The 71,205-nt window shown below is 46.3% G+C and overlaps 1 protein-coding gene across 1 annotated transcript; it reads left to right on the forward strand.

Moving 5' to 3' along the window:
* Window positions 1-14,831: 14,831 nt before the first annotated feature.
* On the forward strand, window positions 14,832-49,669 carry TMEM260 (transmembrane protein 260). The gene is made up of 16 exons (XM_059819794.1): window positions 14,832-14,949; window positions 21,024-21,055; window positions 21,796-21,947; window positions 34,537-34,714; window positions 37,068-37,181; window positions 39,559-39,738; window positions 42,213-42,253; window positions 42,620-42,703; window positions 43,069-43,186; window positions 43,365-43,537; window positions 44,689-44,860; window positions 45,847-45,995; window positions 46,882-47,058; window positions 47,624-47,677; window positions 48,111-48,201; window positions 49,283-49,669. The coding sequence occupies exons 1-16, from the start codon at window positions 14,832-14,834 to the stop codon at window positions 49,553-49,555; spliced, it is 2,106 nt and encodes a 701-aa protein (XP_059675777.1). The 3' UTR covers window positions 49,556-49,669.
* Window positions 49,670-71,205: the final 21,536 nt, after the last annotated feature.

Here is a 71,205-nt window from a genome sequence, read left to right on the forward strand (position 1 = left end):
CTGTAAAATAAAATGGTGTGGATTAAAAGGCTCAAACATGGCCAAGCTGTTGCTGGTCTTCCCAGAATGGCCAAGTGCTGAGTTTTCCCTTCTGCACACTCACTCCTGTGTCCCTGGCTGCCCAGGAGCCAGGGATGGTTTTATCCATCATTATTTAACCACTTACTTTCCCTTCAGATGGGAAATACGTTCCCTTGGGGCATCTCACCACCAGCCTAGCCCCACTCTGCCCGCCTAGGGATGGGATGCGCTATTGCGAGGATGACAAGTTCTACCATGCCCCTGCTTCACACCTTTGCTGTGAAGCTCTTGCTGAAATAAATACGAGACGTAAAGCTGTTGCTGCCCTTATCCTGCTCTCCTAAAGGAAATCTTCACTCCATTTGGGCTGTGTGGGAATAGGGGAGATCTTGCTGAAGGATCAGGGGGACACAGAGGTTGTGGCGTTGTTGCTGGTGCTGGGAATGCCAAAAGAGAGACAAGCTGAAAATGAAAGCCACAATTGCTTGCCACACTGGTGATGCTGCTTAAGAGACACTTAAATGTAAAGAAGAAGGGAGTTTCCAGCAGATGATGCGACTACAGGTTCAGAGCAGTAAATTTTAGCTTATGTCATGGAAGAGATAAGAGAAAGGGGGAAAGTCCCTGGAATGATACCAAGTGAGGCACTTGGCTTAAAGGTGCTCTTAAATGGTAAAATACCTGTCATGAACACCTGCCTGAGCTATACACACACGCACAGACAGAAGGCTACATCTTTCACTAACAGCGCGAGGAGGTGCAAATTTACTCCGCAGAGAAGCTGGTGGAGGTGTGACCCTGAGCTGGAGCTGCCATCTGCGAGTTCATACCCATCACCGTCTCACCAGAGCACTGCTGATGGGTACCGAATGACGTCTCGGAGGCCAGTGGCCACAGCGCGAATGCCATCACTTCAGTGACAGCAAGGTTCAAGAGGGTTTCAAGTATTTAATTGGAAATTGCATCCATGAAGTCTCTGAATTTGGCCAGACATGGTAAATTTTCAAATACAGAAAAGCACACACCAGTATGACCAGTGACATTGCTCAGCTGGCAATGCCAGACCAGCCACTGCCCCTTCGTGAGCTCCAATTTCTGTTTTCTCTCTAATTGGTGCTAAGAGCCAGCACCGTCACTGATCTGCTATTGCCGAAACGTTGCTCTGCCCAAGGCGAGCTCTTGCTCAGATTTTCCACATCCCATTCTGACCTTGGTTGCGTTCCCCCACTCCTTCCACTTCCCTGCTCGGCTGCATGTCTTGGACACAGGCACAGCTACAAGAGCTAATTCCCTGCTGAGTGATATCTCCTCTGATTTGAATTGCCATCAGCTCATGGCACGGCACCATCTTTTGGAATCAAAAGAAAGAATCTGCAGAATTAGAGGTATTTCCCCGTCAATTTGTAAGATTTCATGGAGTTAATTCAAATCCATGGCTCCTGTGGCTGCCATGACAAAATCATAGCCTTATAGATGGCCAAGGAGTTCCCATTTGTAGGGATTTTTGATCCCCCAAGGCATGCTCAGCTTCTGCTAAGGACACAAGCCACATAAGGGGTTTAGAGAGCAGCTCCCTCCTGCTCTGTACCACCATCAGACTCATAAACAAATTTTCATTTGTTTCAAAGTGTTGTTTACTGTTTTACTAAAATAACAAGGCCACGTGATGGCCGGGGCTCACTGGCCATCATCCTAGCTTTTTCTTTTACTTTTTCTTTCTTCTTTAATGACTTTGCTCATGAACTGGTGCATGGTATTTGACAGGGCTAACAGTCGTGTCCTAAGAATATCTGAAGGTAAAAGGTTTTTTTCTGGAAACTGAACCTCTTGAGTGAAAGGTCCTGCTGTTTGATTTAGGTGATACTAGACTAGTTGGCCAAAGGACGTGTAGCAGCCCAAGGTTGCTGGGTTGGAAGCAGCATCAGCAACTTATTTCCATACCAGCAAGTGTTGCCTAAATTGTATGACAGGGTGGGAAATGCCAAATCACTTTGTTCCACATTTCCCTGGAACTGAATGAAAGCCAAACTTTTGACACTTATTCTTATCTCTCCGTCCCTTCCTCCAATACTCTGTGCTGCTATTTCTTCTCTAGGCTTTATGGAGCATATTTAAGCCCTGAGTGAAGCAGGCTGTGCCAGCCTGGGTGGACCTTCATCCTCTTTGCTGCAGCCACACAGCTTCTGGCCCTGTCCCCGTACATGGAGAGCCACCTCCCTGTGCTTTTGCATGATGCTGTGTAGGGATGGGACAGTGGGATGCTAAAAAAGAGAGAGCCAGGGAGAACCCCCCAAATCCCCTGAGTCCCAGCACAGCTTGCAGCCACACAAGCAAATACTTTGCCTTTCCTCACAAGGCACCACCTTCATTTGGGCAACTGAGAAGAGGCCACATGGCCCTGAGCATAGCACCACATAGTCCCCATGCTGCCGGTATCCCTGCGCTGCAGTCAGGGACCTGTGCCACACACCAGCTACCTTTGGGCACCTGCCTGAAAGACCAGTTGCAACGTGTGCCACTGGAGAGACAGAGAAGAAGAGGAATTGCTTGTCTCCATCATAGGGAGGGTCCGGAGCCACTTGGACCTGAAGTCCCTCCAGGTCTCCATCCCCACTGGTCCCTGTGGGTGGCCCCAGCCATGCAATGCCCTCCCTATGCCTCCTGCCTGGCTCTCAGAGGGTGTCAGCCCTCTCCAATGCCATAGAGATAAGTATGACCCTAAGTGACTTCTAGCGATGATGCAAAGATTTGAACGCACGCCCTTGCTGGCATCTCAGCGATGCAGGCCTCCTCCAGGACCCTTGCTATAAGGAACAGCACATCAATTCTGCTAATCCCATGCAGCCGTAGAGAGATTTTCTTTCATTTGCTGAATGTATGAAATCCATATGTCATCAATCTCTTTCTGGTGACTGGAGCCTGTTTATGAAGTTTAAATCTCTGGCATGTGGCTGGGAGCACGGGGGCCAAGTCCCGGCGTCTGCCAGCGCAAGCTTCCACCTCCTGCTTCGCCTGCTGCCCTCTCGTCTCCCTCCTTTGACAGCTGGCACCCCCCGCAGTGACTCTTATTTCCATTTTAGGGGAACCAAATGGTTCCTGTTTTAAACAGGGCGGTGGTGGAGCAGCCCAGAAGATGCGCTGTTGGAGCAAGGAGGAGGCAGAGCTGGGCAGCTGGCTGCATGCCTTCCCCCGGGGAGGACTGTCGCCCCGGCTCTGCGCTCCAAAGCCTGCTTTCTGAATCGCCTGCCAGCCCCCCTCAAACCCCCAGATAAGCAATTAAATGAGTTGCAGTAGGGTCAGCCGCCCGGCCTCCGCCAGTGTCAGAGAGCTGAGGCTGCTTAAAAATGATAGTTTCACCAAATTTGCGGGTCCTGTGCAAAAATCAGCCCTTTGTGGATATTGTCTTTGCTTTGGCGCCCGGTTTGGGCATTCCTAATTGCTCTCCAGAGGTTGGGCAAAGGAAACAGGAGAAGGGGGCTGGTTTTGGAAATAACCCAGCCCACCACAGTGGGAATGTGGGGCTGAGGAGGTCCTGCGGTTGGCAAGGAGGAGGCTGGCAGAGGCTGAGTGTGATGGAGAGGTGACAGACCCGCTGGTCAGGACCGGGGTGCCAAGAACGCTGCCCCGCCACTGCCAAATCATCCCCGAGCCCCAGCGCTGGCCAGGCACGATGCAGATGTGTGTGGGGAACCTGGAGGGAGATGGGGAACGCTGCCACGGAGAGGTGCATGAGAAGGGGGAAAGGGAATGAAGCCCAGGAATGGCACGTGGTCGGGATGAGGGGAGAATTCACGCGGGGTCAGAGCCCTTCTCCCTTTATCTTTGGGAGATTTGGGTAGCTTACTTTATTTTAGTCCCATACGACACATTTACATAAAGCTGCTTTGGGCTGAGTGCTTCTTAGTGCTGGTCTCTGTTCTATTTAAACATAAATGTTTTAAAGTGCACAGACAGGTTTTTAACAGGAAAAAATTGCATGTGAATTACATTTATTTCTTGTTTACCCACACAGCTCCCGCCGACACTTATCAACAGATTAACTTTCACTAAACTTTCTGTGTAATATGTTTTAAAAAAGCTCACTTGAAGTACAGATTCTATTAGTTCCTGGCCTTATGTTTTAAGAGGAAGAAAGTGGCTTTACACTCCATGAAATGTGTTAATGCATGGATAGAAGCCCTCTTATCCTCCTGCTTACATTAGGTCCAATCAGGAGAATGGATTATGTTTTTAATAATCTGACATTAGTATTAAAAGTAATATTTAAGGCATTAGTCCCCATAACTAGTGCAGCGTGTTCAGAGCTTTCTCTTCGTGTGTGCGCGCGCACGGCTGCTTTAAAACATATGTTTATGAAACAATGCATTAGCCCAAACTGCCCAAATATATGGGGATAAATTGGGGCAGCAGATTACTGCTGACATCACTTTTTCAATTAGAGGCAGAGGGAAGATTTGATGGCCATTTTAAAACTGATTATGGAGGGCAGGGATTAGAGGCTGTTAGAAACAGGAGGTCTTATTCTTCTCCCAGCATTGGCCTCCTGGAGCTCCATGGACTTCAGGAGCGGATGCTGCTTTATGGGGTGGAATAAAGCCAGTGTTGCTGGTGGCACGCGTCGTATGTACAGATCATCTGTTACATATAGGGCTGGACCACTCACCCTCTCTTAGTCCCTCAGAAACATTGCATGGGACAGGGGAAGAAATTTGGAGTCTCCATCCCTAAAGCAAATGCTTTAGTGGAAAGCCAAGTCTTCCTGGCTGGTCTGGGAATTGGGGTATCCCGGCAGGTAAACACTGAACCCCGCTGCCCTGGACCTTCTGTTGGGCTGTTTGTTACTGTCTCTGTCTCCACACACAGTTTGAGGGACATTTAAGTCATCTCAAGCCCTAACATCCCCTGCAGCCCCTGGAAAAGACAAAAGGGAGCTAGAAAAGAAAGAGGGAACATCAAGAGGATAAAGTGGTGTATGTGGCCATCACCACGCAAAGGAGTGAACTAGGATCTGCCACCCCGGGCACATTTCTCCAGCGTTTAATTCCCTTCACTCAGGACCACTCACCTTACTTCTAGGTGTAGTTGATCTAATTGCAGCTTTTAGCACTTCAGGCTCACTTTGCCTTTGTCTGCTCAATTAATCAGCCTTCCAGTGTCAGAAATCTTCTCCTCATGGGGTACTTACAGACCACAGTTACCGCCTACCCTCCTCTCTGCTAAGCCGTAGATTGCTAAATGGAACTGCGAAGGGGTTTTTTGCACCCCTACTGGTGCTTACAGCAATTTTTAGACCTCTCCTACGTTTTAACAAGTCGTCTTGGGAAGCCTAACCTGAGACTAACACTCCAGAAATGTTCCTGTCAGTGCGGGACACAGATGTAACTCCGCACCCACTATCTCTGGGGCAGATGCGCTCCCTGTTTGCAAGAAGCCGAAGCCAAAATGCTTCGTCTTTTATTCCTCGGCTGCTGAGAGAGCATCCTCCCTTATTTTCACCCACACCTTTCGCTCTCGCATTTCTTTGACAGCAAGACTCCCAAATTGCGGCAAGCCTCTGGCTTTTCCTCTGTTGATGGCAAACAATGCTTATCTTTGCAACATATGTGCAGTAACTGTTGTTTTCGCGGCAGAAGGGAAATCCACAAGCTATCCAGCCACTGCACCTGCCTGCTTGGACCGAATTCCCCTACTCGTGTTTGCTCACTGGAGTTAAGCAGGTCCTGGGCTGGGAGACCAGCTGGGAAATCCAGTTATTACAGGCACAAACAAATGAGCGAGGGGCGGAGATGGGCAGCCATTCCCATTTGACCGCAACCGAGGGAATTTGGCAGCGCACGGTCCTGATTCTTTATTTTAATTCCAGTCGGCCCAAGATGGGAGAAATTCAAGTGAGCCAAAGGAGGTGGGAGACAGGATATCCCCCACCCTCCAATCTGGACCTCTGACACATCTTGTCTGGAGTGCAGGACTAACGTGGCGGTTCAAGGCGGCCACCCTGGAGTCCGCAGACTGTCCTGCCTTCCTCCTGCTCTCCTACAGCCTTTTTTAACACTGAGGGGCTGTCTGAACAGCGCCTCTTTGTCTCCAGACTCTAGGCAGAACGGCTGTTTCAGGGGGCCCTACTGGCAGCCTCTCAGAGGTGTGATTTTGGCCAGGGCAGGGGAAGGAAGTGCCAGGTGAAGGGATGGGTTATGCAAGGCTTACAGCATTTAGTGGACAGCTTCCTTCCCCAGAAGTCCTGCAGAGCTGGGTCCTTTCTGGGAAGATGAAATATGAGACCCCGTGGATGCTTCCATCCTGCCCTTGGCGTCTTCCAGAAAATAACAGGAGCGATTCCCTAAACTCAGAACCTGATGGGTTTTATCCATGTGTACAAAAATTAAACGAAATTTAAAGGTTTTTCTTGCAGTTTTCCTGGTGTTCTTTCAAGTTGGTCAGCTGCAGTGGACAAAAAACTAGTCTAGATAAGCCGATAGCTATATTCATGAACAACCAGTGGCTATTACACTCCTTTATGCAAAAGCTTTGTTTGGGAAGGTCAAGTTGTACAGCATTATCTCATATTTATGAGTGAAACAATCCACAAGGTTCCTAAAAATCAGAAAAAAGGGTGTAATTATCTCATATATTGCAGAAGAATTATCTGTGCTGATTAAGCTGTCGCTTGTTAGCTCATCATGCTTATCAAGTCACCAACCAGCAACGCCTTTGACCCCAGCAGTAATGATAGCGCAGAACATTTGGACCACCTTGGGTCACGATGCACCCATTTTGTCTTTTTTCCTGCTAATATCATGTGTAAATATATGCACAGCTGACCCTGCTAGAGAGTCCCCCGTCCTCTGCAAGAGGCTTCTGTTCCTCTGCATTTCCTTTCACAGTGTAAGTTCAGACAGATTTGTGGGAAGCAGATTTTGTTTGCCCCTAAATCTTTTTGTAGGATTTTCTTTAAAGGCCTTAATGCCATCGAAAAACAGCAAGAGGCAAATTCTGCTTTTGGTTACGCCGAATGGGGAGTAAATCAGCCGAAGGCAGTGAGGGATGCTGGATTTATCCCAATGAAGGCAGAAGCAGAGCTCAGTCCCTAGCACTTGGCTATTTTCTGCACCAGCAGTTCGTGCCTTTGAAAAATGAGATGCATTTTTCTCATTTTGGCTTGTGAGGAGCTTGAAAGTACCTAGCCACAGAAAATGAAGGAGAAATCTGAGGCTTCTAAATTATAAGCGGTGGCAACATCAGGCGCATTAACATAGAAGAGACTTTGTAGTGACTACTGACAACGTAACACTGTAGTCACCTGTCCTGGGCTCTTAGATGCAAGAGGGGGGAGGAGGAGGCTATGGAAGCTGCTCTTCAGTTAATGTAACACGGAGGTTTGGAAGGTCTCAAGAACTGCCCTACGTACATATAGTTTCCTTTTATCCGCCCTTGAAATAACAGTTTTAGGAAACATGATTATATTCTGCAAAGACCTTTGTTTCTTGCTTTATGTTAAATGTTGGGTTTATGTGATTGTCAACAGCTATTTGGTGTTAAAAAGATGTGCAGGGCAAGATCACTCTACCTCAAATCCAAGATTAGGCAGTGCCAGATTGGAAGTTCTCTGTCTTAATGGGACCAGACCAACCGTTCCACTTCCCTCCCTGGGAAGCCTCATTCACATGACAATTTACTGGGGCTCTGCCTTTGCCTCCCCCCCTCCCCTTTCATTTGCATAGTCTGCAGCCCCTCATCTCAGCCACCTTAGAGCCCCCAGCATCTTCATCAGCTCTTTTTGATTATGGAAAGGTTCCCTGATTTATTTGCAAATCACCATCCATCCTAGGCATCAAGTGAGGCATGACCTGTGGAAAAAAAATAACAACATCCAGCCACGGGCATTTCAGTAAAGGCTGTTGTAACACTCACGCCCTAGAGAGGCACAATGAAGTTTTGTGTTGGTGTTTTCTAACTCTGGAGAGCTTGACATACAGAAACTGGTGCATCCCTCTGCTTCAGCCTCAGCAGGAAAAGCTCTGACAGCACCTGTGAGGGAGATCTAGATTGTATTTGAACCTGGGCCCATACCCCAGATCACCTTATGGCCTGATGTTCAGATGCAAGCTTGAAGCAAGCTTTGGGGCATGCCAGGAGAGGAGACCTGGGATCAGGTTGTCTTTTAACATATGCTCGGTTGTGTCCTTACTTGTGATACAGAAAGCTTGGGCAGAGTGTGCTTCTCTCATCTGGTTTTCTGCTGTTGGGCCATGGTCTCCTCATGGTGATGTCCCACAGCTGCATTCCAGCATATAAATTGAATTTGGGGTCCTTCCTACAACATCTTCCACAAGGCAACTAGCTTGAACATGGACTGCTCATGCAATGCTCTGGCCACATGGGCACTGAGCAACTGGCAATGTGAATGGGCAAGTCAGGTCTGGGTATACGCCAGGATTTAATCTGGATTTAATGTAATCCATTTAATCTGTTTCCTAGCCTGGCCTTCTACAGGAAATGAAGATGGAGCAAAAATATCTTGATTCTGTTTTTGTGCTTCCTGACCTCTAAGGAGAACATCTGCAGGACCTGTACAGACCTTGAAACAAGTGGATAGAACACGTTCAGGATCTTTGCTTGGAAAAGCACATACAGAAGGCAGATGTCTGCCTGAGCTGTGGGGATGCTGCTGCCACCACCCACAGATATGTAGCTGCTGAGCTCGGACATACTCCTCTCAGCCACCAGCATACCAAAGGAAACATGGATGAGGTTGGGCACAAGCTTGTTTTTTGAAGCTAGGGAGAATCTCAGTGTCCCAGCCTGAATTTTATGGGAGACTTATGCTTAGATGGTTCAGCCATTACTGAAAGCGTAGGAGAAAAAATACCGTGTTTTGCTTCTGTGTAATAAAAATACCATCTCTAGGACTGTCACCCACTGGAGCAAGGACTAAGAGGGCCGAGGCAGAGATCTGCCCCAATTCAGTCCAGGAAAAGCAGATCAGTCCACTCAGCCTAACAAACTCAAAACCCTGCCCATGGGCTAACCCTCCAGCCCCCTCTCCTCCAAAATTTGGATTTATTACATTAGAGCTCTCCAGGTAACACAAACTATCCCAGAAATGGCATGTCCTGCATGCTGACACACCTCTAACAGACCTCACATCAGCAGGGCTGCTTGTATACGGGGAAAATGAGAGTCCCTTGCAAGTCCCTTCTCTTGAAGGTTTAGCAGCATTGTCTCCCCAGAGTTCAAAGCTGCAGCAGCTCTGACATGCAACTGTAGGAGCAGGCAGGGCTGTATGTCTCCAGAAATCAGCTATAAGCACAGTCCTAGCTCTGCCTATATATATGGCTTCTCACTGCCTTCCTCCTAGAAGGCACATGCCTAGCAATAGGACATGAACCTCTTCTTTGTGGAGCAGTCTATTAATGAAAAGAAGGGAGTCCTTGGCTGAAGTGCATCTTAGATCACCTTCTCTCCTGCTGTTCTACACCACCTGCTATTGTTCAGCATCTTCACAAGTTAATTTTGGCCATATATCAACACATCACAGTCCTGGCCAGTAACCTCATCTCCGCAGAATAGCTTGGAGGAGAAAAGGTTTTTACTATAATCTTACCATAGTGAGACTAATACAACGGCCTTATGGGAGAACACAGATTTTTGAACTGACTCTGGAGGTCCATCAGTTTCCCACTGGATTAAAAGACAACCTGTGGTAGCTTAACCACCAGTACCAGCACCGGGGATTTGTTCAATACAAGAACACAATGAAGATATGGCAGGGCCAGGTAAAAAGGCACTGGTAAACCCAGGTAAGGAGAGTGATTATGGTGGGTGCAATTCTGGTCCTGCTTGACACTCACCCTTTGTGTAAAATTCCCTGAGCATGACCCTCAGCTGATACAATCTGATCGCAGCTTAGGAAATGGGAATGAAAGAGAGATGACTGGATGGAACGTGAAAAATTCTTACCTAAATGAGTGATGTGATGAGTTTTACTGGAACTGTGAACGTAGGTGAAGAAATGAGAGTTTGAACCACTGGAGACTCCTGAAGCACCATCTGCTGTTGCAGGCCTTCAGCTACGTGCTGCGTTCAGGCATTTCGTGGTCCAGGCTGCTGAGTTTGGCCACCAAGGCACAAGATGGCAATTGATGTCCTACACCTAACTAAAAGAAGGATGAAAAGCATTTAAATGTGTTTTGCGGTGGTAAAAGGTGTTCCCTTCTTGCAAATACTAATCACAGAGTAATTCACTGGTCCGGGGATGAAGGGAACGGGGCCCTCATGTGGTGCACTAGCCACTCTTGTGAGAAGATGGTCTCTAATACGATTGTGGAGTCACTGTGCAGAATGGACACCAGATCTGACTCTGCCAGTAAGGCATGCGGATAAATAAATAATATTAGTTTAAGGAAATCAGGTGTGAAAACATAAGAGCCGATTGTCAGAGTTCTGGGAAAACCACCTGAGACAAATGGGGTCTGTGACTGCTCAGTGTGTCAGAAAATCATCTGGAAGGCCGCTAAGACCGGTGGAGGCAGGGACTGGACGTCTTCTGCAAGACAATAAGCCTGTCCTACATAGTTGCAAAATCGTGGGAAACAAGATCTGCACAGGGAAATCAGTTCAGTCTATTTTCTTATTTGGGGAAGAAAACAAAACTGATTTTTGAAATAATGAACAAGCTGTCCTGTGAGTGGTGGAACCAAGTCTGTTCTCCCGTGGATCTGAGCCCTCAGATTCTCCCAGCCTTCTGACCACAACCACCCCTGGATCCCCTTCCCCATGCCAGACGACAGCCACCACGATGCTAGCGGCCAGGCTGTGCGGATAGCCCGGCCAGCAGCCCCGGTTACAGCCATGTTCCTCCTTCATCCCACTGCACACACTGATTTCAGTACCTCCCCTCTGCCCAGCTTTGCATGAAATGGCCGTGACTATAACAACACCTGGGAGACCTTTACCTTTCTTTTGAATTTTGATGGGTTCACAAGGCACTGGGGGTATCACAGCGAACGTACAGTGCAATTGCATGAAGCTCAGTCCCTTACACGGCATGGGCAAATACAAGGAGCCACCTCTGCGGTGTATCCAGGCACACAGGTCCCCACGTGCTTTGGGTGACCAGCCACATCCAAACCCATCCTTGGTGGCCCACCCTCGGCCAAGCCTGCAGCCCGGCTGGGTGCAGCCGGAGGCCACTCACTTCAGCGATACTGAACATGTGCATTTGCAGGATGGGACAGTGAGAACCCCACGACCAGGGCCAGAGGGATGCTCGCTGGACCAAGGGCACATTTATTCCACTTTATTCCACATGGAAGTTCCCTCTGCACCATGTCTAGCTACGGCACTCATGTTGCTGTAAACGTGGGATACAAGCTTAGTCTCCCCCCCCCGCCCAAAAAAAAAAAAGACCGACCCAAGAAGTCATAAAATGCAGCTTATTCAAGCCACTTAAGAACAAATAAAAGTAGCGTAATCTTCCTTTTCATGCTTTGCAGGCAGGCATACATTGTCAGTGGAAATACTGCCAAACTTCTTGTTTAAATATAGAAGCAGTGCTTATTTGTATTGTTAATGGTCCCCATGAGGACCTGCTTTCCTTACACGGGGATATTGTTTACAATGAAGACCGGGCTGGCTACTTTGCCATTAAAATTCTGCGCCAGCCCAGCGCTGACAATATTGAAGCTTTGCTAAATGTGTATACATGTAAGTTCATTAAATGGATGCTGACTGTTGTTACACAAGTACAGCAGTTGAGTGCTTTCTGTATTAACCTTATCACCTGATGGGCAAAAGAAAAGGTTTAACTAAAGCTTAGGACTAATTGAACGGTATTTCAGTATTTTCTTATGTAAAACTGGTTCTGGTCTATTGTTTTTATTTATTTGCAATAACTGTGCTCATTCAAGTTTGTAATGACACTGCCATGGGTGAACAGAATTTGCTTTAAGTATTATTCTCCCTTTTCCTATCTCCTGCCTCCTCTAAACTGTGTCTCTCAAGAGAAAATCTGCAACAGAGCCTGGTAAAAAGACAACTCTCTAAGTACACCGCCATTTTGGGGAAATACGTTCTCAAGCTGTGTTTTTAAATTACTTTAGAAGTTCCTGTTTATTTTCTCTGCCTGCCTTGGGTATTTCCTGTCGGGTTGAGCGCAGAGCACGAAGCTGGAGGAGATAGGAGAGAATAAGCCTCCCGTTGAAAGGCGGGAGGTGTCTCACCATCAAGACACTGCACAAACCACGAGCACTTTCTTTGCTCTGTTGCCACTAGAGTATGCTCTCGTGCTACTAGTTCCAGGGATTTTTTTTTAATAAATCAGTATGTGTAGCACAAGACCATCTTTCAAATGCGTTCCACTCGCCTTACTGTGTTTTTTTTCCTAAGCAATACTTTGTTTTTATTGCTGTTGAGCCCATCCTCAAGGCTTTGAGAAAGCCCGGAGGGTCGCTGTGCATTGCCCTGCGGTGAGGTGAATTTAACTTGGATTTGGACAACTCTCAACTTCCAGAGCACGAATTAACAGTTAAAAAATACCTGCCTGGCTCTGACAAAACAAAAAAAAGAGGGGCCGCATGTCCTTCTTGTCTTGGTTGGCCCCCTGGGTCATGCCTGGAGAAGAAGGGGGAGTCAAATCTCCTGAATTAATAGATTTCTGCTTACAGAAGAAAAATGTGACTGCACTCTCCAAAGCGTTTGTGCCGACATAAAGTGTGTCTGTAATCCTGGCCTTTGAAATGGTGGTAGTTATTCAGTCAGATAAAGGCTGTTGTGAGCCTGCCCTACCGTATTACAGCAAAGTACTTTGTCACTGGCACCCTAAAAGTTCCAGTTTCTGCATGACAAAGATATGAAACAACTTGCGGGACAATTAAAGAATAGTTTGTCCTTACCATATTATTACCAGCCATTCTTCCACATTTTGATATTCGCCTTTAAATTGCTACCTCCCCCATCAATATAATTGTAATCAGTCACGGTTAACATTTGTCTTTGGATGCCTTTTCCAAGTTAAATACAAAGAAAGAAAAATACTGCAAAGAAAAAAGCCACGCTTCGGATAAAGAGCCTCGCCACCAGTCTGCTTTCACACACAGACTGCGCACTTTGCTGCTAAAATTACATTTTAGCAGCCTCAACGGGTGCGGGAACAATGACCCCTCTCATTACCATAGTGACAATGGCTGGCGGAGGATTGCAACATATCTTTTTCTTCTCCCCAATGAACCTCAGCCAATAACGGCAGAAACCTGCCAACGAGTTGAGTATATTGAAGCTCACTTGGTCACCACAGAGCCAAGCAGTTGCCTTCTGGATGGAAGGCAGCCATGTGGGCCCAGCCATTATTCAGCTGGTGTTTATACCCTCAAATACCAATTCCTTCAAGCAACCCTATTAACTTCTGAGCGGATCACAACTTCAGCTTCTTTTGCTGTCTCTGTACGTACCAGCTGGAGTGTGTAAAAAGACCTTCCCTAAATTCCCTTAACACCTCTCTTGGTTTCGGCTGGTGCCCTTTCGGGGTTTTTGTGCCGGCTGTTTCAAAAGGGTCCTTCGGCACCAGCTGCTCCAGTTTCCAGAACACGATGTGCGGTTTTTCAGTCGTGTCAACCCTTAATCCTGCTCTTTTTTTTAATAAATGCAAACCTAATTTTCAAACGTCTCCACTTAGATCTAATCCATAAGGCTGTTTATTATCCTAGTTACCCTCTTCTATACTTTTTCCATTTGTATTCAAAAGCCTCTCTTTAATCTGTCTCAATTCTCCAGGTATGGCCTCGCCGCTCTTTTGTACAATCCCATAATGATTTCCATGGATGTGTTTTAGTCTTCTATCGATAGGTCTCAGGATGCTATTTGCCTTCCTTAACTACTCCCACAGCGGGAATCGCTGCTTTTAATATTCTATACGCTGACACCTTCAATCCTTTTCTTCACCAGCATCTCATGCAACCCAGTTCAGGGCATAAATCTTTATCATCTGTGTATTGCCACCCTTGTACGTGGAGCTGCGAGGCAGTCAAAGCGCGGCGAGGCAGGCCGCAGCCTGCACCCTCGGGCTGGGCCTCGCACCCCCACCCAGCACCCACCCCGCTGGCACCCGCTCCAGCAGCGGAACAGGAGGCATTCGCCTGAGCCTGTGTTGGCTGAGAGCGGGCAGAAGTCGCTGAGCCAGGCTGGGAGCGGGGTATTTAAAATACATTTAAAAGTTGGTGTTTCAGGAGGCCTCAGGCTGGGCCCGAGGCCAGCCCAGGCCCAGGCCCAGGCCCATCCCAGGGCCATGGGCACCAAGGCTCCCTCACCTCCCTTCGCGGCAAACCCCGCCGTGCCCCCTCCTCAGCGCGCCCGGCCCGGGACAGGGCCGGGGTCCCGCTCGGCCCCGGTACCGAGAGGCCGCGGGTGCTGGTCCCGCTGAGGGAACGACCACGGGCAGGCGGGGAAGGCCGCGGCCCGGCCCCGCCCCTCGCAGTGGTTTCGCCCCGCCCCCCCCGCGCGGTGGTCCCGCCCAGCCGCACGGCCGCACTCACCGAGGGGCGCACTCCTCCGCCCCGCCCTCCCCCGGCTGTACCAACTCCGCTCGGCGGGGGGGGGTGGCGGAAGAGGGCGGGAGGCCTCGCTGAATCGCCTCACCGGGGCCGCGGCCCTACGCATTCCCTATCCGAGCGTCGCTGATGACGGGCGCTCCCGGGAAGCGGCCCGGAAGGAGCGCGAAGGCGGGCGGGGTGGGGCTGCTCCCCCCGCGGAGCGGTGGAGTGGCACGGCCCGCCCGCCCCGCGCGGCCGAACCCGGAAGTCACGGGGGCGGCGGCGCACATGGGCGCGGGGGCCGGGGCTGGGACCGGGGCGGGCGGCGCCGCCGGGGCGCTGGGCGCTGCCGTGGCGGCCCTCTACACGGCTACGCTGCCGCCCGCCCTGCCCGGCGGGGATGCGGGTAACGTACCCAGCGCACCAGCCCGCCTGCGAGCGGGGGAGGGCCGGCGGGGCACCCCGTGGGGCCGGGGCGTGGGGTCACCCCACCGGGGAGGTGGCATCATGGGGACCATCGGCCCGTAGGGGCTGGTGCATCGCGGTCACCCTTCGGGCGGCGGGGGGGAGGCTGAGCCCTTAGGGGCTGGTGCGTTGCTGTTACCCCATAGAGTTGCTCTTACCCATAGGGTTTCTCCCCTATAGGGGCTGGTGCATTGGTGTCACCCCATAGGGTTGCTCACTCCATAGGGGCTGGTGCATTGGTGTCACCCCATAGGGTTGCTCGCTCCATAGGGGCTGGTGCATTGGTGTCACCCCATAGGGTTGCTCGCTCCATAGGGGCTGGTGCATTGGTGTCACCCCATAGGGTTGCTCGCTCCATAGGGGCTGGTGCATTGGTGTCACCCCATAGGGTTGCTCGCTCCATAGGGGCTGGGGCATTGGTGTCACCCCATAGGGTTGCTCACTCCATAGGGGCTGGTGCATTGGTGTCACCCCATAGGGTTGCTCGCTCCATAGGGGCTGGTGCATTGGTGTCACCCCATAGGGTTGCTCACTCCATAGGGGCTGGGGCATTGGTGTCACCCCATAGGGTTGCTCACTCCATAGGGGCTGGTGCATTGGTGTCACCCCATAGGGTTGCTCGCTCCATAGGGGCTGGGGCATTGGTGTCACCCCATAGGGTTGCTCACTCCATAGGGGCTGGTGCATTGGTGTCACCCCATAGGGTTGCTCGCTCCATAGGGGCTGGTGCATTGCTGTCACCCCATAGGGTTGCTCACTCCATATGAGCTGGTGCATTGGTGTCACCCCATAGGACTGCTCACTCCATAGGGGCTGGTGCATTGCTGTCACCCCATAGGGTTGCTCACTCCATAGGGGCTGGTGCATTGCTGTCACCCCATAGGGTTGCTTACTCCATAGGGACTGTTGCATTGCTGTCACCCCATAGGGTTGCTCGCTCCATAGGGGCTGGTGCATTGCTGTCACCCCATAGGGTTGCTCACTCCATAGGGGCTGGTGCATTGGTGTCACCCCATAGGACTGCTCACTCCATAGGGGCTGGGGCATTGCTGTCACCCCATAGGGTTGCACCTCCCACCCCCCCCCCAGGGTTACTCATCCCATAAGGTTGCACCCCCCCAGGCACTGGTGCATTGCAGTCACTCTGTGGGGTGCTCACCCCATTGGGGTTGGTGCAATGCAACCTCCCCACAGAGGCACTTGCGCCACAGGCTGGTGCGTTACGGGCACCTTATATTGGAGTGCGCACCCTATATTGGAGTGCACACCCCCGGAGCTGGGGCATTGCCATCCCCCCGCGGGGTGCTCGCCCCACTGAGCCTGGTGCGTTGCAGTCACACCTCGGGGGGGCTCATCCCCTTGGGGTCAGCGCAGCATGGTCACCCCTTGGGGCCGGAGCCCTCTGGCACCCCGTGTTGACCTGATCCTCTCCCCCCGCCTGCTTTGTAGGAAATAGTTTGCCTCTATCTGAGCCTTTCAGCGAAGGATTTAGTCAGGAGCCCTGGGGACGGCTGGTGGCATCCGAAGGCAGATGTGCCATCCTGCCAGATGTGGCATCACCACTCGGACCATCGCTTTCTCTGGCACGTGCGGCCACAGCCGATGCAGCAGTGAAATCTCTGGATCTGCCCATCTGGAAGCGCGACTTGCCAACAGTGAAAAACTATCCGATGTTTTGTGTTTTGCACTGCCGATCCCACCAGACGGGACAAAATTCTCCTGTTTGGTCCTTCTCTGGTTTTGCTGTTTTAATCTGGTCTTGCTTAAAAAACGCCTACCTTCTGTAGCACCTGTGTGGCTGTGATTTGGGGCTAGGAGGGCTTGGATTTTCTAGGTGATGCATTGATTTTTTTTTTTTTTGATGGAGTAGACACCCAGCATACATCCTTCTTTTGTATCCTAGAAGAGTGTTGAGTGGGTCTGTTTAACTCTGTGCCTCTTGGCCATCACTGGTTTCTGACCCAAGCAGCGCATAAAATTCCTTATAATGGATACGTATATTTTACAGCTTCAGTATGTGGAGAGAGAGAGATATACATGTTTTAACTACAATTCTTTAAAATTTGCTGTTAGTCTTTGTTTGGAGTTACGTGAAAGGCAGTGCTACGTGGTACAAGCAGGGTGGGTTTGTTTAGCTGGGTTGAAGGCGGCGTGTGTTCAGCGTAGCTCTTCGCACACAAATGTGAAGTGGAGCAGTGATTTGAATGAGGGTTATTTGATTTAAAGATAACAGGATGGAGCTGTGTTTTCGTTACACCGAGCTTGTCCTGGTTAGCTGGCTCTCGGAGCAGGGATTTTGGCGTGTAGATGGGACACTGGTGCAACCTCGTGTTGTCCGTTTTCCCTGTTCCCGTGTTTGGATCAGAGGGACCCTGTTGTCAGAGCTATATTAAAAGAATTTCTTTTTAAATCCCTTCTCCATAAAGCTTGCATCCCGTGCTCCCTAGCACGCCCTGCCTAGGCTGGCCGGTGTGCACCCTGATGGCTTTTGCTTCTGCTCCCAAGTTTGTAAAAGGGCTGGCTTTGCTCCTCCTGGTTGTGTCAGTTAATACGTGATGATCGCTATATTTACAGTTATTACCACTTTGTCTTATAAAGTACTCCCTGATGGGAAACACACGTCTGTGAATGCGCAGGGTGCCTGTGCTCCGAGCTGTTCGTGCTACGCGAAGCCTCAGCAACCCGGTTTTTAATTGTACTTGAGCTTGGGTTTTGCCTCCGGGATGCAAATAACCATTAGCACCCTTCACAAAGTGGGATGTGGGTTCTCCCGATGAAGTGATGAATCGATGCAGGTATCCGTTCCTTGCTTGTTGTGAATTATCCCGGTAGATACGGCGAGCGGCCAGGCAGCGCAGGCGTGGGTTCACCCCGCTTTCCCTGGGTGATCACGGTTATTTTATCCCATTTTGGAGGCAGGAGGGGGATTGCCCGTTCCCTGATTTCCGAAGGCATCCCGGTTCTTCCTAGCACAGCAGCTGCATGTAGAGAAATGCACGTATATACGTGCAGCGTGCATCACTCCTCTGCTAATAACTTTTGCCAGAGGCCCCAAGGACGCCAGCGAGGTGCGTGCTGCAAACAGGGCTGCAGCAGGGAGACGTCCCAGCAGTGGCCGCGCTGGGGGACTGGATGCTTTAACATGCTTCCAGCCACCCACCATAGAGGGAATTATATTAAAGGAAATCTCTCGGCACGGTGTCCCCCGGCTTGCCCCATCACCTCGCTCCCTGTCTCTCATTATTTATTTTATTTTTGTGCATTTTCTTCTAAAACCGCTGCCTGAGCTGCGTGTGTTCACCGGAGCTGGATGGAGACGGGCTCGTCCCCACTGTCCTCTTGTGCCTGTCCCAGCCAGCAGCCACCCCATCGCCTTACGAAGACTTTTTTTGGGTTATTCCCTTGGTTTTTCATGACCCACGGGATGCTTCAGCGCTGCCGCCCGGCCGGAGTCCCCTGAAAGGTCTTTGCATGGCCCCGCTCGAGGCGATTAACTTGCCCGCGCCTGAGCACGGGGCTCAAATTTGTGCCATCAAAAGCGCTGAAGCTACTTGTGTGAGTAAGGAGGGGCTTAAGGATTTGCTGTATCTGCTTTCAGGCAGGGAGCCTATTATTATATTATTTTTTTTAAGCTATCCGTATATTTTTAATTGTTCCTGAAGTTTGCAGTAATCCGAAAACGTAAAAGCCAATAGGTATTTTCATTGGCAGCTTTCTCGTCTTACTTAGTGTTATACTAAAGAAATGAGAGAATGAATTTTAGAGCTAATTCAGAAACATCCGCCGATGTTAAAACAGCTTAAAAAGGGATCAAATAAACTCAAGTTAAAAGGAAAAAAACCAACCCAAACCTTCCCTCTGATGTTTCAGACGTCAGCTCCCGATCTTGCTGGGGATAAATCAGTTTTCAGGCAGCGTTGGGCCCGTTGCCTGAACACCTTTATTGGGGAATCAAGCTGGACGGTCAGAAACGTGTTTACAGCAAGATTATGCAGGAATAAACTCTTTAATTTCATTTATTTATATAGTAAGATATAATATATATAATGAATTATATAATTTAATTATATATATATGTAAAAGTGATGTCCCAGTACGTGGGTGGGGGATGGAGAATTAACCTTATCTGCAGTGGTGGGTGTTATGCGCTCCTTTGGCTTTTCCCAGTGGAATTGAACGGGTCTGCAGCCTGGGAGCTTATTTTTGCAGGTTTTCTTACTTTTTCTTTTTTTTTCCCTTAATTCCTACGAGGCAAAGTTGTGCTGTTGGCTTTCAAAGCTTGGCAACGGCATCCAGCGGTATTTTATTAATTTTTTTTGCAGCTTACTGGTTGGTGTGGGTCTGTATTGCTTCGGGGCTGTTCTTGCCCGTGATATGAACCAATATCATAGCAACATGTATGAACTTAGTCTTAATTTTTAGCCATTTTAGATGCACATATTGCTGTATCCCAGAAGGACTTCAAGGAAGGTGAAGCCATTCCTGGCTCGGGAGCAGCATCCCCGCCACGCGACAGGCAGCCACCGGTAGCCACTGCGCAGAGCAGCACGTGCCGGCACGCCGGGGAATGCCCGCGACGCCGAATTTAGGGTTTCCTTTATTAGCATCACCTTTTGCTGCGTGCCGAGGAGATCGATTGCTTCCCAGCCTCCCCATGCCCTGGGAACATCGGCACTGCTGAACACTAAAGGGTTCAGCTGGGGATGGACAATTTTCTAGTTGCGTCTGATTTTTGGGGGTCTTTTTGCAATAGGCTGAAAGTTTCCTAAAATAGAGTAGCAATAAAAATAGCCGGCACTTGCAAGCGCGGTAAAATCCGCGTCTGAGAGGCTTTTGTGCAGAAAGCCGCGGGGCTGTCCCCTGGGCATCGTGCGGGGCGGTAGCTGTAATTTTACAGCAGCGACGAACAGCAATAGTGGGTTGAGTTGCATCTTCTGTTTCAAATATATTGTTGAATTTAATGTCAAGATTTAAAGGTGCCGTTTGTACAATCGTCCTCCTTTGCGTTGGATCGTAAGGAATGAATAACGCGCGGAAATTAAAACACCGTTAATTTAGCTTTTAAAGCCCCACATTTTGCGTCTTTACCGTCTAAGGATGGGACAAAGCTACCCCGACCTTGGCACTTGCAAAATTAGCTGGACCGGTCAGACCAGGCTCTGCAAAATTAGATCACAAAATTTGAGGGAAAGAAGGAAAACCAGCCGTAATTTTTAATTTTGTCGCCCCTTGGTTGTGCCCTTCGTCCCCACATGTGCTTGTGCCTATTGGATATATTTAATATACGCCGTTCAAGAGCGTTGCAAAACGCTTCAGTGTCAAGTGCTCTAAAAACGTCAAGTGTTATTAACTCTTATGCTAACACGGATCTTCCTGTGGCAGTTGTTTGTCCTGGCGTAAAATACAAATGAAAAGCAAAATCGAAATGGTGTTTCTAATGGGAGCGGCTGCTGGATGCAGCATCCCCCTGACCGGTGAAAGAGTTACTTGCCAGGCAGACGTTGCAAGAATTGCTTTAGCGTCAAGGGAGAGCAGCGTTCCCGAGTACGTGGATGCAGATTTGCACCATCAATGATTATATTTTCCCTCTTTAAAACTATAAAGCTGTGGGGTTTTTTAATGAGAAACAACCGGGTTGTTTAAGAGACAATGCGGCTTAAGCGTTGCAAACCGTAGTGCTTGAACGTTAGTGAGTCAATTGGTTTTAAATTAAAAATACGCAGGCACAAATGTCTGCGTTTTGAATATCTCGGGCCATTCTTTACCCGAGCCTACCTATACTTTCACTTATCTGTTCATAAAAGTCTCGCGCAAACACACAAAAGATATTTTGTGCAATGACATCAGAGGGAGAAAATATTCTTAGAAAATTTCATGCTGTTAAATCTCTACAGATTTACAGTTTTATCCAGTCAAATTAATGCAAAACCCCAATGCAAGCATTTGGATTTTGAAAACTTTGGAGGAGTGTCATTTCCTAATAGTAATTATTGGTTTTACATTATTTTTTCACAGGGGAGCTGATCACAGCCGCCTATGAGCTTGGAGTAAGTATTAGTTTTATTGTTTAATCAATGCTCTCATTAACAGTTTTAGGAATTAAGGAAGTTTAATTAAGCATGGAGTAAAGTAGATTAATTTATTTTCAAACCACAGTTTTTACTAACTTATAAGTACAGCACGCGACAATTTACTTCAAGTTTTAAATCCAATTAAACTAAATTATAAAGCAAAGGCTTTACTGTATATACAGTAGCTGGCTTATTATCAACCCAAATTTTGTATAAGCTGGGGAGAATAAAATAAATCGGGTTAACAATTTTAATAAGTTTTATTATTTAATAAACTTTATTATGGTGCGTGATCCCTTTAGGCAAGACCTTAGGACTGTCAGCGCGGTGGTAATCCGATAGCAGTGTGGTCTTTCAACTTGCTAACCAATAAAATAGTTGAGAAGCTGTGGGTTTTTTCCTAAAAAAAAAAAAAACAAAACCCCAGCCTTTTGAATGACCCTAATATACTGTGAACCCAAACAAGGAGCCCTTTAAGGCACACTAATGAAACGTGGCACCTCCTTTTCTCGCCGCCTCATTATTATGGGTAAGGCGTGGAGCCAAATCCGCTACGGAAAAATATTTCCCGAGTTAAAATGGGTACGAAAGGGTGGGTCGGGGAGAGGCGCCGCTCGGACACCCCCCGGCTCCTGCCGCCGGACCCCGGCGTGCTGCTCTCCTTTTGATTTCATCCAATTTCGCCCTTTCTCAAGCCCTTATCGATCTGTCCGTAGGTCGCCCACCCTCCCGGCTACCCCCTGTTCACGCTGCTGGCCAAACTGGCGACGGGGCTGCTGCCCCTCGGCTCCCCCGCCTACCGAGTCCATCTCCTCTGCGGCTTGTTGGGAGCAGCTGCCGCCTCTTTGCTTTTTTACACGGTTTTCAGGTAAAGTCGTTGGGGGTGTTTTCTCGTTGGCATGATGCTGGCAGGGCGCTTCCCCGGGGGCTCGGGACGTTTCCGAAGGTTCCCTCTGTTCCCCTCTGGCCTTCGGAGTAGCGTTTCCCCCCTCCCTTTCCAGCTGTAATTAGTTCCTCTGATTAACCTAACAGCGGTTTAATCCGAATTTGACCTTCTTTCCTGCACAAAAGGTCCCTTTTTTTTTTTTTTCCCCTTTCTGTTAAATAATAACAATAATAAAAAGTGCGCCCTTTCCCTTACGCAGACGTGACAGGTTGTTCAGGCTCATTATCACAAATCACCGCTCGGTTTAACTAACCAGAACTAATGAAGTTTGTCGTTCTCGAAAGATGCAGATGGTCTGTTTAAATTAACAGGATGAGCTTCACCTATCGGGAAACCGTGAACTTGGTTTAATTGCAGCTCCCGGCAGAGGCGGACGGGCAGTTGCCTGCCGGCGGTACCCAAGGACCAGGGCGAGCATCGGTGCCGGCCGCCTTCCCCGGGTGTAGGTGCTGCCGTCTGCCGGGGGGGACCCCGGCCGGAGGCCAGCCGTTTTCTCCGGACCTCTAACCTCGGGAGAAAAGGGAACAATCGGGATGCGCACGTGGTTGGGGGTTTTGTTAACCCCGCTCGTCTTTGATGTGCGAGTTCTGGCTGCTCTTAACCTCCGCCTGACCCATATTTGAGAGGATTATCGCAACCCGTACAAACAATTTCCGATGTTCTTTTGCAGGGAAAATAGGGCACGTTTCTGGGCTGCAAACAGTGAAATCCGAAATGATACCGGGGCGCTTCGGGATGAGACGGGGCGAGATTATTTTCTTCCACCCTTTTCCCGAGCCGCGTTGCCCCTCGGGGAAACCCTCCCAGAGGGCGAAAGCGCCCTAGAAGTAAAAGCAGAAATAAATGGGGGGGCCAGATCCTGCCCAGCCCGAGAGCCCTGAGCTCGCTTAAACTTCGGTCCACGGGGTCCGTCTGTCCGGGTGCATCTTCCTCTGCGGAAGAGGAGTTGCTTTTTGCACATCCCCTTTCACGTAGCAGTGCCTCAGCTCCAAAGCACACCTACTGGAATTGCTTAAGTAATTCCTAACTATTTCTATAGGCGTTTAAAGTGATCGCTTTTACTGTTGGGTAATACGTGTAATTAAGTCAGGGTTATTTAATTTAATATCCTGTATTTTACAGCGTATTTGGGGAGCTGGAAGTGGCGCTGCCCTCCCGTGCACAGTGCCGGGCGCAGCGTCAGAGCACAACTCGTTTCGATTATATGAAAAACTCCTGCAAGGAGTTGCTAAAGGTTTTGAATATTGGGTTCTGGTTTTGATTTAATTATGGTTATTCCCAGTATTACAGTTACTGCGAAGATCTGCCCCGTTTTTTCAGTTTTAACAGCAGCGTGAGAGTTCCTTACGCGCCCGTTTTGTGCGTGTGAAACGGTGCCATCGTCGCTTGAGAGAAATAAGAATACAGGAGAGAAATGACAGGCTAAATTTGGGAATTATCTTTACACTTCTAGAGGTTGAATTTTTTTTGTTGTTGTTTAATTGGATTTGGAAGGCGTTGCTTCTGTCAAATGTAAAACTTGCACGAAAGAACAGAAAACCTGGAACTGAGAGATGGTAGAAACTATTAGGACTTAGAAAATTATTTCGTAGATACGAGGCGCTGACAGAATCAATTATTCAGCCTAGCAGCGATTGATTTTTTTGGAAATGAATCATAGGGTATTGTGGGTCAGTTTTATTTCCAAATTACAATGTTATGTTTTTCCTTTTAAGCTCCTTAAAATTGATTTATTTTTTATGATGTTCATTTAGCAAAAAAAGTTTTTTCTTTCTACTGCCATCGACTTTAAAAAAAAAAAAAAAAATCTTTCAGAAAGTGTTTCCTGGCACCGTCTGCGTGAAAGCCGTAAATATCTGAAGGCGACGTGGTTTGGTTTTAACCGGGCTTGTCCGTACTCACAAAGGATCCAAATCGGTCTATGAAATCCCCCCTCATTTTTGTGTTTCAATTAAAATTTAGCTGATGGGGTGACCCCCGCGAGGTACCGGTGGAAAAATAAGCACCTGCTCCTCTTGCCGCATGAAATGTGGACGTTAATATGAAAATATGTAGATGTTAGGAATACAAATAATTGATGAAGTACACATCCTTCGGGAGCAACACGGTTCAAGTGGCAAATCTCTCTCCTCAAACAATAGCCACCCTTCAGCGGGGAGGAAGCCATCTCTATGGTAATGGGGCTGACGCTGCCCTATTGATCGAGTGGAAGAAGACATTATACAATGTCAGTTGGGTTGTTACAATTTCATTTGTCGTCTGACCTGAACTTAACCTCTAAAACCTTTCTTTTCTCCCCACCAGCCGGGCAGCGTTGCTGTTTACCCTCGCGGGGTTTTTCTGTGCCTCCCAGCATCTCCGTACAGTAAATCTCTCCTTTTTTTTTTCCCCCCATTGACTCTTTTTGTTCAAGAGGCATTTCCCGAGTTTATTCCTCGGTGGGTCGGGACAATTTCTTTTACTGCTTAAGCAAAGAGTCGCGGTTCCTTCCGTGGCTGGGTGGTGTTTGGGATGTTACGGCGCGTGCGGGATTAGGATCCAATTTATTCCTTAAACAGATTTCTCCTCTGCCAGGTGATGGCTGGCGGGATGCTCCGCGCAGGCACGGCCGGCGTCGATAGGAAGCAACCCCAACATCTTGTTTGTTTATTCATTATCTTATATTCTATTACATATTATTCATTTAATTATATTATTTTTTTTTTAAGCCCGGATTGTGCTTCTTAAAACAAAGTTACGTCGAACCGTGTTGATGCAAAAAGCCCTTTTGTCAGTAATCCAGGCTATCGCCGAACGAGCGGTTTACTCCTTTGAATTAGTTCTCAAATACGGGTTTTTTCCCCCTCTGCACAGTCTTAATAAATTGCTTGTAATTATCGTAAAATGGCATTTACAAAGAGTTTTCTCGGACTGCTTGTAACTGAGGCAAATAATTCGTCTTTGCTTTGAGAGAGGGGGGAGCTGCTTTATGTTTTTAGGACGCGGCAAGTGCGGCTATAGGATTGTTTCTTTAAACAACTATTTATTTGTTTTACCGTGGGAGGCAAAGCATAGCAAGTTTACAAAGTAAACCAATTATCTTCTTATGATATGATTGCCAAAGTGTCATTTTCTGCACAGATGATGCATTCTTTGCATTCTCTGTTGCAAAGAGAAATAGGATGCTTTCCCCTGCTTTAAGTAAGTGCAATTTTTTTTCAGCGTATACCTTTCCTAGCTTGGCTGCTTTGCTGTATCTAAATACACAAAGCTGATTTATTGCAGGGGCGGTAGCAGAGTAGAAGGTGTCATTGCCCAAGTACTTCTAGTAAGTTTTTGCCGGCTTTATTCTGGCTGAGTTGCGCACGGGTTTTTGGAAGGGCAGAAAATGTTGCATTAAATTAAGCAGTTCAGGTCTCTTCAGTTTGTTTTTCTGGGTATCATGTTGGAGTTTATTTATATATATATATTTTTTTATATATATATTCCCTGCTCATATTCCCTGCTCCCCAAACCTTCCGAGCAACATACTGTGGATGCATATGAAACCTGGAGCCAACTCTTCTCCCACTGCCAACAAGAAGAAGCAGTAGGAATGTTGTATAGTGAAATCATCAAAATGATTGGATCATTTTGAAATCCAGGTGTTTTGGAAATGGCACTTGACCATCTTGACGGCCCTTGCTCCAGTGCTGTGTGTCCTGGAGCCCTCGTGGGAAGGTCCCTGAGAAGGACCAGGCGTGTAGGAGCACCAGGAGGATGGGTCATCTTCGTGGTCCTCCCCAGAGGGACTTCATGGCTGATGCTCCCTTAAAACTAACTGGTGTTGGGAGAGGTTTGCTGCCTGTGACGGGTGGGGAAATACTCCCTGTTCCTCAGGAATGTGGGTTTGCCAGAGCGGGAGTTGTCCCCAAATAGTTTGACTCCTTTTTTTGGGTTGTGGTTTGGGGAAGACGGAGGGATGAGAGAGGACTGCTCCCGCCTGGCATGCCAGTGCCCCCTCGACCATCGTGGGAAATTAAAATATTGGGCTTTGGGGAAGGAGGAATCTCCTTACAGGGCATATTTGGATTTTTCCAGATTACAGGTTATCGTAGATTATCACCCTTGTAGCATGGCGCAAGGATCTTGGCTGTTTCAAAAGCAGCTACGCTTAGTAACGAGTAGTTACGAAGTTTTCAGAGGGAGAGAAGAAAAGAAAGTACGCAAGTATTAATTTGCTTTTAGAAGAATATCTACTGTGACCTCTGGCTAATTGATCAGATATATATTTTCTTTTTTTTCCCCTTCGTCCCCGTAATAAACCAGCAGTGAGTTCAGTCTGAAGACATTACCAAATCTGTTCATTTGCATTTTGCTCTAAAGTAGGCACATTAGGCTGCAGTAACTCTGCTACGTTTTGAAGGGGGGGGGAAAGCAGGGCAAAAAACTCTTTTTTTTTTTTTTTTTAAAGACTGAAGAGTCTTTTCTGACAGCTAGTCAGAGTTAGAATTAGTTCAAGGAAATGTTAATAATGCACTGCCTGGCTTAATCCCTTTGATATCACCAGGTATCCTCCTGTTCATGGGTTAATTGCTTTAAAAGCGGAGGCAATATTCTGAGCGGTGGGCCGCTTCACCTTTTCACAGCTGTTACCATTGAGTGACAACTAAATCCCATGTGTAAGATGAGGAAGAGCTCAATCTCCAATTGGGAGAAAATTTATGTAAACCGCAATCCCTTCAGAATGTGCGGAAGTCACAGACTTTCTTGATTTACTCTGCTTTTCCCAGAAAGCTCCATTGTTCCCTTCCCTAAGTCCCATCAACCCTTTGTAGCAGAATATCACAGCGGCGGCAGATAGCTTGAAATATATAAATGCTATCATAGCTCTGATTAATAGCGGCGCTTATGAGTCAAGTCTGATAACGGAGCAGCTCTCCACTCAATTTCAGATACCGCTAATGGAATCTGTCTCCTGCAATTGTAATGTGAGAAGGGCTAATTTGCCATGGAGCTTGGAGCTGTCACCAGCCGGGGATTGGGGGGTCAGATGGGAGCTGCCAGGTTTTTGCCCTGCAGCTTGTATCTCTCGCTTTGAATAGCGCAGCCCCCTGCCTGCCAGGGAGCTGATAGGCCGCCGGGGGGTTTATGCCACTCCGTACAATAGCGAAGGGCTGCATGGGCTGACTTGGTAATTGTGAAGCCAGCTCATTTTTATTTTATTTTATATTTTATTCTATTTTTTTCTCTCTCTCTCTCTTTTTTTTTTTTTTCCGCGGCTGCATAATTTCTAATAAGGGGTTTTAACAAATGTCAGATTAGGAAAAGTTTCTGCAATTACAAAAAAAAAAAAAAAAGAGACCAACCCAACTTCTAAAACATTTAAATAGCTAAAGTCGGTTCCTACCGAGGGTTGGGCTTTTTGGAAGTAGGCGCCGGTTATTACAGGCGCCCAGGATAAAGGCGTACCTATTTTCTAAGGATTGTGAATCAAATAATGGGTCTAACTAATACACCCTTTCTGCTTGCAAAGACACCGGGAGAGAAGTTCTCAATTTTAATACCTGGAAGCACAGTTTTTACAACTCGCTATTTAGAAAGGTGTGAGTACCGGGTATTTATTAAAGCAGCGCAGCTGTATATGCATTTTATCGATCTGTCGTGAGTTATTCCACTCGTTGAACTACTCTGGAATAGCTCGGCATGGAGGCGTTGAATTTAATTACCAAACTTTCTTGGGAAGGGGCTGCTGCAGGCAGGCTCTGCTTTGGCGTGGTGGTGGGCATCCGGGAGCGTGCGAGGTTTGAGGTCGGGAGGTCCCGTTCCTCACTCCCCTGCCGAGCCCGCGCAGGGACTCTTCCCATCCCCGGTGTCCAGACCCACCGAGGTCCCTGCCACCATCCTGGGGCATCTGGCCGCAGCTTGGTCCTCCGGGTGAGAGGAGCTGAGGTGGCACGGCGCTGGCACCCGAGGGGTGGCATGCAAGAGTCCTCTTGCATGTGCTAGTGACATTCACAGGCCTGTATTTACCAAGGGGACAGGCAGGGACTCAATATTATCCTACAGAGGTGGTGTCCTTACTGGACACGTCCATGGTGGTGTCCTTACGGGACACATCCAGTCCAGGAGGACATATGCCAGAGGGTGCAAGGACCAGCTCCCCTTAACCAAAATCCTCACTCGTTCAGTACTCCTTAACCAGGCTGGAGCATCCCCTCTTCAACTTGTGGTGGCTCAGTAACAGCATTTAAAAAAAGGGGTACATAAGTGGTGGCAGTCCCTAGCTGGATGTGAGGGTGTATCAAGCAGAGGGGGCACTGAATGCATGTGGAAGGTGGTGAGGATGATACCTGGTCGCCCCCGCCCCGAGACATCGGGGGAACGCTGATGTTGCATGGTGCTAAAACCCTGTTTGACGCGTGTGACGGCAGTCAGTTATAACCAAAGTGCCCATTTTGGGGTTTGGGGGGGGGTTTTATGGTGTCCTGCCCATTTGCTTGGTTTCCTTTCTCTCCTTGTGGCCATGAAGACTCAACCGGGATCGACGGGCCAAGCGCGCTCCCCTACCTCCTCCTCCAGCGCCGGGAGCGGAGGCTGCGGGCAGGGCTTAAGTGGCTATTCAGCTCCAGGTCCTTGAGGAAGAATAAAATCTGGTTTGCTATTCCCTGTAGTACCTGCGCTGGCTCTTCAGCGCTGAGAGCAAGAGAAACTGCCTTTTGTCCATGGAGTGTTTGTGACTAAGAGGCAGGCAAACCCAGAGGGATTGGGGTTTTGGGGGATAATTATTATCACTTGGGTCCTAAACTCATGTTTGGATTTTTATTTGTTGGGTTTGTGTTGTTTTGTTTGGGTTTTTTAAAGTATTTCTTCTATTTCAGCACCAATGCACATGCATACTTAAAATTTATCTGTGGAAAGCTTGGTTGTTGAGTCTTCTAAGTCCTATCCTTTTTAGCCTGCATCAAAAAAAATTGGTTTGTTAATAAACAAGTGAAACCTCTTAAGTTAAATTTGAAATGTTAAATCTTTGATGCACTAGTCTGTTCTACCATGAAATAAAAATACGTTGAAGGGATATATCTTTGCTACTGCAAAGGGAAGTCACAGCAGTGCAGAGGCAGAAGTTGCAGGTAAGGTACCTGGAGCCTGTGCAGGTGTACGGGGAACCGCCGACATCAGGGTCATCATCTGCAGGGAGAGACTGAAATTAAAAAAAAAAAATCCATTCATTAGTTTATTAGTGGAGATTTTAAGAAGTGGGACAGTTTTTTCTTATTCCCCTGGGTTAAAAAAAAAAAAAAAGACGCGAGACGGAGATCTGCTACCTGTAAAGTTTTGGAGGGAACAGAGGGCAGAAATAATCAGCTTATTTCACTAGGTACAGATAGGTGTTTCCAGTGTTTAATACATCAGCTTCAAATATAAAACATTCCGATTATCTTACTTTTCTTCTTTATGAATCCTGGGCACTGAAGATGGCATTTAACAAAAACATTTTAATTAAATTCCAATTCCCATCCATATATAGCTTTATACCAATAATTTAATAAGTTTTTGCAAATTATTAAATATAAAATGTCTGCTATTATTTACTAATTAAAAAGTAAAAATGCTGATTGAGTTCTTTGTTAAATGCATATAGGTGTAACCTGTGCTCTTGGCTAACAGAAAGTTTTACCAAACTTAGAGGAGAGGCTAAATTTTAAATCGCAAACTGACTTGTTTTAGTGATTGCCAACAAATGAGAAGCTAAAAACAATAATGGCAAAAACAGATTAAAAGACGTAATTTCAGTTTTCCCTGTTGTTCCTGCAAACTCTTAACGAAAACCTGCAGCTAAAATATTCCTGATTAAAGCAAGTTTCTACTGCCCACGTCCCTGGAGCTGAGGCCCAGCCGCGCATTCTTTCACTTGGGTGCCTGAAAAGGAAAACAAATTAATAATTATTTTTTTTAGTCTTTTCCTTTTATGTTTAGGGATGCCATGGGAAAATATTTCTCACAAAGGACTGTGTGACCTCTCCTTCGCTGGCTGCTTCTGTCCCTTCTGAGTGCGTTTTCAGATGATGGGAATTTCTGCCCATGTTCAGAAGATTATAGTTGGTCGACCGATAGGAAGGGACCTTCTTCCCACTTGTTTTGTTTTGATAAAGTGCTCCATGTGCTTTGAGCAGGTCTTGCCCCAAGTGGGTTATTTTGCAAAATCAAAAATATAAGCTGTTCCCTTGGCTTTTCCTCCACCTGAGATAAACAAGCCTGGAAGGCAGCTTTTATTGAAGCTTGGTGCTTCGAGCCTTCTCGAAGTGGGCCTGGCGGTGGTAGAGCTGTTATACCCCTGGGAGAAATTATGAAGACTTTCCCGCTGTTGCGTTGGCTGCAAATCTTCATCTTTCACGAGCTGATCTCTGTGTCCTGAGGCTGTTGCAATGGCAGGGTATTACTGCTCTGAATGCTTTCTTCTAGGTGACCCAGCCTTCTTCTCCGAGAGATAGTCCCTACCTAGCCCAAGCCCAGATCACCCCTCCACTGGACAGGGCTTTATAGTGGGGTTTTGCCCACCTTTTGCTCTTTGTAAAGCCTCTCTTCCTGAGGGAGTCGCTGCAAGGTAGCTTTATGCCTACAGTGTGTTGACAGATGAACACCGAATGGTTATTACCATTGCCATGGCTTCATTGTTGGCAACCCATTGATCCTCTTGTTCCAGTCATCTGTGCTTTCTCATACTGGTTCCAAAGACTGGGGGAAACATGCTGGCTTTGGGTGAGGAGGAAGCTACCCTCCCTGCTCCCCAGAAGCAATGGGATAAAGCCCTCCTAGATGTTGCTTTTACATGAGGCCAGTCGAGGAGCCAGCTGTCATGGGTCTTTGCCATGTTTTTTGTAGCACCTCAACTGTATTTGCAAAATGTTGTGTTCGAAGACAGAAGCATGAGTAGAAGGCAAGTGAGGATAAATCTCCGCTGCTCTCTGCTCTGTAGCCCTGATGTGCTGTCAAAAGGAGAGATGGTGTTAGGCAACTAAAAGGTGTTTTCAGAAAAAACATGGTTTTAGGGGCCGGCTTGGCGCTAAGGCAAGAGAGACACAGCACAGTGTCACTCTGTGCTGGAGAAGTCCAAGAGGCTGCCAGATGGAAGAGTGCAGTGGTGCATGGAGATCCTCATGTCGATCGAGATGAGCAGTATGACCATGTTAGCCCAGCTGCAAGGCAGGGTTGATTTAATTTGGCCCAAGCATCATGCTGACATGGTTGCATGGGGTTAATTTCTTCTTGTTCTGCTGTTGCGTTGGGTAGACCTGCTGGATGTGTGGAGGTTTTTTCTGCCAGGTGGTCTTCATCCTTTTCTGGAGATACCTGGTCTGATCACTTCCACTTCCAAGAGTGTTTCCTCCTAAATTAGCAAACTTGTAAATCCATCATTTCCATTGCTGGTAAGAGAATCTGCAAAAAACTCTTGGTCTCCAGCTTGCATTTCCCAAAGCTATTGTCTTGATGTTCTTCAAGAACGCAATAGATTTCCATCTGGTTTTTTAGCCTCTAGTGTACTTGTAGGAGCTTAGTGCTCCATGCATGCAACATGCTTTCACAAAATAAGCTTAGCAGCCTGGCTTTGCCATGAGTTTCACAGGAAACTAAAGGCAACACCGGCTCTGCTGACAAACAGATCTGTGGACCATGCTCAGTGCTGGATCCTGACCCTGCGCTGGATGGTAAGCAGAGGTGTCCTCAGCCCCACGTAGCTGGGATAAGTCTTTAAGCTTTGGGTTGAGTAGTTTTTGCTTAAGCCTTACTTCATAAAACTTGAATCGCAGGTTTGAGACTTTTTATCAAAAGGACAAGATTTCTTTCATCTCATTTGAACTCTAATGATACATTCAAGTCTTTTCTGAGAAAGACAAGGAGAATTGGTAAATGATTGGGACGTTTGCCTAAGATGCTGCGTTTCGTCCCGAGGTTTTTGGGAAGGTTGTTTTACCTTTTTTTAACCTTATTTTCCCTGCAAGAATTCCAAAGGGAATTGTTTCTTTATTACTAACAGTTTGTGTTGTTTAAAGGGTTTAGTCAAAACCTGGGGATGTTGTGTACTGGGGTTTGTGTATTGGGGGATCTCTCAGTTTTTAAATACACATGGCCCCGCTGCCTTTCCTGGTATTTCTCTTTAGGAGTAGAGACCACTTCTGACTCGATTCCTGCAAACTCCATTGCATCTTTCCTTTTTTTTATTCGGGTGCCACATCTTTCTAGTGACAGGGATGAGGAGAGCACAAACAGAGCCCTTGGGACTGAAAACCTTGTGAGACGGGTGGTGTGTCTCCCACCTCTTCCTTGGAGGTGACGGACTCAGGGCTACCGGGCTGGCTTGGTAGCAAAACCGACGGAGCAGCGTTCATGCCTGTGAACACCTTTTCTCTATGCAATTGTGTGATTTTGAAACGTTATATTAATGCAGTGAGTGACAGGTCTTGCCTTGGAGAATTTCATGCCAAATACCTAGACCTGTGTTGAACTACATTGAAGTTTAGACGTTGGAAGAGTCCACCATGGTGGTATGCAGTAGTGAGCACAACAGTAGGCACTTAAAAGTTTGCCTGATTTCCTACAGAAGAGGTTCCATATCACCTTTCTCAAAAGCTTATAGGGTACTTTGCAGACACAGATTTGGTGTGAAACAGTCCCACCTGCTATCAGTTGGGAATTTTCAGATTTTTTTTCCCCTTCTGTTGATTTCTTCAAGACCTCTTCCTACAATCTTGATGCTGAAGCTCTGTGTCACCCTGAGCTTGTCTCGCTCTGGCCTCGGACACAGGAGAGTTGGTTTCTTTTTTCTCCAGTATTAACCAAATTGCTTTGCTTCTCACCCTCAGGCTACTTTCTGCAGCTGCAGATCTGAAAATGCTTTACAAAGGAGATAGATAAAAATTGCTAGTCCTATTTTGGAGATACCTGGGACAACCGCAGCAGAGTGGCTTGTCCCAGACCACCCAGCATGTTCAGTGTCAATGGCAGGAGAAGGAATAGAGACCTGGTGCTCCCAAGCCCTCATCCCAGTCCTCTCCTCCCCATGAACCCTGCTTCCCATTTTTAATGGATTAAAAATTCCCATTCTGAATGCACAAGTCCGTCTTTGACATCTACAGAAATAGGTTGGCTTTTCAGTATACTGAGGTCATTTTGGGAAGGTGGAAAGAAAGCATAACCAAGGAGAGGAGCCCTTGCTAGGGAGTGCTGTGCCAGCAGCTCCCTCATCTCTGTTCATAGAGGCTGTAGGTTGTGTTTACTCGGTCTCCATTTATCTCAGAGTTACGTGAGGAACCCCATAAGTAAGTCCTACATGATGTCTGCTCCGATCTCTGATGGGCAGAACAAACCACCTGGGGACTTTGGCTGTGCTAGAGGATATGGCCAGTATTTAGGAGCGAATTACACTGGTACCTTGATGAAGTTGGCTAGCTTATCATCGTTTTGCTTTAAACCTGCTGGAAACGTTAAGACTAAATGGAAGTGTGCGTACCTGGGGTGAGACTAGAAAAATACCTGATTTGTGGTAAAGCCTGGCTTAGTCTCACAGCGGGATGATGGATTTCTGGAGAGGAGCTTTGACCATAGCCACCGCTATTTCTGTCTTTGGATAAGGTGTAATTGAGCTGGTTGTGGTACCCTACATGGCGACTTTTCAGGGTGACTTCCCGAAGGGGAGACATTCCAAACAGGCAGAGCTGGAGCTGCCCCCGATGTGACCGGGTGGGAAGAGCTGCTATTGCAGAATGGGCGTAATAGGTTTCCTGGGCTAAATCCCACTTCGTGGGCTCCCCGCGCTGGCTGCAGCATCCAGCTGAGTTGGGTAAGCAGCTCTGTGGGGAGCATGTGCCGTAATCCCATCCGGGAGTCGCAGAGGTACCCAGTTTTTGGGCTCATAGCCATCCCAGTGGCGGGTGCTTCACCCGCTTCCTCCACTCTCTCCTGCTTGCTGGAGCTGACACCCATTTTCCCCGCTCCTGACCCCGTCGGGCGCCTCTCCCTGCCAGGACCATGGGCGCCGCAATCCTCACCCACCCCCAAGACACTAAACACCCCCTCAGGAAAGCTCTGCTAATGCTGTCCATCATGAATAGCTCTAATCCACTCTTTATTCAGCGCCTTGATGAATTTAAGGCTGCACCCTTGCTGGCGTCTCCTCCAGCGGAGAGTATCCCGTTAGAGGCGTGACTCCCTGGCTCGGCGTACCGCGACCCGCTGGGCCATCGCTCATCGGGGTTTCTGAACCAAATTCAATACTGGAGGCTTTCATGGCACTTGCGAGAAGAAGCCGACTCTTTGGTGTTGGGTGGCTTGCAAATAGACGGGCTGGCTAACGCCTGCTCTTCCTAATTGCAATTCTTTGCAAAGAAATTATTAGAAAGATATTAACCATATAATGTTTTGGCAGGGTGCTGGGTGGCAGTCATCATTTCTGCTGCTGCAGTATGTTTAAAAAAAAAAAGCTAAAAAAAGAAGGACAATAAAGTAGGCTTTTTTGTTGGAAAAGAAGATTTCATGTTATCTGTGTTTGCAGGCTTTCTGGCTCATATGCTGGAGGAATCCTTGCTGCGGGGGTGTTTTCATTTTCTCGTCTAACATGGCAGTGGTCCATCGCGGCGGAGGTTTTTAGCTTAAACAATCTGTTTGTGGGGCTGCTGATGGCTCTCACCGTGCATTTTGAGGAGGCATCCACTGCAAAAGAGAGATCAAAGGTAAAACATCTCAAGCAAAGTGAATAGTTCTTTATTTTTTTTTCAATTAGTTATCATGCGTCTGTTTAATTTCCTATTCATTTAGTGCTGATTTAGTTTTGTTGAATTAAAGAAGGCTAAATTTTGGGACTGGGTTCAACATCTGTGCTGGGTGGTGTCCATCCCTGACCTACCTATTGAAAAACCTATCCGCTTTGCTTAAGGGTTGAGTTGGGACCTGTTGGATGGGTTTAGGGTTGGTTTGTTTAATACACACAGGGTGGAAACAGGAAAAGCAAAATAATTTTCATCTAAGTGATAGTGCAAAGTTTGGTTTCCTGCATCAAAGACTCAAACTAGGCTGTGGGTGTTCAAGTTCTTGTTTTCAAAACTGATATTTTTCCTTGGGGTAAAATCCCAAGAAAATCCTTCCTAGATGTTACAGAAAACTTCATCTAGTCAGAAACCCAGGTTTCTACTGAAAAACAGAAATGACCAAATTTTCAATCAGTTCTTCTTTTGAAATTAAATGTGCCCCTAAAATAATGGCATTGTTAAATACAGAGACTTCAAATTTCATGCTGTATTCTCTACTTTATGAAGAGACTAGGCAGCCAAATGATATATTTACTCAGCAATCTTGTTCTTTCCACTTCTATTTGCCTGAACATCTGATCTCTTCTCCTCTCACAGACTTGCCTGCTGTGACTCCTGTAAATTGTGTGAATAAAAGGATTTTTGTTGGGCTAGGCTAGAATTTCAGGAGTCCGCAGTGGTAGTTTACTCAGCTTTGCGAGTTCTCAAATAGCACGTTTTATCAGTGGTTATAGAGACCTTGTTTCACCACTGGATTTGTTTTTTTCTTTTTTGATGAGTAGTGTCCCAAGATCCCCACAACCTGAACTCCATGAAGATGGAGGTGGGCATTTTCCAGCCTGCTTCCATGTTTCACGTGCCCAATTTCCAATGGGATTGTCAGATGAGATTTTCAAAAGGAGTTAAGGAGCTTGTTTCAATGTTTTTTGGGTGTCTGGCATCCCATGCCTTGAAGAAGCCAGGCTGCCAACAGCAAGCTCACAGTGCTTTTCATAAATCAGATGGTCATGGAGACATCTTCAGGGGTGTGCTTGGAGTTCATTAATATACTTGAAAAATCACTGAGGTTGTTCTGAGTCCCGCAGGGCAGCTCTGAAGCCCACAAATGTTTTTCAGAAGTGATGGCAGGTGTTTCCATGGCAAGGCAGCGTTCAACGTTGAATGCTGGGCAATCAATTAAAAATTACCAGGTGATCTCATCACCACACCAAGGCAAGTGTTTGCATCTCACGCGCCGTCCTCACCAGTGACTGAAATAAGCAGGGGCGATGCTCTGATGATAGGCGGAAGTGCTGCCCTCCTTGGGCATGGCTGGGAAGGTGAGGATGGGTTGTCAACTCCGGTCCAACAACATCTGCAAGACTCTGGTGGCTTTTTGCCCACCGAGGAGCTGCCCTGGGGCTTGGCTTCAGGTTGTAACGTAAACCAAGTGGCCAGTGATGGTGGAGGAGGAGGCAAATTCAGAGGAGAGGCAGTGGCCAGTGGTGTACGTAGCACTGACCAAGGTTTCTGTATGGAGTTGCTCTTGTAGCCTGGTCCTCCCTCACTGAATGAAGAGGACTCAGCAGTGGTGTGATGGTGTTGGACAGAGCGGAGCCTACAGCGGCACGGGGCAGAGAGAGGCTTTCCATAGCATCAGCCAGGGATGGCCATGGTACCAATAACGAACCTGTGAATAATCCTCAATGCGTACCAGAAATACCCTGCACTGTGCTGCATAGGCTGGATACGTTACCCATTTTATCAGAAAACTCTTCCAAAGTTGCTTGAAAATGAGCTTTTAGACTAATGAGGGATATCGCATTTAATTCCCTTGCTTAGGACTTTAGCCCTCTGTGCCTGAAGAAGAGGAAAAAATCATTCCTGTTATATAAATTGAGGTCTCTGTACATAACGGCATTATTTTAGGGTATGACTTCAGAAAACTTTGCATCATTCGGACTTAACTGCTGGGCAGGCTCCCCTGTGCAGCAGGGGTTCAGGAATTGGACCCCGTCGCATCGTTATGACATGATGGTGCTACAGATGATCTCTGTATACATGGAGAAGTAGCTGTTCAGCCAGATGCTTCTGAAATACATTTTCTGTTAAACAAATGAAATGTCCCTGTAAATAATTTGAAATAGCCTCTGTTATCTGTGTTACAATTGACTGGTGCTCACCAGTGTATCTGCCTTTCTGTAAGTGTGCTGTGGGCTGCGCTGAAGCTCTTTTGGTCTCTGGATGTTTTTGCAAACTGTAAGGAGTAATTGTGAATGTGGTTTTTTTCCCCTTTCAGATCTCTAAGCTTGGTGCCTTTTGCTGCGGGCTCAGTTTGTGCAATCAGCACACGATAGTGCTTTATATCGCTTGTATTGTGCCTTGGGTTCTCTCCCGGCTTTTCAGAAAGACGGTATGTATTTTGCTGACCCATACCTCTATTTCTGTAAGGCAGTGAGTAATTCTTCTTTCCAAGCACTTGTGCCACTTTTATGTTGATGTACGAACAGGGACAGTCAATGGTCTGTCTAAACTAGTCGGTCATAACCCACTGAAGTTACAGTCCATCAGTCTGACACCAGAGGCACCGATGACAATTTAGGGGCTTTGCTCACGCCAGCAATCTGTGACCCGCTTGTGTCTCCTGGCACCGGAGTGCTCCGCCCCAGCAGCTTGCAAGTACCCTGTGAGCAACCACGAGACCGATACTTGGAGCTAAAAACTACCCAGCGTGTAGGAAATAAGAACACGTTCAATGACCTACCAGACAGAAAAGCAGATAAATACCTGTTGCTGAGAAGTCACAGGCATGTGCAATCTGGGCACTGCTTCTTCTGGCTGATGGCACTGGCTTTCTCATGCCATCAACTCATCTGGAGATGAGTTTCTGTATGTTGATTCACTGGTGGTAATAAACAAAAGCCACGTCCACTCGTTACAGAGCATCTCGTGACTGCTGTTGATAGTTGAAGGTGCAGCCCGAATAAGCAGCATGGCAAGAAGGGTACAGAGGCTTTTCTCTAGGGGGAAGTCCTTTTCAGCATCTCCTTGGGATGTGCCAGGCTCGGTGGCCTCCAGCTCTGATGCAGCCAGGACTTGAGAGTCCTACAAGAGATCAGCTCTCAGGTGAAGAGCGCCTGGCTCATGCCAGCTGGAAAAGACCAAAGGAAGGCTGACTTTTGGTGGAACAGTCCACCTGATCCAGTCAGATACGTCCCTTTCATCTCCTACCAGAGATCTCGTTCTCAAGATGTCCCTCCTTCTACATGTCTTTATTAAACGTGCTTATTGTATAAGAAGGTGAAAACACCTTTTTGCATGCCTGGCTTATGAAGGTGATATGCATCCATCTGGATGAGGCTCACGGGTGACGTTCAGGGGCCCTGCAATGCTCTTATCTTCTGTAGGTGGTCTTCTGTGGGTCAATGCATCAGGCTGGATGTAGACGTGTTGTAGAAATTCTACTTTGCCCTGAAAACAGCTGCACATCTCAATGACACAGATGCTCTGATCACTTTGCAAGTGGCCCTGAGAAACCTCCATCTACTCCCCCCCCATCTCTTTTTTGCCCCCCTGAAGGGGACAGTTGGGCAGGTTTCTGCTGGGCAGCCCTGCCTGTATTTTTCCACCCTCAACCTGATAAATCAGGTGTGGTTCTGAGTAACGGCACAGGGTAGAACTAAGCCTGGAGTGAAGTACACAAGCTGCAAGAGATAAAATGCAGCTCAGGCAATCTTGATCCAAAATCTCTTCAGTGTCTCCAGCAAACCCCTTTCTGACTATATATTTCCTTTAACACAATGAAGACTCACTTCTGCAATGTATTTGTGTTCTTTAAACAGAGCTTTTGTGTTTTTAACCGGGGAGGTCCAGAGAGACCTCTGTGATTTCCAGCAAGGACAATCCTGTGCCAATATAATATTCCTGGGAAATACTTTACACGGCCCAGTGGTGCCTAGTGCAGAAAACCACCTAATCAGAAGGATATTTGATGGAAAAAGTGCCTTTTTAAATAAAAAAAAGCCAGCTTTCTTCTGAAGGAACTGTGACCACCACCAAATCAAGCTGCTTTTTCTGCTCTGTAGATCACCGCTCTGAATGGTGCCTCTTCCCCATAACCCCGACTGCTGAAGAAGTGATTTGATTGACGGGGCAGTGGCTAACGATAAAGCAAGCGTGCAATATTCTAGGGTGGGATTTTCCAAAGCACTTAAAGGAGTTAGGCACAGAAGTCCCTTTGAAAGTCTTGTCTTCCTGACCCCTTAGGCAGTCTTGAAAATCCCACCCCAAAAGTTGGCCTATCCAATTTAGCCAGTGTAATCACGATAAAGTACATGGCAAAACTGACTCCTGATGATGGTGATGATGTGTGTAGTTGTGCTAGAGCAGCATTTTTTTATTATTTTTTTTTTGCCAGATGGAATACCAGCCAACTCTTAATCGCTGCAAAGTGGGTTATCTCAGCCTTGCAGTGCTTCAGCCATCTATGCATGTCATGCCATGATTTAAATGTGAAAGATGCAATGAGTATGATACTCATGAGTCCTAGCTAATATTATTTGCTTCACTTAAATTTCACCCTGCCATGCAAAGGAGATCAGTTTGATGCAGTTTCCTAGTAATCCACAAAATCGTAAGGTTTAACATAGCATTTTGTAGGGACTTACTATAAATTGAGAGATCAGCTCTGTGTAAATATATTTGATGTTTTTTCTTTATCTGTTCTTGAAGTTCCAGCGTGATTAAACTAAAATAAACATTGTTATGCAATATGACATATTTTGGTGCAGGAATTGTCCCTAGGCCATTTGCTGAAGTTGGGTTTATGCTTCTTGGCTGGTTTGCTGCCTTATCTCTATCTGCCGGCTTCGTCCTACCTCAATCGAGCCCGTTGGACATGGGGAGACCAGACGACTTTTCAAGGATTTTTGACCCACTTTCTCAGGGAAGAATATGGGACATTCAATCTGGTAAATAAGAGATGTTTTCTAAGTGACTTTCTTTTAACTTATGCAATAACAGAACCTTTCTTTTTGTGATGATTAATGGCTTGCAAGGGAGGAAATTGAAAATGTTTTCTTTTTTAAAAAATTCTTTCTAATTTTGACCTTCTAATCTGTCAGGTTTTCTGGGAATGAATCATGTGGCTGGGAAAGCAAAGAAATAATTCTCTTTGCCTTTACAGGGTGAGCCGTATTATTTACTGGGAGGTGTACAGGTGTCTCGTATTTGTAAAAGCCCAAAGAGCAAACTGTGCTAGAGGGAGATGGTGACATCAATTTTGTGTTTTTCTTGTTTTAAGACAAATAATTGTCTTATATTTTTATTGTAAACTCAGCTATTTAAAGAGGTTGCAAGCAGTTTTCATTGCTGTACCTTTAAAAAAGATTCCTCTTAACTTACTTCTTACTAATGTTGAATTTAAATGAATGGTAGGTTTGAGGGTTCTCAGAAACCTGTGATTTGAGTTAGTGACAGGTCCGTGCTCTTCCCAAGGGAGGGCGGTATTGCATGGTCGCTTGCGGAGCATAGGGTTTGCATCTGCCTCCTCCAGCCCTGGCTTAGATGTTTGGCTCTGGCCACCCAAAGAGAGCAAGCGCCCAGCACCCCTTCTGTCCTTCCTGCTTCAGAGATTTCAGTGCAGAGAGCTGGGAAATGGCACCACTGGGGGGAAAAAAAAGAAGAAAAAGGGGTGGTTTACATGTTGTGTCACTCCTTGGGGTCCTGAAGTCCCCCATCCTCAGAAATTAAGCTCCCGCATCCAGCCAACGTGACGCAGCGAGCAGCGCTGCTGTTCCATTACAGCCTTCTCAGAGAGCTGGGTGGCTGTAGGATGTGAGGCAAAAGACTTGATAATTCCTGCTGCTGCCTCTTAATCTTTCCAAAACTCCTACAGAGATAAGATCCACCCTCGGAAGGGCTTCTGAGATTTCCCCTGTTGTCCTATTCCCAGCCGTCTCCTGAGAATGAGACTCCATTGGGCAGAGCAATACCAAGGCATGCAAATCCCTTAACTCCTTTCTCCATCAAATGTGATGAATTCAAGTTGATGTTCAGGAGGCTTAGGGATGGACTGCGTGTAATCCTACACCACAAATCACATTTACGATGAACTTGTCTAAAGCAGGAGCAATAAATACAGCAAAATCCAAGCGTTTGGTCCCAACGCCAGTTGGGCTAATGCCAGAGCCCTGCCTGGATGGACAGACAGCCCTTGTGTCCCACGGCTCCTTTTTAAGGGCAGGCAGAGTCAAAAAAAAAAAAAAAAAACCCAGAGAAAAGACTCGGGCAAGGGTTCCACCTATAAGCCAAGGATCAGAAGTGTCATCTCATGTGAGGGATGTGTCTGGGGCCAGAAGCCGTCGGCTGCCAGCAAGGTGGGGCTTTGCAAGAAACAGAGAGGTAGCAGTGGTGCTTTGGGAGCTGTGGGCTGGCTCTCCATCCTCTAACACTTTTAATTTTTAATTAAAACTTGAATGCAATTAACTATTCTGGTTTTATTGAGATTAAATATTCCTTCCAGACCTCCTAGATCCGTTTACCTTATCTTTTATTTGGTAGCCACCACTTTTCCAACAAGCACCTATGAAAGTAATTCCTCACCTCCACCGAGCGTGTCTTCTTTCCCAGACTTGTGCCATGGATTGCAAGTCTCTGTGATAAAAATTCTCATATATTTCATATAAATCTCGTACAGCTCTGCCTCCATCAGGGCAGAGGGGACACGGGTGAGTCTGGTAAGCGAGCAGGAACTGAGGCCCACGTGCTTGTCTCAGACTGTGGGGACATGTCCCAGAAAATAAATAATTGCACTGCGCAGATACAGGATGAAAGGAAACAGCCTCAAGTTGTGCCAGGGGAGGTTTAGATTGGATACTGGGAAAAATTTCTTCACTGAAAGGGTTATCAAGCACTGGAACAGGCTGCCCAGGGAAGCAGTTGAGGCACTATCCCTGGAGGTGTTTTAAAAGACGTGTAGACGTGGCACTTAGGGACATGGTTTAGCGGTGGACTTGGCAGCGTTAGGTTAATGGTTGGACTTGATGATCTTAAAGGTCTTTTCCAACCTAAATGATTCTATGATTCTATGATATAGTGGAGGTCATAGCTAAACCATATGATGTGCTTGAGTCACAGGGTAATGGGTTGGTAGCACCTTGAAAAAATTCTTATCCAGGTGGTAAACACTGCACAGTGGCATAATGTAAAACAAGAACATGAGAGAAGAATCTTACAATGAGGGTTTGAGTAGAGTTTGCTGTCTTTTTGTTGTTTAAGCAATTGCTCTTCCCTGTGACCACCTTGGGGTACCACCTGAAGGGGTTTTGAGGAGCCCTGTGCGCTCAGGGCTCTGCAAACAGAAAACGAAAAGACTTTTCCTTGCCCCAGTGATGTGGCAATCAGAGTGTGGGTTTCTCATGGGTTTTCTTTCTTTGTAATCTAGGCCAAGTCCGAGACAGGATCCAGTATGAAAGAGATGCTGGTGTGAGTAAAATTTTGACTGTGCTTTTTAGTGCAGAGAAACCTGTTGCTGCTGCTGTCATTTTGGCCAAGGTGGCTCCAGTCCCGCCGTTCCTTGTCTTGGTCCAGAGCTGAGGCCGTGTGTGTCCGGCGCAGGGACAGCATGCATGTCCGTCTGTCTTCCCCATTGAAGGGAAAATGCTGGATCTCCCTTCCCAGTTATTTTTCATTCAAAATCCTGACGTGTAAACCGAGCTTGTTCCCATTTCTGGTAGACTTAATCACGGCAGAATGGGAATATGTTATGTTGTTCCCTGCTGCTCTTGACACTTTAATTGAGTGCAGGCAGTGATTTGGGGATGACACATCCATGCACTGATTTCTCCGCAGTGTTCAGCTGGTGCAGATGAAGTCGGAGCTCTCCCTTCCCGTCCTCCTCCTGGCACTCGTGGCCTGTGTGAGCACAGTACTGCCGTAAGTTGGAGGAGAATATTTGCTCTGACGTGCACTTTCTTACTGGCTGCATGGGCAGCTTTCTTTGCCTTCTGCTTGCTGGTGCAAAAATTTCAGCAATTGGCTGTGGTCATCTAGTAATTAAGAGCAAAGTATCCCTGCTCCTGGTAACCCTGTGGCTTTGTAGATGGCAAGCTTAAAAATCTTGAAATCCTGATGGTTTTGTGCTTTGAAAAAGTTTCATAAATTGCAAAGGTAAAGAAAGGCTCATCAGCTCCTTGTATTAAATGCATTTAAGTATGCAGAGAGATAGTGGTTTTCAAGCACATAAAACTTTTGTCTCCTTTTTCATCATGCTGCTAGAGTGCTACATTATTTTTTTATAGGACAAAGCAGCAGAAATCACCCGTGATCTGGCTCTTCACTGGAATGCTCTGTCTTTATTCCCTTTTCTTCGCTTGGAGAGCAAATTTGGATATTACAAAACCTCTGTTTCTGGGCGTGGTAAGTTGCACTCCAAAAATTGCTTTGGCGTGTTAATTCTTGGAAGAAGCCTTAAAACCACCTAATCAGGAGCAGGTGGTTGTCTTGACGCTGCGTAAGGTGCAAAAATATAGCTACTTACTCTGTTTCCTTATAGCTGGGGAAACAGAAATAGGGTCTCCTGGATTTTGTTTCCTAGGTGGAGCGATTCTGGCTGCAGAGCAGTGCCGTCGTGGCTGTGCTGGCGGGGCTGGGGCTGGCCACGCTCGCCTCGGTCGGAAGCGCCATGCTGGAGGGCAGCCGGGTGCTGCCATGGCTGGAGTGGCTTTCCGCTCTTGCTCTTGTCGCTTCTAAAGTTTGGGCAAATTACAGGTAACAAATCCCCCAGGCACGTGTCTTGCCGCAGCCTCACGGGGCTGTGGGGTGCCGTGCGGTTGGGGTGCTGCTGTAAACCCCCCACCCCTGCTCCTGGGGTTTCTGTCTTTATCTTGAAGTGGGAAAGGCAGTTTTCACATCTCACCTAAGCTTGTGTGGCCACAGCTTGCGGGACTCCCTTGTTTGATCTCCCTCAAAATCCCCAAGCACCAACCTCAGGCTGTGTCGTATAGGTTGAAGGAAGAAAACTCTGTAGATACGTAAACTTCTAATGAAAGAAATTTGTAAATCTGTGCTTTATTTCATAAGGACGTTTGCAGAATTCATTTGACCTGAACAGTCACCTTCTCCTTCCCTTGCTTTGCTTCAGGTTTCCTTGTGCCCTGGGGTTTTTCTTTTTTTTTTTTTTTTTTTTTCCTTTTTGAAGAGTTAGATCTGTAGTGTAGGGCTTCCTTATCCCATAACCACACCAAAGACTGTGGTTGCTTGGGTAGGAATCAGTGTAGTAGTAGGGATGCTCAAGTAGAGGTTGACCAATGAAGCGTAGGCTTCATAATCAGGAATCCTTCCTTTGCACACATCTTTTCCCAAAGGCTGGTCCATAGGTGAGCCAGTCATAGCTCATGTCCTGAGCCATGTCATGGAGTGTCCTCTTCCTGAGTCCATACCGGGAGTGTATGCAACACACGATTGTGTAATAAAAAGGATCTAATCTCAGGTGATGTAAATCTACTTCTGCCTGATGCTACAAAAACTTGGCTTTTCAGTGCTTAATTAAAAGGATGGGGAGGATGTCAAATGCTTTACAGAACCATTGTTGTACTGGCACTTCCAGCTCTAACTAGTAAGTCTTTAGGTTTAGCCCAAGAAAAAATCAGAATTAAGGTGAAGGCATACAGTGAGTGTGTATTTTGGCAAAACTGTAGTGGCTCATGTCTCTGGTGCTGATTTCTGGGGGACTGTAGTCTAAATGCATCATTTCTGTATCTTGGTTTCCCTGTAAATGGAGATGATGCTTTTCAGCAAGATTTGACCAGGGCAAAGGACTTCACCTGTCGATGCCTATTGCATAAAATTGTTCTAAAGATATGCAAAGCCATGCAAATACCTGTTTTTTTGAGATACTGTTTTTTATCTGTTCTCTTAAGCGCTTGTGATCAGAGCAACAACTACGTTGTTGATAAGTTTGCAAGGAATCTGCTGTCCTCTATGCCGATGGGTGCAGTGATCTTGTTAAGAGGAGACTTACCCGGGAACGCTCTTCGTTATGTTCATTATTGTGAAGGGATGAGGCCAGATATCACCTTAGTGGACCAGGAGGTAGGTTGCAAAAGTAATATTAAAAGGGGCAACAGGCAGTTTTAAAAATAGGAAGCAAGAGTTCAGTTGTTCCTTTCTCTTCTCGAGGGGGTCTCTTTGTTCAAATAAAACTCACGATGCAGAAATAAAATTGATTTTTTTTTAAAGGGTCATGGGTGGCTCTGGGATGGAGCATGGTGTGCAAACCCCATTCAAGCCCAAAAAACCAACAGGGAGGCAATAGCGGGTAGCGAGAAGGGGAAGCCCAAGTTCTTCATCACGGCAGATATCCAGATGTGGCACAGGGCTGACGTTTGCCTTGCTGAGGAAGCTTTGTCCCTGCTGTTTTCTGCAGTTGCCCTGAAATACAGATGTCGGGGCAGCAGAAGGCTTCTGGGAGCAGCCTGGAGGGCAGCAGATGGGCAGTTGCCCCGTGGGCGATGCGGCTTTGGGGTTTCTCCCAAGGACTTTATCATGCTGAGGCTCATTCCCTGCATCCCCTGTGTTATCTTGGTCCCCCAAAGGTGCTTTTGCAGATTTCTGCCTCTAGGATTTTTACACTGAAATGGAGGTGCTGCGTGTCCCTGGGTGGTGTTTGCAGTCTTTCCTTTTTTCCTGAGAAATGGAAGAAGAAAAACCCCCCTTACAGAAAGGGACACCTACACTTCCACTGCCACCTCAGTCCTTTGCAGCAAGGGTTTGTGACTTGTTGAGAAACCCAAAACCCAACGCTTCATATTTAACCAAACCAAAACCTTGTTGTGTCTTTTGCCAGCAGTATTTTGGGTTTCCTTTGCCCCCTCGGCAGGGAGGACCGTGTACCTCTGATCAGAAACCACTGGTGACCTGGTCTGATGGTGTGGTCCCAGGCAATTGCTGAAATGGGAGGTGACCTTACTGAGCAAATAGTCATTCCTCCTGCAGAAACCATTTTCTGCAGCTTCTGGATGTAAAATGGATGAAAACTTTGATTCTTGTTTTAATTTTGCTTATATTTTTGGTGATAGATGATGACTTATGAATGGTATTTACCCAAGCTGGCAAAGCATTTACCTGGTGTTCATTTTCCTGGGAACCGGTGGAATCCTGTGGAAGGAGTATTACCCGATGGGACACTTGCTTTTAATCTCCATCGTTTCCTCAAAGTAAATAAACAGTAAGCATTTCTTTCATATGTAACAGCTTTCCTAAAATCTTTGACCTTTTTTTCTTGAAATGATTTATGGAACAGCTTGGTATTGCATCCAAAAGACCAATTTTCTCCACTGACTTCCTCCCCAGTGGTGAGATTATTTTTGCAATTAAAGAAAATATCTATGCAGAAGTAACTCCATCCGGATATAATGTTGCTTGTTGTTTTGAGGTTGGTTTGGTTTTTAGGAAGGAAAAATAAGGAGGTGATCGGCAGAGAGTATTTACTGATTATTTTTGTTGTTGTTGTTGATACAGTTCGTCACAAAAAAAAGGAACATTCCCGCGCACTCAAAATGACGGTGGTTGGAGAGCAAATTGCTGCTGCTTCTCCTTCGTGAACATTGTGACCAACTGATTAGCATAGAATGAATGTATTCCAGGAATAATCATCCTATAAAAATAGCTTAGTAAGAGTGGAGAAAGGATTAGATACTCACATGAATAAGAATAGCATCTGCATTTAGACTAGCCAGGGTGAGCCTTGCGAGTGTGGGTAGGCAGAAGAGCATTGCCAGGTGCCGTCGGGAAGAAACAGCCTTCTCCGACAGCTTCTGGCACGTTTGTGAGGCCCAACACAGGGGAGAGGATGTGTCTCCTGTGCCAGCTGCATAAGATGTGCAATGCCAGATGGGGTGTTTGCTTGCAGCGGGAGAGCTGTTCTGCAGACTGACCCAGAGTCATACCCTTTCCGACGTAGAACGGTCTGGGCAGGTATCCATGCTGCAGAAAATGTTGTGCTGCTTAAGACCTGTGCCCTGGCTTGGGGTGCATGGCTTGCTCAAGCACGTGGGGTGGCCCGTGGTCTCTGGCATGGCTTCACAATTGCTTTCTCTGGTTTTTTTTGGCAGTAAGGAAGTGTTTGTCTGCATAGGTCTTCACGAAGGGGACTCAACCTGGAGAAGGAGCTATTCGCTCTGGCCGTGGGGTACGTGTGAAAAGTTGGTTCCTTCCGATGTTGTCTTTGACCCAGGAGAGTGGATTCGTCTTACAAGAAATCTCTATAACTGGACTGAAGACTACGGCAGGTACGAGGCAGAGGCACAACTGCTCCTTCCTGCTCATTGTTCTTCTGCCAGCAGCATAACCACATCCATTGCAGTGTTAGAGAAATTAAACATGAGCTGTAATCATAATGTTTTGTGTTCTGGAACATATAGTGAATCCACAAGTGGTATTTTTATTCATGTTAAAAATAGAGAGGACATTTCTAGTCAAATATCAGGCCCAATTCCAATCTTAAAACCAAAAACATTGAGCCAAAAACCATTGAGAACGTGGGACATCCAAAGCTTTAAATGTCATAGAGTGAACTGTGATGGATGGTAAAAAACACCTCTCACTTTGAGGATAGCTAGGACGCTGTGAAACACCTGATATACCAGAAGCTCCTTCTGTAGAGAGAGAGGAATAAAGTTCTATGAATGACTGAGGATCAGCTGAATTCCCTGCTGTCAGAGCCATAGGCTGCATGACTGCTTTTCTTCCGCCTGGGAGGTCTGTAGCTGCCTGGGTTAGAAGGGTTGATTGCGCGGTGGGTGAAACACGGTGACATGGATCTGATGGCTGAATTTTATTTTCATTCCCATTTAGTTTCAAGCCCTCTTCCTGGGAAGCTGTTGCCAACGAGGAAATGTGGCAAGCCAGGTGATGCTCCTTTGCTCCCTTCCAACAGCCGGTGGGCGATGCCAGCTCGCTGGCGTGGAAATACACACCAAAGCGGGCAGCTTGATGGTGCATGGCCTTATTGGATCGAAATGTGCCAAGCTTTGGAAGGAAAAGGTTGGCAGAGTGAGATGAAGGGTGCATGGCCTCCAGCAAATCCTCCGGGGAAGTGGTGGTTTTGTTCACCAAAATGTTCTGCTCAAAGTATCTCGAAGGAGCAGAGGGTAGTTTGGACATAGGGTGAGAAAATACATCACGGAGAGAAATTTGTATCACTGACGACTTAAATGGAGATACTGGTGTACTGTCCCATACAATTAGAGCTGTATGGACATGTTGAAGATGTGTATAACCATGTGATGTGAGCTGGTTATGTTAAGTAGTTATTATATGGAAGTTTTTCTTGTTTTCCTAGGATGAAAACAGCTTTCTTTATATTTGACCTTGCAGAAACTGCCAGTGTGACTGCAGAAATGAAATCACAACTTTACACCTTTGCGTACACTGTAAGTCATTTATTTTGATTATGAATGATCCCTGCAGTCTCCATCCCTTTTTTTTTTTTTTTTTTTTAATTTCTCAGTTTCATAGAAATGGTGTTCCCATATAGGTCGGGAATCCTGTAATCTGCATTCTCCCTTGTTCATCCAAACCAGGAGCACAGCAGATTCAAAGAGATTTGTTCAGGGATTTTATCCATTCCTACTTGTCCCCTCGGTCACGGAGGATGCCAAAAGCTAACCAGTCGACACCCTGCTTTTGCTATAATTATGTTGTCTGTGCTGGGCTCCAAACTCATGCCAAGAGTTTGCTTGTCCTGAAGTCTCTCTATGTGCTTGTCCCCTCTGTCATTACACAGTCATGCATCTGAGCCAGCAAGTGTAAAATCCGACAGTCTTCTCGCTGCAAATTAATTCTGCTGCATTTCACACTGAAGAATAATACCCATAAGCGGGTGTAGGTATCTCTGGAAATACTGGACTGCCCGAGATGCCAACAGATGCACAGAACGATCGGTGTGTGTCAGCAGAGAGGAGGAGTGTTTCATAACCCAGCAAAGACTCAACAAATATAGTTTCCTTTCAACTCTTGCCCGTTTTGCTGTGATTTTTGCTGTTCTGCAAAGTTCTTGGGAGTGTCCCTGCTGTTGAGCTTATGAATATTCCCACTCAAGTCAACAGACCACTTAAGTCCTGTGGAAGACGTCCTGATCTGAAATATTGAGTAAATGTCTTTCCAGGTGCGGCAGTTAAATCTTTTTTTTTTTTTCCCCAGCCTGGTGTAACACCTCTCTCGGGGAAGCGCATAATGTGTGGTGGGGTTATCACGATCATCTGTAACATTTCTAAACAAACAGCTGCTATAGGAAGGGAAACGTTTCAGCCCCCCTTGGATTTCTGATCCACGCTATTGCGCATTGCATAGCAAAAATGGAGTGAGTTACAGAAATGCTCCGACTCTGGGCTTGATCATCTAAATAGCATCTGTTCCTTTAGGGGCAGTTTTGAAGCACTGTTAAGAGCTGTTGGTCTCCTTTGTTCAATTAATTTGTGCCCCCTTTTTTTTTTTTTTTTGTCCCTCTAACAGTCGTACAAAGAAATTGTCAACTCTCATCCAAATCACCCAGTGAACTGGCACAAAAACTATGCCATCGCCTGCGAGAGGATGTTGCGTCTCCATCGGGTGGATGTGGATCCCGAAGCGTTGCTCTCCGAAACTGTGAAACATTTCCTTCTGTACGCTGAGAAAGCGGAGGATGATCCCCAGCGACAGGATATTCTGCAGGCTGTGAAGCACCTGAAGAAAGAGCTGCAGGGGCTGAGGAAAATGAAAGAAGATCTGAGGCAGGGAGCTGGGTAGCGCCCGGTCCTCCACCCATCTGCTGAAGGGCTGAAATTTTGAAGTCAAGACTTAAAATCTGAATTAGTCCTTGACAAGTGAGAATGGTTTTAAAAGACAACAGAAATGGCAGCAGAGAAGAAATCAAGGGGGATTGCCTCCACAGGAACGTCCTGTTGTTTGGTCTTTGATTGCTGTTGACAAATGAAGTGTTTGTATTTTTTTGTGTGGGGGGAAAAAAGCTCATCACTAAATAAAATTTGGGGTTTCAAAAAGGAGAGTTTTCTTTTAAAAGAAACCTGTGAATCTGTTGTACTGTGAAGATCTTTTAATATTTTTTTTTATTAATGCAGCATCCTTCATAGATGCAAAAAATTTATTTAGCCTTTAAATGTTTCTTCTGTTGCTGAGCCAAGAGGTTTTCTACAGCCATTTTTCTTTAGCTGTGCTGCATCTGTATGTTTTTATGGTCACAGGGCAGTGCGGTTGGGTAGGTTTCCATCAGGACAGGCATGTGGGACGGTGCCCTTCATGGAAGCGTGATTGTTCGCTGTTCCTTGGCTGTGCCTGTGCCCCAGGGTGCTGCAGACACAACGTTCTCCTGGTGTGGGATGGTGGGTAGAGACCAGCCCAGCTCTTTCTACCTCCCTTGCTTTGTGGGGACGGTTACTTTCATTACTTTGGGATTTTAAGCTGGGATAGACTTTATTGCTCTAGTTTTCCAACAGCAAGCAAGCAACTTGTGTATTTTCCCTTGCAGAGCACCGTGACTGTAGGCAGCAGCGTGGCATCTCCTGCGCTGCCTCCACCCGGGGCAGAGGGACCGCGGTGCTGAGACCCAGCATGGGGACACGAGAGCAGCTCCCCTGGGATGCTGCTCTCCCCGTGGCTTGTGGCATCTGTGCTGTGGCCTCTCTCCATCCGAGCCCATAACGCTCATCTACTCCGCCACGTCCTCGCAGGTACTGCGGATGCTAGATCTGCAATTTTAGAGATGTCAGGAGCTTTAACCAAAAGAATAGAGTGTGAATCCATCCTGCTTTTCAATCTACCCCAAAAGCCAAGCAACTCAGTTACCAAGAGCTCAGCTACTTGTTTTCAAAAAAAAAAAAGACATAGCATGTTTTTCAAAATGTTGTCAATTAACATGTACTTCAAATGCTTAAAACAGACCCAAAACTCTGGTATTGTTACTGGAAAGTTGTGTTCATCTAAATTTTCATACTTCATTCTGTGGTTGTGTGAGTTCTCAGCCCAATGTTTTATAGGAGAGAAATTGCTGCCAGTACAGGATTTCATTTGGACTAGTAAAATCTTCAGAGAAGAAAGAAGTACCTTCTGCAAAGATCACATTACCAAGTGGCACCTCTGGAAGCTTCCCAGGGGCTTGGAGGAGCAGATCAGGATGTGTGCAGGAGCGAGGGGTGTCGCATGTGGGTGCTCTGTCAGTCTGTGGTTTGAGGTGCACGTAGGTGCAGATTTAGGCTCGCGTGGCTCCTAATCCTAATAGATCCTTTTAAAAGTAGACTACTTTTGTTGTTCTTTCCAAGTGCTGCTTTTCCCAGATTGACTTTCATTGAATGCTGCCTGTAGAAAAATCAAGCCGCTGTCTAGGAATCTCTAAATCTGGTTGCAAAATAACATCCTTTATTTTTCTCCCTCTCATTCTGATTTATTTTCATAGTATGATTTCCATAGCTATTCCCCCTGCTACTTCTATAAACAATTCCCATACAAACAGAGATACATACAGCAGATGAGAAATGAGCAATAAAAAGAAATAAAACCACGGCTTCTGGGTTGCAAAGCCACAAAGCAGAGGGGAGAGAAGGAAGAGGAGCAGTTCAGGGGTGTCATTTTAACTCTTTGTGCTGTAATTGACTACATTTCAGGTCGACTGTGCCTCACTTAAATCTCTTCCTTTTTCTCAATCCCCGCAGAAGTGTTTGTACAGAGCGGGGGAATATCATACATTCCTCTGTGCAGCTTTCTCAGGGCTGGCTTTCTTCTCCCTTCTCAAAATCAGTCCTTCAGCCTAGCAGAAAAGCATTAGGAATCCAATTTTTGAATGCTTTTGTTACCTGCATTATTGAAAATCCATTCAAGCAAATATACTGAGCTGAGGGTTTTCTTTATCTTGATTAGATGCCCCTCCTTAGCTGCATAGTCTTGAAATAATTGGAAGCTTTTGTGGATTCCACTATCTACTTGGGAGAACAGAGGGTCTGGACAAAGGTATCCCAGCCTGCAGCCCGTGTCGAGTAACGTTATCGTTGTATATTGTAATAAGCAGCGATGCAAACTACAAGGAGAACCTTCCCACCGGCAAAAGTCTTCCCAGGTGTGAAGAGCAGTGGAATCGTGATGCTTTTTTAGGGAGCAAAGCAGAACTGGTTGCAACCGTGCCATCCACGCACGCCGTGTCCATATGAATGGTGTGCACGTGTGATAGGGGTGTCCATGCTGGGTGTACAGCTCCAAGATACCACCGATGGCCGATCGCGAAGGGGAAAATATTTAACAGTGATGGAAGTTAGAAAATTCCTCCCCCTGAAACTGTTCAAATGAGATTTGCTGGTGCTTGTAGACGAAGCAGTTGCGTGGATGTTTCTGAGCCTGTTCACTAAAAGGCAGTGCTGAGGGATGCTGGCAGAAGTTTAATTTTTATCAGCTCCTCTTAGGTGGCACCCTTAAGTTTATCAAACAAGCAAAGCTGATTTGCTCTTCGTTAGTCTCAGTTGCATGAATCGGTTGCCAAGTAAACAGGATTTTGCATTTTCCTAATTACTTTCATATTTGTGTTTTACCTCTATTTGTTCTCTTGCAAAACTGGTCCTAATAATTAGTCAGGCTCCTGCTGCCTAGACCTTAAAAAAAAAAACCAGGGAGGGGGGAAGGAAAAAAAGACTTCTGAGGGGTTTTTCTCCCTTATAAATTCATTTTTGTTACAAGCATCTTTTATACATATTACTAAAGGGAGTGCACTAAGAAATGCAAATAATAGTTCTTTATTTTATTATGACAGTTAATTAATAGCAACCTGTTTTAATGAATAAAGTCACTCAGAGTCCTTCAGCACTTCCTAAGTAGAGGCCAGAATCTGTAGGGATTCTTTTTTCCCCCCCATTGTATAGCTCCGAGACTCCGCACTATATAGGGCCTGTATAGAAATGCTCGCTAATGAAGAGGGAGGGCGAGGAACTTGTCTGCATTCAAAGATCACTGGTGAGTCATTCAGCGAGAAAAGGCCCCTTGCTAGGAATAGTCACAGTTCCGCGGCATTGTGCTAGCAAAAGGGTTTGATCAAAGGTCTCCTGCCGAGCTTGCATGGTTTCCTTTCATACGACGACCATAATTAAAACCACTAATTCTCTTTTAAAATGCTGCAGGATGCCATGTAGGCATCTGTCTGGAGTGTCCTTTGTGCTGTCGGGAGCTGTTAAGGACCAGCGCCGAGGGCTTTTCAGCGACATGCCAGTCAGGAAGGTGATTCGACATAAGGGTGCCTCTGAAGGCTTGACAGGGCCTTGACTACACAATTCCAGCTGAATTTGCCCCTTGTCAGCTGCCAGTAAATAAATCTCAAAGAGGGGAGGGGGGAAAAGCTGAAGTTTCATTACCTGATCCCCGGGGCTTTGTTGGTTTTGGCATCGCTCAGGGGGAAGCCCTCGCCCCTCGGGGCCGGGGAGCTGGAGATGGCCATTGGAGACCCCGGTGCCCGGGCTGTTTGAAGACCATCAATACTTGTAACAGTTCAGCTGTTAGGAAGACAAATAAATGGAAGAGCCCATTAATCCCCTTTGGGTACTCGGTGCCTTTTGCCCTTTTATCGCAGCCTTATTAGGTTCCTACTCATCTTGAACCAGGAGGGATGAATTGAAGTTGTTGAGCGCTAATTGGCAAAGACTTTTCATCGCGGGCCAAGAACTTTCACTGACTTGAAAGTAACTTCGCCATGGGGAGGATCAGCAAATTCTTGCCTCGCCATTAAAACAAAACCCCCAAATCCCGTTGGGATTCAATGCGGTGTTTAAAAGAAATTAGAAAAAAAGAAAAAAGAGGCAACTGCTAAATTGTTGGGTTTGTCCTTCATGAGGATGTTGGCAACTTATATTTGCTCTGTAAAAGAGAGTCACAGAGCCAGACGCGGCACAGGGTGATCCATCCTGAAATGCAGTTGAAATCCACGTGTCTTACATGTGTACGCGTGCGTTACCAAAACCTGCTCGTGGGCCAGGCTTCCCGAAAGCAGCCTGGCAGATGATTTGTAAGGTGGCACCATTGTTCTTGACGGTTTGCAACTGCTCGAGGGTCGAGCAGAGCGGTGCTGAGGTTTCTGTATGCCCAGGGACAATTCTGGCTGTCCTCGAGTCATCCCTGGGTTTGGCGGTGGGATTTATAGACAGGAAGTATTTCAGTATGGAGGCATTTGGATGTTCTCATGTGAATTGGTTTTTAATGTTGATTTTGGTAAGCGCTGCGTTAATTTGGACGTACTTATTGCCCTCTCTCCCCATGTCCCCCATTGCATATTTTAAATAAAGAATAAAACTTTTGCCAGGTCATAAAAGCATTTTATACATGATAAGTGACAATGTCATGGGCCACCTCAGCCTAGAAGACATCGAGCTGGGGATCTTAGAACACAAAATCCTGTTTATGTGTTCCCCAGCCTTTGCATTTCGGCGACTCATGAAAAAAGATGCCCATATTAAGGACAGCATCTCCCACTAGGATGTCAATGTGTGTAGTCCGGAAGAGCCCACCCATGCTGGAGCACTCACCATCTTTCCAGGGACTTCCAGGACCAGGAACTTGGCACACTGCTATGTGAGCAAACAGGCAGCTAAAACTCCTGCACCGCTCGCGGTAGGGAATGAAGACATCATTTGTCAGTACCCTCCGAAAGGCTGTTTGGTTTGGATCTGCCCGATGAAGCCGAAGCGAGCGCTTGCGGCATTGCTTCATGGCCATGAAGGACCACGCAGCGAGGATGGAGGGTGCTGATGGCACTGCGTCCTCCACGCGTTGTCCCTTCTACGGGAGCGTTTGAGCACTTGTGGATATTTTCAAGTTGTAACACATCGCTGCCAGTCAGATACAGGAGCAGCTTGCTGAGCTTTGGGGAAAAAACACGTAAGAGGAGCATGGTTTTGGATGGTTTTGGGGGCCTTTTTTGTCATGTCCTTTGATTTAGCAGTAAAGCCACTTAAAAAAATAGCATCTGAAGAACTCCGCTGCTCATAAAGCCTCCCCAGGGAGGATCCGCTGCATGTTTCAGGCCAGAAGAAGGACTTGCATGCCCAAATCGTTGCCATTTTTTCCCTAAAATTTATTATTTCTCCCTTGCTGCCTCTTGACACTCCTGTTATATTCGCACTTGACATTTCAATAAAGGCTTTTTCAAAACAGAGTGAAAACAAGGAATGAGTATAAATTGGAATAACTTTATTCAGATGAGTGGAGCTGGGGGAATTTGTGCCGGTGGAGGGCTGGTTGGAGATGGTGCACTGTGATTGACAGCCTCCATCCATCCAGCAATCCTTCCCAGCCTGCTTCTAACAAATACGAGATTTTGCCTTTTGTCAGGTTGAACAAACCCAATGTAAACATACTGGTTATCAGTGAATTTTATCAGTAAATCCTTGTTGGCCAAACTACAGCAAAAGTGGGTTTTGCTGGTGAGTGAGGAAGTACATACGGGGGCCTTGAGGAAGATGAAGGTCAGCCTGGATACTTAGTGTACACGAGTGTTGTCATTGCTGGTTAAAAAACTAGGGGGATAAGGTACTTCTCAGGAGATGTTCTCCCTAAGTGCTTGTTTCCTGCCAACATTTGGGAAAGAAAAAGTAAGAATTTGCTGCTTGATTGCAAGCTGTGGTTTGGCATTGAGAAAACTGGATCTTTTCAAAAATCCACAATCATAATTTTGATCCTGAAACTTAATTGAAGTAATTCAATTAGACCATGCCAGTCTTGCATTTGATTGAAGACTGCAGTTTGTTTTCTAAAAGGTAAGAGTAAACCATGAATAATTCTGACTATATATGAAAGAGGATTTTTCTCTCTTGTGGGGCCCAGGAGGGAGGTCGGGGCCTCCTTTGGCACGATGTATCACACTGGCCCAAAGTGCTAAGGTATTTTTTGCAAAACTTGTGCTGATATTTCATCAATACACCCTGCTCATCCATCTCATCAACTCTCCTCCAAACCTACCAAGTCCTATTTTCCATCATGTAAAAATTAGAGTCAATGACATGACATGAGGAGGATCCAGCTTCTTCAGCTCCTGTTTTATTTAGAACTGTTTGCGTAATTGTCACCTTCAAATAAACTTAATTACTGAAAGCATGGGAAACATGAGAAATATGCAATACAGGTCAGGCGTTTTGTCCTGTATCTCTGAAGGCAGTGGCCTATCAAGGTGCTGCAGCACATGGGTGACCTCAAATATCACCGAAAATATTAGGTTTTATTGTGTTTTTAAATTCAGTGACATAATTTATAACATTTTAATTCTTCTTGTTGTCCCTGGTGTTAAAAGTGACTAGTTTTAAGAAACCCCAGTGACCCCTAAATACCCTTTTTTCTCCCAACGAGAATCTAGCTTTTTACCGTTTCCTTAATGTTTGCAGCTAGAAATACAGCTTAAGTGGCATTATGCTAAGTAATTATTCTTACAGGATGTGAAATGAAACAAATTTTGCACAGCATGAAATTATTCCTGCCACGTATGGCGTTCGGTTGCAGATTTTTTCGTTTGGACCGTAAACAAGGCTCGGTGGCAACGAAACAACACGGAGCGGAGGAGGGGGAAGCGGGGAGGAAAACACTACCAAAGGTAAGTCCTTGTAGCAAAAATATTTTTGGCTGGATCAAATATTAAACCTGCTACTACAAATTTCACGCTTTGCATTCCTAAAGCAGATGCCAAGTGATGATGCCAAAAATTAATTGGAAATAATATTGCTTGCCTTGTGTGCTGTATCCAGCAGAGGGCACAACGGATAAATGATGTGCGCATTGCCGAATTCCCCGCCGCTGATAAGGGCTGTTGGTAATTATTTCTGTAAAAATATGTAGCAACATGCTTGTGCGCTTATTTACATTTGGGGATGTGGTCTGGAATGGAGGATTTAGATTTATAACTATTCTTCCCCCCCTCCCATCAATACATAGGAGACTCTCATGTTTTGCCCGCTTTATGTTTTGTTAAATTGCTGGGTTTGCTCGTTAAAGTACAGTGAACTGGCTCAGTCTTTGGATGATATCTTGAATTAAAAATTCAAACCTTGACGGCTAATAGGGAGGTGATGCATCTTGTGGTATCGTGTTCTTCCAGCAGTATTTTTACGTGGCTTTCTGTGGGTAAATAAAAATGTCATTACAGAGTGAAAAAAAAAAAAAAAAGGTTGAAGATAATGCTAAGAAGGGGAATATTGTCCCTATTTATGGAAAAATGTGAGTTGCTTATTTAAATATAATGAAATAGTAATTGGGAAGAGAAAGTTTCCTATCAGTTCCACATACTATAGCATAAAGAATCTATGACTGCATTAGGCAAGAGAGAGATGGGGAAAAGATCTAAGAGAAGTCTAGAACAACAAAAAATAAAAACACCCTGCTATTATTTGCAATCAGTGAATCACACAATTAGCAAAACGGACTAGGAGGTTGGTGCACAGCGTTGCTTTCGCTAGTGCAAAATGGGTAGATACTCTTAAGTACAGTCCTCTGTGTTCAGCAAACACATGAAGCAGGAACAAGCACAACCCTTAAATCATCTGTCTGATTAGTGAAGAATTTTTTTCGTAAATGATACAGATCAGTAAAATATGTTAACATGTGCTTCCCACCCAAACCTCATTCGGAAAGCCCAATACTTCAAATTATTCCCACTGCTTCCAGCCCCCTTTGCACAAGTACAGATGAAGTGGGCAGGAAGGGAAGGAGAGGGAAATGTGTGCTAGAACAAATGCAACAGTGCAGTCTTTCTCGAATGACTGAAAAATATATTTCACGCTGCTTCCTTCCAGTTTCACAACATATAAATAGATGCTGGCTTGGAACAAGTCAACATTCGATGCAAACAACCTCAGAGCTCAATCTGTGCAAGGAAAAAAAAAAAGTCTGTTTTCATGTTCTAGTCTCTCCCTATCTTGTTTCAGGGTTATTGTTTAAATCAACACTTTCCAACTGTGTAGATTTTAGCTGGAGGTTTCTTTGCTTGCTTGTTTGTTTTGGAGAGGAGGGGGTTGTAATTTCCCAACGTATGGGAGATAAATGAGATGTTTAAAGCGCCTCAGTGGAGTGGCATAAAAGCTGGGAAATCAGAGAGATTGTAAATCTATGTTTGTTTTAGAAATAAAATGAAATAAATAAAGCAAGAGCAGGTTAGAGCTGCTAATACTGAGCTGATTAAGAGCAGCAGTTACATAAAAAGCAGCTAGAGTCCATATTGTAAGTAAGTATTATTGCAGCCATGAGAAATGCAGCTCCAAAGCTTTTAAGGGCTGGTATGTTCTTTTTTGTTTGTTTGGGGTTTTTTGGGGTTTTTTTTTGGTGAATTAAGTGCTGATGAAAGGTATGGGATTGACAGCTTTGCAAACTCAGTGCTGCTGTTTAATCACATAACCCGCAGTAGTGCTTACAAGACCTGCAGGAGCAAGTTGTCCTGGACCTCGGCTGACTCTGTCTTTAGGGACAGAGATCACCAAGTCCCCCAATCCAGGCTGGGGTCTGAGATCTACTTGGAGATCTCTACAAGGAGAAAGCAGCCTAGAACTCTTGTAATCCCAAGCCATTGTGCAATCATTGTTGGGTTGGCAAGGCTGTCCCTCAGACCCCAAATGCCTCCTACACCTTCTACCAAGCTTGAGACTAGCTAGAAGTGGAAACCAACAGCTCTAATGAGGCAGGAAATCAATGGGTGCTGCTCTTCTGTTGTGACCCACCTGAGACCCCCAAAATTGGAGGTGCAGGGTCCAAGGAGGAGGGAAGGCTGCTCTTGCCCTTCCCTTTGGTGGAGTTTCATCCAATATGTTGGAGATTTGCAGCAGTACCTTCCCTGTAAGCCTGCTGACAGGTAATTCCTTTTCCCCTTAGAGGGAGTAAAAGCTGCGGAGATTGACTGAACCCATTACAAGGATGTTTTGTGTCCTCTTCCCTTGGTAAGAAGAGGCTGTTTGCCCTCTACAAGCTCATGGCACCAGGCCCCTTGTTCTGGCAAAGTGCTCTCATTAGCCTGTCTGCATCCTCCATCGGAGACCTTCTTCCCTCTGCAGCTCTTCCTCCAGCATTAGCCAAGGTGAATGTCCTGGTGTCCAGGGCTGTCCATCTCCTACCGAGGTATCCAGGTCGGATTGATGGTAGTGGGTATTTCTACCACTCACATGACAATGGCAAGGAGGAATTCCCACTGGGAATTCTGGAAATTATTGGTTTTGGAGGGCAGTCAGTTTAGATTAGACTAGGTCATCTTTTCTGGTGTTGAAACATCTCCTTGTGATGTTCCATTCAGCCAGCAGTGAAATGGTTTGCCTCATTTGGAGGGCTATTTGAGCCTTTTGGTTTCACAGCCTTCTTCCTTATAGGTCCATTTTAAAATGGAAACTGTTCGTGTTCAAAATGAGAAGTCATAATTTCATTTTTAAAAAAAAAAAACACCTCACCCCTGAATTTTCAGACCTAAATTCTGAAAATATAAAATCATAATAATTACATGTTTGCTTGCCTTTTTTTTTTTTTTTTTTTTTTGTACATTTCTAATGCATTTCTTGTGGCTGAGATATCCTGAAATCAACCTGAATACAGCAACGGTTTTAGTGTCTCAGGACTATTTCTGATTTAGCTAGTGGCTATTCGAAATGTCTTATGTACCTTTACCTACCACTGCAAACAAGAATTGAGGTCCTTGTGGGGGCAGGTAGATATATTTCCCAGACCTTTATTACTAGAGCAGAGAAATACAAAAATATAAGAAGAATAAAAATGAGTTTATTTGTCTCGTGGTCTTCTCCAGGGTCACGAGCACCATGCTGGGAGACAGTGGAGAGGATGAGGATTTTGCTAACACGGCTTGTCTCTGAGCTGTCGTTGCTGACCCACACTTCCCCAAACTGCCCTACCGCTCCTGTCTGCTGGGACCCTGCCATGTCGCTGCTCTCCCACTCCTGCCCTGACCCTGAGGTACAGGATGGAAACCCTTCTATGGTTTCCAGTCATGCCCAGCTCGGGCTGGAAGGTGACTCTGGAAGGTCAGCACATCCCTGCAATAGTAACTTCACATCTCTGCAGGTTTCCCTTGAATTTCCTATGGTTGCCTCTGTTTCCTCAGCTTCAGTGATGTCTCATGGAAAATGGGACATACCCTGACCTGCCTCCTGACTGGGTCTCCAGGGTGGGAGCAGTGGGGCATGAAGACATCTCTCCAAATTCCGCCTCGCAGGATCCCCTGTGCAGCTCAGCCTTCTTTCTTCCCAGCAGCCCAGGGGACCCTCTCCTGGAAGGGAACCGGGCTGCATCCCAGCTGGCACAGTGCAGGGTAATTCATCGCATCCCAAGGCAGCGATGGCAGGGAGATCGGGGGGAATCAGATGGTTGGGGGTCCCCTTCTCTCCGTCAGCGCTGGAGAGAGCCCAGGTTGCCAGTTCAGGCGTGGGCATCTGCAGTGTAGGAAATCCCACACAAGGTGGCAAACCCTTCTGCAGCTGCAATTTGCATTTTCGGACCACAAGCAAATAACACTGTTTAGCTCTCTTGGCATACAAGGTTGTGAAAAAACAGGTCTTATACAGACATGTGTATAAGCTAAATATTGAAATAAGACTGAAACAACATTTTAGAGCTCAGGCCTGCTGGTATATTCCACTCAAAGCAAACGTGCAGCATCAATTGACAGCTGCCTAGAAGAAAAGATATGAATGCAGACAGCAGGAATAAGTTGCAATGGACCACTTGAGCTGCTTTTAAAAGGAGAAAATAAGCGCAATTGCTGATTTCTTTGGCCTTATTCTCAACTGCTCTGTGCCATGGCAAAGCCTTGTACTAACTTTGCATGGGCTTAGCTGCTATGCAAGGCAAAAAAAGAATCTTCCTCTCTGTTATTTTGGTTTAGTGGCACCAGGAAACTACCTTCTCCTGTGCAAAATGATGCCCAAGAGTAGAAGAAAGAGGAGGGTCCCTGCCCTGAGCACTGCAACAAGCAGCCAGAGCAGAGACTGAGCGGGAGGGAGCGATGCACAGAGTCCAGGGAGGGAAAAGTCTTAGCTAATGCATAAGAAAAGTAAGTGATCTGTGGTCAGTGATGAGGCAAAGGCAATTTTTGTGAGTCCCTCCTGTCCCACACAACTGCCTCCTGGTCCCTCTGAGGAAGGCTTGGCGTGCTGAGAGCTGCCCAGGGCTGTGGTGAAGGTGAGCGCTGAGCAGGGAGTCACACAACCCAGCTCAGAATACCTGGGAGAAGCGGGCGACGTGTCCTGATTCATCCTGGTGGCCGAGAAACAGAGGAGAAACTCAGGACTGGGTGCGTAAATGCTCCTCTGATCTCCGGAGCTCAGGTTTCACTAGGTGACAGGAAATATCTTCCAAAATCACATGTTGCTTTCCATTGAGGTGTGTTGCCATAGTTGGAGGAAATTCATCAGCTATCCCTGCAGATGTGAAGGGATGTCCAAGGATGCAGAGGTGGAGCAGAACTTTGTGCCTGTGAGTGGTACCCGTGCAGTGTGTGTCACCCATGGGTGATGAAAGGTGGGCAAGGATAAGCTGTACTAAAAACCACGCTGGGAGGTCTGTCTTTGCCTTTGTGCGGGTGGGCATCCTTGCCCGCGCGTTGCTCACGCAGCCGCCCATACAGCACGCTCCTGCTGCTGGTCTCACGCGCTGCCGGCAGTGCTCCTGGTGAGACTCTCCCTGGCCTCTTCAGTGTTTGTACATCTCTGAGTTGACATCCCCACAGATGTCAGAAGTGACATGGAGCCAAAAACATAGAGGGGATGGTCGTAAATGCAAAAGCCCAGCTCAAGGCATCTCTAAAGCACTAATTGCTAGACACTGAGGGACGTGGCTGGGGAAGATTGCTTTGTGCTTCTTCCCTCACCTTATTTCCAAAGTGTGGCTGGTGTTAGAAGTGGGATGACACACTAGACCTGACCCAGTACAGAACAGACCCTGTTCTTACAGCCAGTGTTACCTTTTTTCGGTCTAGGCTTCAGGGTCAGCGATTCCCTGTGGGTCTGCCTGTCCCTTGTTGTTTGAACTGTGGCAGGGGAGAAATCCTCACCTTTCCCCCAAGCAGACGAGGGGACAGTGAGGTTGTGTATGCCACAAGGGCCAACCACTGCATCCCTTTTCCCTTCAATTTCAAACAGTACTGGACCAGACTGGAAGAGCTGTAAGCACATCCATGTCTCAAACCTTTTTGGCCAAGTCCGAGCCGCCTTGGCCACACGCACTGGAAACCTTGAAGTGAGGGGACGCCTGTTATCATCACTTTGACATGACCAACGGTCTGCGGGATGAGAGGAAGGGCTGGAAACGGGTAGAAAACATGCACCAGTGCTGCACACTGTTCTTCCGCTCCTGCCTTTAAGTCCCTGACATATAATCTTGGTCCTGATTTGGTCTCCACCTCATCTGGCTTGTGTAAGCTGCTTCCCGTGACCTTTCCTCGGCAAAGGGAAGAAGGGGGAGGAATGGGGGGCATGTTAATAGAGCCAGACCCTCCTGCCAGCGGGCAGAGGGTGCTCTTGCCTAGCATATCCCGCTCCCTCCGGATAGCCGAGGCTGTTCCCCTATAAACCAGCTCTTCCCGCACGCTCGGGCCCAGGGATGCCCGAGCATCCTCGCTGTCCCAGGGAGTCAGCGAGGGATCTGCTTCATTAATATTCCTGCTCTGGTGGGTAGGTGGAGGGAGCACCACGTCTAACCTACTTTATTCAAATAGAAAATGTGTGTGGTGGAGTGAGAGGGAGATACAGGCTCTGCCATAATTCCAGATTTAATTGGAAATTTAGTAAATCTGCTAAAATATTTAGTGGTTTCAATTTTTTCCCTTCTCCTGTAAGAAACAAAGGATCCTGGTTTATCACGTGTCTTTCAACAACTTTAATTTCATTTGTAGATTAAGGATGGAAGTAGCATTTCCACTCGATTGCATACTGGGCATTAAGAAGACAAAAACGTTCATTGTTTGCCCAAAGTCAGAGGGGTTTTTTTTCAGATATTAAGCTGTAGGTGGCATTCTTTATACCTGACATCAGGACACTTTTGTCAGACGTTCAGTTGACAGGATTTTCTGCTGACCCATCGGAGGAGTGTGAAGCAGTGAAAACAACCAAAGCGTTTCTGCCAGGTAATGGGGACCCAGGGAGAAGTGGGACAGTCTCATCCCAACCCATCGGGCAGCGGCTGCTCGCAAAATCGGTAATTCCCAGGGCTTTTGAGAGAACATCTGAGGGAATTAAAGAGCAAAGATTTGGTGGCCTTTCCCATAACATAGTCAAAAGCAACCCTTACCCAAGAAGTGGTTGATGGGACAGGCTTTTTCCCAAACCCATGAATATCTCATGAGTTTTTGGATGCCAAAGGGTTTCATGCTTACTTCTGCCTCCTTTGTTGGTAGCGTTGTGGCCACAGGTGAGGTTGGAGGGTGGGATCCTGGGCTCAGACCCTGGGTGGGGCAGCCCTAGAGAGCCACCAGGTTGTGGTTAAAACCAGCATCAGGCCCATTTCAGCGTGACGTTTTGTACCCATGCGGGACAGGGAGTGACTATGCAGATAACAGAAGTTGCACTTCTATGTATGATTATACAAATAAGTTCCTGTTTTGGTCTTAAATGTCCACCTTGGCCTTAAATGTCCACTGTGTATGGAAGCTGTCTCCCACCTAGAGAAGTTTTTTGGGCTCCCTTGCAAGTTCTGCTGCTTTTTTCCCAGCACCGGCCAAACTGCTCCCATGAGAGTTAGTGGGAGTTTGGCCCTTGGCTCAGACTGGAGCAGGGCTGGACAGGGTGCCTGTGCAAATCCCATCTCCTCGGGTTTATTATTATTTTTAAAAATAATCCTTTGTTTATATTTTCTCTCAAAAACTCAGCCCAGCCTCTTCTGAAGCCATCTTTCTGTCATTCTCTTAACTACTGTAATGCAAACTCACCACAAAAGCTCCTGGAGAAATCAAGGCTTTTGTGAACACCAGGCGAAAGGAAGAAAATTGTCGCCTAACCTTTCAGCCATCCTCATTTCCAGGGGAGCAAAGGACAATCTCTGGAGACACAGGGTTTTTTATCTGTGGCAGTTAAATCAGATTTATTAACATGCCGCGTTATGAAGGTGGGAAGTAACATTTGTTTTCCTGGGTCTTTAGGGAATTTATCCTGCCATCATTAAACTGGATTTTAAACCACTATTTAATGTTTTGCTATTTTTCTAGGGTGTTTTTTTAGCATCCAGTGTTAATCCTGCAATTGGAAACCACAGTGGATAAAAGTACTGTGTAACTTGCTTCCAGAACAAATAAGGTACAGCAGCTAATTTTAGTTTTAGGTTTCAAGGAGGGGGAGAGGAAGGGGGTAAGGCAGCACCTTCTCTTTATACTGCGAGACAGTCTTCAAGTGCGAATGCAAAAATTCCCAAGCTGAGATCTAGTGAATGCAGAAAAGGTTCATTTTCAAAATTGCAACAGCCTGTACTTAGGTGATATTAGAAGACACCATGACAGTAAAGTAGTTTTATGCATAGCGGCTTAGCTAACATTTTGAGAACTAGTTTAGTGAAGCTATCAGGTTTAAAAATACCAAGCCACAAAGTTTTAATGAAACTATGCTTGGATCAAAGTACCATAAAGAGCATCCAAGAACTGCTTAAAAGATCCTTGAGTGGAAATTAGAATGGATCGTCAGGATTTATTCTGTAAAGCCTGTCTATTTTGACCTTTTTTCAGTCTCATATTAAGGCTGCTGAAAGTGTGTTTTGTTTGGCTAATGCTTGGGACTTGCTCTAGCTATTAGGTCTGTTAAACTGAGGCTGCCACTAAAGTTTTAGTATGCATTAATGACTGATAAGGACTTGGGAATCAAATGGCTGAAGGAAAGGGCTATCACAGATTTTTTTTCCTTTGCTTTATTTCTCTTTGCACTTCATTTACATCCCAAGCCCTATTGGTGATCCAGATTTGAATAAAGCCACAGCTTAAGCCGCGATTAGATCTCAATAGCTTGGATTTTCAATGAAATTGTGGCATCGTTTTTTACCATGCGTATTTAGTAAGAGGTGTGAAAACTGACACCTGGTGCAACTTTATCTTTTAAAACACTGCTTCATTTTATGCATACACGTACACACGTGCACAAAACATTTGCAGACGCGCATAGATATATGTATATATAAAATCCTCCTGAAATTAGGGTATTACTTGATAGGCCTTTGACTCTGTCAATGTCAGGGGTTAGTGGGAAACAAAGACGAGGCTAAGCAAAGCTTTGCAAGAATGGAAAGAGATAAGAAGACCTCCCCCTTCTTCAGGTTAATTTTTTAAGCATGTCATCCAAACGTTCAAAGCAATGATCCTGTAAACGCTATTAGAAGAAAGCCATCAAGAATATATAATGCAGTAAGGGTTTTTTCTCATTCTGATGTTATTATCATTACTGTTATTATTATTATTTGGAAGCAATATGTTTAAAGTTCACCTGCTAATCCTTAAGCTGTTGATATGACAATGTCAAAAATGATGGGATTGGGTGATTCTCATTATTGTTATGTATTGTTCTTCACTAGCGTTCCATATTAATATTTATAAATGCCAGGAAAAGTAGTCTTTTTATAGACATGAGAGCTCCCAAACTCCATTTTATTTTCTTTTTAATAAATAAACGTCATATCCAATAGAGATGATTAGGTTTGAAATGAAAATGATTTCCCAAGCAATCCACTTGATGCTGATTGTAGTTTTTTTAAACTTAATTTTCTGTGAGCAAGATGACAACCTGTAGATCTGATCTTTCCTTACCACCGTTCACAGCAATGCTTGTTCAAATTCACATAAACACTGATTGCAATGAGTGTGATCTAACCCACACGAATGCAGAAATGGATTTGAAATTCCTCCAAAATGTACTTCAAGCACCAGTGAAATAAAGCCAATGGCTAGGAAGGAATTTGGTGATTCTCGGTCACCTTCTTAATTTGAAGCCCTGTGTTTCTAGGGGTCCTGTTCTTCTGCTGTGTGAATTGTCCCAAGGGTGAAGCCCTGAGGACCAGCTCCCTCCTGCTGGGTAGTTTGGCTAATTGTCCATTGGCATATCAGTCACAGAGGAGGAAGGTGATTAGGATGGCCTTCTAGGTCTTGGAAAGCCCATCCTGATTTCTAGACTTCATCTCAAATTCCTCTCCAACCTTGGGAACTCATCTGGGGTGCTCAAGGTGTTCACCACGGTTAGCAACCACCTAAGACGACTAATTACCCTATGACTGCTGTTAGTCAAAGGACAGTGAGGAATGGGATCATCTGGTAGGAGAGACACAGGTCCTGATGGCAGGTTCCCACCTTGACTCCCCCATCCCAGGGGCACCTTGCTCCTAAGACACCCATGGGTGCACAGCACTGCTCTGCCTGCCTGTCTGCTGCCCTAGCTACACCCAGTGCTGAACAGGGCCAGGGGGTGGCTCAGGCCAGCAGGCTGACCTCAAAGTGCATGCAGCCTTGGTGAACGCTTTTGGATACAGCATGCTAGAAGCTTGCCTGGAAGTGCTCAGTGAGGGACATTCACTTCCTGCAGTGGGTTTACATAGTTATTTTTAACCAGCGCCTCCAGTATTACAACAAAAGAGGAGGAGAGAAAAAAAGAAGAAACACAAATTCCTGCTGACCTGCACAGCTGGCTTATTTGGGGCTTTGTATCAAGCTGAAAAAAAAATGTGTGCCCCAATTACCAGAGGAGCAACCCAGATCCAGACTGCTTGTGAAATCCATTTCCAAAACATTTGCAATAAGAGCAATCACCTGGCTCAGCTTAGGAGAGTTTCATGAAATAACCTACACTGTGTGAAGCAGAAACATTCTGCAAAGGATGAACATCTTCAAGGTTGCATTTGGCTGGGAAAACCGTCCCAACATCTGGAGGTTTCATGGACATCTGTCCACCCCAACTTCATTTCTGCAGTGAAAGACACAATCCCCTTCTTGCAGTGCTCTCTGCTTTTTGGCTAGATCTATGCATGAGCTCCTCTGGTGCACTGACTGGGTTTGAGCCTGGGGACATCAAATGGGAACAGAAACAGGGGAATGTTTTGAACTTGAGGCAGGAATGAAGAGAGGAGATGGGCATGGCCAGGATGATTTATCCTGGCTTGATGCATGCTGAAGGGAATGTGGCTGCTGGTTGTGCGTAGACTGATTGTGAGAGGGGTGAGGCTGCCTAGCTTTAACGGACCGTGCTGCTGCAAATACAGAGAGACATGAACTGATATAGAATATATTCAGGCTGGATATCAGAAGAGAGTTTGAGACTCCCAGACAACAGAGATTTGGGAACGGCCTTGGGGCAAATGCTCCAGCTCATTTGAAGCTGATGCTTGTTCAGCCTGTGAAATGGGATTGTATGACTTGGTTGCCGGGGAATGTGACGGGAAGGAGTTAGTGATTAAAGGGGGCCCTTCTTGTCCTCAAATGGGTTTTAGGATGTTTAGTTTCCTCTTTGGTGCTGGAGGTGCTTCCCAGAAAGTCCCGGAGCTGCTGTCATGTTTTGATGACCATGGCAATTTACACTGCTTTTCAGGCTTTTGGCATATTCTGGCAAACATGGATGAAGAGCGTGTGCCCTGGAAGTACCTGCCCTGGAAGTGTTGTTATACTCTGCTTGTGAGATGAAGGACTGTGGTTTTGGTATAATCAAATGTTCTGTCTTGACCTCTTGGTTGTCTGCACTGCTTTCCTATCCTTGACAGACACAAAACTGGCAACCATTCATTTGTGCCCCTTCCTTGAACTGTGGTCTGTAATGTAACATCACATACATTGCAAAAGACCATTTTTAGCACTTTCAGCATTTCAAATTTTGTATTTTAAGTAGCAAGTCCAATAGCTGCCTATTCAACTTTCTGTAATACAAACTGGCATCTTGGCACTTGGTGTGAGTAAGGGAGCATATGACATATAACTGCAAACAGGAGTTTGGATTTGATAATTCAAAAGATCCCCCCCGCCTGATGCTCATTTTCTGCTGCAGGTTTGTAGGAAGATACTCGTTCCTTTTTCCTATGCCTTTCAGCTTCTCAGCTCCTTCTCAGCCACTCACTTGTGGGAGTCTTGCAGGCCTTTTTCTTCCTGAAGACTCTGGGTTTTCCCAAAGCCTTATATCCTACGATATACAGACACATATACACCCTGTGCCTGAAAGATTTCTTTCTTAACTGCTTTCCCTGTTTGTTAGGTATTTGTAACATCAGTGTGCTGTGCACACAGCCATCAGCAGAAGAAATAATGCATCAATCCATGCTGGGCACTTAAAAGCACACATCATACTACTAATACCTTATGGACCAGTCAGTATGCCATAGGCATTCAGGTTCCAGATGCTGCTTGGTTGTTAAAAGATTTGTTGAAGAGGAGGACTCGGGAAGAACTCCTCTGTACCCATGGGTTTAAGCAGATGTCAGCATACCTGTAAAACCAGCAGATGCTCGAGTAGATTCAGTTACAGTGCACTGAAGACTTGAACAAAGTGGAACTGACTTTGAAATGCTGCTGCTGTCTGTGTGCAATGAAAACTCGGGGTTGAACACATCTCTGAAATGGTGAAAACCTCTCCGAGAACCTGTACAAAGGTATATTTCCCCTGCATATTAATAAATATTGGCTCTTGAGAACAAAAAGGATGCTCCACACCCCAAGCACACAGCTCAGCCAAGGGATGCATTGTCGGCAGCCACTGCAGGATCAGACAGCCTCTGGCCACTTTGCATCCAGCATCAGCTCCGCTCTGTGTCAGGGACCCCATTGCACCCCAAAGCTTTGAGTGTGTTACAGGGCATTTTGAGAAACAAGGGTTAAAAGTAAGAAAGAAAAGTTTAGAGAAGATACTTTGTAACAACTGCACCTGGTACTTAGACATATTAGAGATAAAGACGGTCTCCACTGAGTCTCTGCTGATAAAGTTTGTCTTCACTGACTCTCTGCTAACTAGCAATAATGATTAGCGCAAGGACGAATCGTAGAAAAATAGAAAAGACTGCCAAAATAGTGCCCTAGAGTTAACTTGTCTCATTATAATCTCATTTTAATACTAAAAAACACACCTCCTAGCTAGAGAAGCCCCAACCCAATTTAGCCCCCTCCTCTCTGAGCATGCGTGGTGAATTAAAAGAGAACTGTAACTTTAAGATGAAGTAAGAAAAGTATTAACCAATAGTTAATTAAGGGGTAGCACCAGTAGGCGTAACTAACTTTGTTAACTGTTTTAAATACCTGTCATGATTTTAACCCTGTGTGCAAGCTTTGTGGAGAAATCCCCTTGCACCCGGCGCCGCAATAAACATGCCTGCTTTATAACTCTGTGTGAGTTGTGAAGTTCGTTTCCGCGTGTCAAGTGTCCTTAGGAGCGATCTTCCATGTGTTACAGACACCACATGCAGCCAGCCATCACTGGAAACCAGCAGCAGCACCAGGTGATTCACTTCCCTATGGGAGGACGGCAAAGTCATTTCATTGCAGGGGATCCATTTTGCCACCTCATTTCCAGCAAAGGAAATCTTTTACTCCCTCCAACCTGCAACTGGAACTTGTTCTCCGGCACAGCCAGCAGCTTTGTGGCAAATACTGCCCAAACCCTCCTTTTCTTCCTTGTTTGGAAGGGGTGCTTTGTAGCACAGAAAAGACATCACAACTCACAAGCATTGCTCAGAAAAGAATCTGAGGATCTCCTGCTGGCGTTTTTCTTCCAAGGGACGCTTCTGTCACTGCTCTGCTAACGGAGGAGCTTTGGAAGCCAGCCCAACCACCTTATCATTACTCATGGCCTGACAGCCTGCATGTGTTGCAAGGCTGCAAGGGAGGACATACGTGTAATGTCAGGGGGAAAAAAAGTTGACACAAGTGGAGAGATGGAGGGAGCCGATGTCCAGGTTGCTCAGCAGAAGGCTCACTCCCATCCAAGCAGGGCAGAGGGGAAGGGGAGGGCTTGGAAAGCCTTTCCCTGAAGGAAACTGATGCCCCGTTTGGACAACTCCTCTTCTTGCTTTCTGTCCTTATCATTTGTTCCGCCTATTGACAGGAGAGACTCAAGCAAAACAGAGGGCTTTGTGTTTCTCCCAGCCTGCCTTAACGAGGGGGGAGTTTCAGGGCTGGCAGTGGGGAGTGTGTGCTCACACAGCATGGAGAGGAGATGTGCACCACCAGGCTGCAGCATCAGGGCTCAGCTACCCGCCGGGGTGGGGAAGAGAACAGCTGGGAAACTGAGGGCAAAAAAGAAAAGGGAATTTTGTGGCCAATCCGCGTCCTCTAAATTCGGAGTTTCTTAAAGATGATATTAGGAAATACTTTCTGCTCGTGAAGGTGCTGAAGCCCTGAGCCAGCCCCAAAGGCTCGTGGATTCCCCTTTCATCAGAGGTTCTGTGCAGCATCTCCCAGGGATGGTCTAGACACATTTGTGCCTCATAGGGATTGGTCCCCTTCAATCCCACTTGTTTATGGCCAGTATGCCCACAAATCCCAAAGGCACGGATTGCCAGAGGCTGGAGGGTTATTCTTGGGAAGCACAATCACATATTTATTCTCTTCTTGTTATAAATAGTGGCCAAAGTTGTTGATCTGACTGTCAGTTGTCTGACCGAGAATGGTTGCTATTAAATAGCTAAGGCCATCAATCCTAGCACATAAAAATGTGTTTGAAATCAGAATCACTCTGGGTAGGTAGGTAGACCTGACAGTTCAGTCTATAGCAGGGCATCTCAAATGTGTCTTACTAGAAGACCAATGGCTTTTTTCTGCCAGTGGTTCAGGCTTGTGTGGGTTGGATGGTTGCCTCACACTCATTTTGCTCCTGCTGCTGACAAAGGGTGTTTCAAAGAAAACAATGACTATTTCTTGGAATAAAATTTGCTTGCAAAAATCAAAAAATCTCAGAGCCATTTGCTGAGCTTTTATCATCACACTTGGGAGTAGAAAGGAAATTGGCCGTATGCTGCCTGTGAACAAAGGGCTTTTCACACCCTTCTTGAAATCCACCCATGTTTGGCCAAGTTATCAGTAGTGTGCATGTTCTTTAGAGGTTTGTTGAAATTTGGCTGCTTCATTTCTCTGAAGGCATGGCCTCACAGCGCCTGCTCTGGCCCAAGGCTGTTGAATGGGAGAAGGACTTCTATTTCCCCAGAAAATGCTCTACTTAACTCCCTCACATTGACTGAGCACATCTAAGTTTAGTCAGTGAATGAGGCACCAAAGGGCCCAACCACTTTGTTCCATATAAACAAACTGCTCTTTAGTTGTCCCTCCCAAGTTTCTTTTTTTGGTAATATACAGAAAAAACAGTATCTTGGATAAAATCTGGCTGATTACAAATCTAGGTTACGAACAAACCTAAAATGAGTGTTAAAGTTGCAATATTGAGCACTCAGTAGCTGAGGAGCTCTCAGAACTCATGCTGCCTTTGCAGGCTTAATTTGCCTTCCTACTG

This window comes from Gavia stellata, chromosome 7 (genome assembly GCF_030936135.1).
Source record: "Gavia stellata isolate bGavSte3 chromosome 7, bGavSte3.hap2, whole genome shotgun sequence".
NCBI classification, from domain to species: domain Eukaryota; kingdom Metazoa; phylum Chordata; class Aves; order Gaviiformes; family Gaviidae; genus Gavia; species Gavia stellata.

Excerpts from the sequence above, each read along its gene's own strand:
- TMEM260 (XM_059819794.1), top strand. The coding sequence starts at position 14,832 with ATGGGCGCGGGGGCCGGGGCTGGGACCGGGGCGGGCGGCGCCGCCGGG. Across the intron at positions 21,948-34,536 it reads CTTTTTTACACGGTTTTCAG|GCTTTCTGGCTCATATGCTG; the intron begins GTAAAGTCGTTG and ends CTGTGTTTGCAG. Across the intron at positions 37,182-39,558 it reads CCCGGCTTTTCAGAAAGACG|GAATTGTCCCTAGGCCATTT; the intron begins GTATGTATTTTG and ends ATTTTGGTGCAG.